The sequence below is a fragment of the Macrobrachium nipponense genome, chromosome 42 (genome assembly GCF_015104395.2).
Source record: "Macrobrachium nipponense isolate FS-2020 chromosome 42, ASM1510439v2, whole genome shotgun sequence".
NCBI lineage: Eukaryota > Metazoa > Arthropoda > Malacostraca > Decapoda > Palaemonidae > Macrobrachium > Macrobrachium nipponense.
The window spans coordinates 978,235-1,033,600 of record NC_061103.1 but is presented as its reverse complement, the minus strand read 5'-3'; the positions used below and the strand labels follow the sequence as shown (position 1 = coordinate 1,033,600).

Sequence of the window (55,366 nt, the reverse complement as noted above, 5' to 3'; positions counted from 1 at the left end):
GCTAGACAAAAGCATGGTATAGGTGGAGAGGAGCTTTAGTTACGTCAGTCAGAGACAGCCAGTCAAGGCCAAGAAGAGCTATGGGAATAATGCTACCTTTCTCGATATACCTCGGCTGAGAATGAGTAAAATAAGGCGAGGTAACTCTCATAAGCCATCAGCTGAATCCTGAACCGAAATATGACCGCTATAATAGTATTTACAATACAATATGAGGATACATGCAATATGTATTAGATTACATAACTGGCAAGCCTACACAGTCCAACAATGCTGAAGTTGGACCGAATCTGATTTTTCTTCTTGTTCAATTACATTTTTGTACCGAATATCGTATGATCCGATTCGTTTCGTGTTCAGTTACTCCTGTACTGAAGCATCATAAGTCAGAATGCATTGAACTTCCAGGATTGGCCAATATTAGTAATTGCTATATCAATATGTAGTATAGAGTATACTTTAGGCTGGGCTACTGTTGTTAATGTTATTCAATTTTACTTGTACTGAATTATCACAAGTCAATATGCATTTCCTAGAGATTTAACCGATATTAATAATTACCATACCGTATATTGATAAAGCCAAATCAACAACCTGATCACCAGGAATACCGCTACCGCAAGACAAACCAAATTTATCCATAAAAAGATAAAGGAACCTTAGAAGATGAAGGAGCGCTATCCCACACTTCAGAACCAGACAAACCTGAAACCACATCCAAATGACTAACCATGGACTAGAAAACCTTCTGTTGCAAAGAACCCGAAGCAGGAAATAAAACCAAAGATGGCTCTAAAGACGAACCTTCACACTAGACACTACAAGTGTGTCTGAACCAGAGAGGACCTGCACTTCTCTTCCTAAACACTATGTAACCTAACATTGCTACTCGTCTGTCCCTGGCCTAACTTTACATTAACCTTAGAACTTACACCTTGAAGGGGAAGGGGGAATCTGCTGTTAAACTCTGCCTGCTCCGCACTGGGGGACCCAGAAGATCCTACCCAACGAGTTTGTGGTTCTCCATGACCCCTGGCACCTGTTAGGGCTGGTTCTGGAACAGGCAGGTGAGCTGAAAGAGAGCGATTAGTATCACCTCCGCTACTACTACTATCTCTACTTCAATTAGCTTGGTCATGAATTTAGCACACAAGTTAGACATTCTGTCTTCCAATTCTGAACTGTTCCTACTCTAGCTAGTTGCTTAACTCTTGCGATTTTGCTGCTACCTTCTATTTGTTCTTAGAGACTAGAGATTCTGACAACTAAGGTAGTCCTTTAAATGATTTAATGAACTAATCCTTACATTCTTTACATCTCTGTAGGACATGCACTGCACTTCCCTACAGCTAAAACAAAAAGAATGTCTGTCATTTTGAGGGTACTCGTCCTTCATTGCACGTAGCGCAGGCACGAAGCATGACAACATCTCAACCAGCAGCTGTTGGAGGCGATGCTGATGAAGCAGAGATTGAGGTAAGGATTTTCTTGATGAGGCTCAACCATCTCCTCCCAACAAAGAGAAGTTCCAAAAACAATCGAAATACAATCCAAATCGGGGAAAATCGGAAGACACGTCGTAAACAAAACCAAAGGATATCAAACCCTACCAAGGCCTCTGTAAACACTGAGGGTCAGGCTAAAAGACCAAATCTTTGCTGGGAGCAGCAATACGTCCGGCTCTCCACGCGAACAAAGAACAATTGAGGAGACAGGCCTCTGGTGGCCGGCATTTGTACCAGTGTTGCCAAATGGTAACACAGGTAACTCATTTGACTAGATTTTACCTGCAGCGTTGGTAACGCCGAGATAAAATTACCCACTAAGTGGGTAAATCTGTGGGGATATAGTTTGGGCTGGTCAGTGACCAGGGCTAATTCAGGTGTTCAGGGAGTGTATTGCAATACTGAAATTGTGTGTGTGGCACCCTTAAACTTTCCCACGTTATGCATTTTCATTCACTTCCAATAGATGGCAGCACTATATGTAATCAGCTATCAAAATGGCATCTGTGACCAAGGTATATTCGAAACAAGTAGTTATACAATTTCTTTTGGTGGACAATGAGACTGTCATGATTATTCACAGGCACTTACATAATGTCTACAGATAATATCACCAGCAATGGTGGAAGGTGAGGACACTTCTGAGATCTGTTAGTAGTGCTGACACAATTGCCCACAAGTTAGGGTATTCAAAGGTTTGTGTCCACTGGGTTCCTCGAAGCATAACTGAAGAACATAAAGAGCGAAGAGGGAACACCAGTGCCAAAGGCCCTGCTCGTTATGAGGTTGATGGTAACTACCAGTATTTATAAAAATTGTCATGAGAGATAAAACATGGGTTCAACTCAAACCTGACACAAAACAGTAGCCCATGGAAGGTCACCACACAACGTCACTTCAGAAGAAGTATAAGAAAGCACCTTCAGCTGGCTACAGTCTTCTGGGACCGTGATGGGCTATTCTGACCGATGTGCTCCCTTATGGTCAAATGGTCAGCTTTGAAGCCTATTGTCACACTTTTATTAAGTTGAGGATACAATTCCTAAGTGTTTCTCACAAAAATGTGAACAAAGTTCTTGGATCTCACACCTTCTGACTTCCAACTCTTGGGACCTCTCAAGGATGGACTCTGCAAGAAGCAGTACAGCAACGGTGAGGAAGTTATCGATGTAGTAAGAAGCTAGATGGCACACAGACGAGTAGTGGTACCATGAAAGCATATACAGTGGGCGCCCTGTATTAGCAGGGATATGTACCAGACACTCCCCCTCCCCGAATAGCTAGATCCTGCAAATACTGAGAACCTCTGTAACAATGCTTAAAACTGCTTATATTTAGTTAGTTCAAACTCAAGAAAAACTTACTAAAAAGCCTTATACCCGTTTCTTTTAATAGTTTTATCACGAAAAGTGCATTTAACCATTAAATGATAAGTAAATACAGTAATTTGTGGATAATTCTCATAAGGAAATACTGCAAATACGCAAATTTCCCGTAAATAATTAGTATATATGGTGCACAGAGAAATCCACGAATGCATGTGCGAATCTCAAGAATGCGGTCCACTGTGGGCTCTTACATTTAAAGTGGTGTAGGGCCAATGACTTGAAGAGAGATTATATTGAAAAATAAGTTTTTTAGCCAAAACATTGGGAAATAATATGCTGAATTTAAACCCAGAATAAAAAAAAATGTACTTAGCTTTAATGTTATGATGACTGTCAAATATACAGCTGAACACTTTCGGAGTACAACTTCAGGATTAGTGAATAATGAGACTGACCAAAGTGTATGGAGGAAGATAAGTGCTGTTGTCACAACTGTGCAAGTAGGACAAAGAAAACCGAGATAAGTCATTGTGAACACGAGATATGAGCCTTCTTGTTCTGAGTCCTTTATATTCTATCACTGTGCCAACAAGCACTATTCTGGCTTGCACCAATTATATGAACATTCTTTGAGATTGGTTGGTGTGTCTTTTGGAGCCCTGGGGGAACCATAAGAGTGTAACTCCTCTGAGAACAAAAAGCAGTTAAGCTATAAAAAATATATGTATTTGATTAAAATTCCCCTAAGTGCAGGGTAAGCAGAATAATTAGGAAAGGGGTAAAAGTAAAATATAACTGGAATCAAAAGACTTCAGACAAACTTTTGTAAGAACAATCAAGAGGTAAAGACCAAACCTATTGTAAAGATGCACATCATGATGAGAACCCCTGGATGACTGTTGATTTTTTCATCTTTAACTACACATGGTGAAATGAAATTATTCTCAAGGCAGTACACTTGTGTTTCTCATACACAATATAGAATTTTGGCCTCTACTAAGTTTCAATATGCACACTATCTTTAAAGCATAAGCTAAATTAAAATCTAGTGGAAGGTTTGGAAAGAAGCGGCAGGAAGCATTACTTCACAGTCAGGTTTCATGGTAAAGGGTCAGGCAGCTGTATTAGATAAGAAGAGGGACTGACATAAAGAGCAAGAATTTGCATGTGAATGGTGAAAGATTACAGTGGTCCCCCCTGTATTCATGGGGGATGCGTACCAGACACCCCGTGAATAGTTGGAACCCCTATCAAAATGCTGAAAACAGCCTATTTTGTTAGTTTAAAAAAAAAAGAAAAAAAAAAAAAAAAAACGCTAAAAATGCTGATGCTTGCTTTTCTTAATAGTTTTATCACAAAAAGTGCATTTTATGATAAAATTGATAAAAAACACCAGGAATTTGTGGATATTTCTCATAGAAAAATACCACGAATATGCGAATTTTCCACAAATAATGCAGGGAGACGTTCCCGAGAGAAATCCGCTACATAAAGCAGCTAAGGAACTACACAGTGTGAGCACAGTAACAGTAATTTGTGCCAAACAGTGAAGTACTTAAAAATGACACTCAAAAGTAAGATAACTGAAAGGGAATACACAGTGAGATTTAGAGGCATGGATAAACAATCTAACCAGACCAACAAGTAACTTTTCTTAATGTTCAAAGGGCAGGCAGTAGGATAAATCATCAGACAAAAATACCCAATACCAAACGTGACATACATAAACCTTATGAGTGTGTCCCTTAATCAAAACAGGTGACCATCCCATATTAATAAAGGTAGTCCCCAGTTATTGGTGATCTGGTTTTATGGGGTTTGTCTAGTGACGAAAATTGGTGATTTTCGGTGCTGATTTCTTCTTATCGGCGCTGATAATTGGGTATTGTCACCAATATATACCTACCAGAGGCACAGATAACCGAAAAACAGGAATTTTCGGGACTTATCAGCGCTGATAAGCCCAGAAAATCACCAATTGTCAGTTATTGTCACAGTGTCGAAGTGGAATCCTTGCCGATAACCAGGAACTGCCTGTACTATAATCATTATAAGGAAAAAAAAAGATTACAATTTTGTCATTGTCTTAATTTTAATACTGCCAAGAAAATAAATAGCAAGTTACAAAAATTTCATATTCTCATGAGTGACAAGGTTACTTACAGAGAACTTACAGCTCCCAAAATCTATACCAAAAATGAAGTTGCAAAATAAATACACAAACATTAAATTACCTGGAATGAAATGTAAATCAAAATCTGATAGGTATTATAAGTTTAACAAATTTCTCACACAAACACAATACAACTATAAGTACATATTTACCCATCCAACAACAACTCCATCAGTTATAACAAACTATGTACTTTAAGAAGAATTACCTATTATGAACAATGAACATGGTCTCAGCAACATTTATATTTGTGAAATACCTTATGGTACTAAATGAATCTTGAGATGTATAAGAATTAAGATGATATAATTGTCTCAAGCTATGGCTTATAATTCAGTAGAGTACTCCAGTATAACTAAAACATTTACTGCAGTACATGGCCTAACAGGTACTGAAATGAAAATATTAGTGATCAAACACTGGATATAGTACAGTACACTGCAACTCTGCAACCACAAAAACTTCTTACGTGATTATCCACAATTAGAATCAGTAACAAGACTCATCAGGTTAATAACTGGTTAACAGTTGATGCATTAACACTGAACAGCTACTGGGATCGTGTGTAGTTAAGAGGGCATGCACGATGACGATGTCCAAATTTATGCTGTTCGTAGGATGATGTGAACTCCAGAATCTGTGTCAACAATCTGACTTAGCTCTCCTACTTTTAAAGCAAATGCAGCTTCTTCAAATGGCTTCTGCATTGCACCTCTACCAAAGAGTCCAAGGTCACCACCTCGCTTAGCTGAGCTACAGTCCGAGACCTGTAAAAGAATTGATCAAAGCTAATTAAATACATGTACATGATTTCAAGAAATAATGACAGATTTTTAAATAATTCAATTTTTTCTGGGTATACAAACCATAGCCATTTGTATAAAGTATTCTTCACTGTGAGCTGTAAATGTTGTTGAACTTTCTTTTTGTTGTTAGAGACTATCTTACTCAGAGCATTACTACTACAGTCAACCCCTGGTATTTGTGGGGATAGGGACCACGAGCAACTGCAAATAGTTAAAATCCATGAATACTTGACATTCCCTCTAAAAATGCCTATAACTAGCTACTTACATAGTTCAAAATCCAGACACCCCTATAAAAATTTTTATAACTGTTTATTTTAATAGTTCAAACACCAAATGTATATACCACTAACTATCCTAAAACACTTTAATATCATTTCATTCATGTTACAACATTACCCTAAAAAATATATATGGCTTACAACTAAGTGTGAAAACTATTCAAGTGACCCTTATTTTCAAGTACCGTATATTTCTGTGTATAATACGACCTGTAGATAAGACGAGGTAAAAAATCATGGCAAATTTCATAAATTTATTTCATATTTGTAGTATAACACTTCTAAATTACAAAACCTAAATGCTTTTTGGAGAAAAGTGATCATTCAAAAATTAAACAATACAACTATATTTATAATAATGATGACTTAAATAAAGGTTGCTTTGCTTGTTGTATCCATTTACAGTATATTACTATTACAGGCAATCCCCAGTTATCGGTGGACTCGGTTAACGGGATCCAGCTTTATGGCGCTTGTCTAGCACCATAAAATTGGCGATTTATGGCGCCATAATGAGCCAAGTTCTGGTTATCAGTGACAGAAGGTACGTACTGATAATAGAGTTATGGCACCATAACATACCTAACATGGGTCCCATTTACCGGTTGTCTGCAACTTAAGTGTCATAAATCACCAAGTTTTGGTTAATGGCAGTTTTTGCTTATCAGCACCCAGCCAGGAACGGAACCCCGCCAATAGCTTGGGACTGCCTGTACTATTATCATAATGTTACTGTAATACAGAATATATAAACATCATCATGTACACCACTTGCATTTGATATTGTTTACATTCTCAAAATCTTGGCGGATTGAGTATTAACGATATCTTCATTTCCATTTGTTGTTAGAAGAGATATAATTTGGACATGCCTTTTCTTGTAAATTAATGAAGTTTGGTTGAAATCGTGCACACATTACTCCATTGTATAAGCATTAGGCATGATTTCTCCAGTTCCAAACATCACTTTTGCCTGGTTGTTATTTGTTTTATTAAGTCTCGGCTATAAGCTGCACCTTTAATTTACCAGTGTTCTTTCTTGAGACCTCCAATGCATGAGGGACGAACAAAAATGTATTTTATTTTTACTTATGGAAGCCACCATTGAGAATTGGGAGGGTTTAACATCTTGACAACTTTAACGGAGCTCCTAATAAACTACAGTAAATGACATCAGCAATCAGCCGTTTCTCAATTCGGTTGTTTATGTCAATACAGGTTTACAATAGCTTCATTCAAATGCAGGATGGAGGAGTACCATTAATATTACAGTTGAGAGAGAGAGAGAGAGAGAGAGAGAGAGAGAGAGAGAGAGAGAGAGAGAGAGAGAGAAACTATTGCCTTGGTTAGGTTGTTACACTGATAGCTATCCACTTGCAAAGTTGGATAATATAGTTGTATTGAGAATAATGATAATTTTAATTGTATTGAAAATAATGATGATTTTAATAAAACTTGTTTTACTGTATCTAATCATATTGCATGTACAGTGGTCCCCCCGTATTCGCAGGGGATGCGTACCAGACCCCCCGTGAATAGTTAGAACCCACGAATGTTTGGAACCCCTATAAAAATGCTAAAAGCAGCCTATTTTGTTAGTTAAAACTCAAGGAAAACCACTAAAATTTTCATACTTGGTTTTTTTAATAGTTTTATCACAAAAAGTGCATTTTATGATGAAATTGATAAAAAAAACCAGGAATTTGTGGATATTTCTCATAGAAAAATACAGAGAATGCGTGAATTTTCCACGAATAATGCAGGGAAACGTTCCCGAGAGAAATCCGCGAATGTGTGAGTCCGCGAATCCGGAGAACGCGAATACGGGGGCCCACTGTATTATCGTATTACAATATATTTGAACAGCGATGATGAGCCATTTGCATTCTGGTTTTGTTTAGTCTTAAAATAATCAGCTGATTGCATTTTACTGATATCATCACTGTCTTCAGTTGCCGAATGGAACTTAATTCCTTTCGTAAATGATCAAAGCTGGGTTTAACAAAGCCGATTCTATTTGTATCAAGTTTTTCATACACATTGCCTAAAAGGGAAACCGTTGTTTTGTTTACGTTTCATTGCCATTCTCAAACAACTACTAATAATACAATAATGAGATAATTATCATTCATATGACTCAATTGTTCTAAACAGTTACAAACAGCTTTGCGTACTGCCTCACTTGATGTTCGCTACGATTTTGTTACATAAATTCAAGCTTCTGATGAATACGGTGTTCATTCAAAAGAAGTAACTGAAGGCAAAGGGAAATACAAAAAGAGATAAGAAATTTTAAAGTACGTAATTTGTATTTTTCATAGCTAGCAAAACCAAGGTCTTAACAATAGGATAAATCTTCTGTCACCAGCTGGAAACTGGTTAAAAACAATCTACAATTGTAAATGCAAGGAATCTATGGCATCTAATGCGTAGTTAAGGTGGAAGCGAGTCCAGAGTCCAGTGACGCACCAGTCTTTTTTTCCGACCCAGGATGAAACATAAGAGGGGTGGCCAGAGGTGGCCAGTCAATGTTAAGACCTCAGGTTTGTTAGCTATGAAAAACCTAACATTGTTCAGACACTGGGTGTGCACACACTAGGTGTTCCTTCGACACACCGTGCTTGTTTGAAACAGAAGACCACTTAGTGCCAAATAATGGCATTCTTGACACAAAAGGCACTGTGTTAACACATTCGGGACTATCCCAAAACTACAGGATAAAAGTGGAATATGCTCCCGTTCCTTGAGGAGCTTACGAGGAAGTGAAGAAGCATTGTCAGCGAATGGAAATTGCCTTTTCAATGGCCTATACACTGTCTAGGCTATTTCACAGGTGTTTATTATTATTATTTTAATAATTATACGATACCGCATGTTTAAGGGTACAGCATTTGGAGATGCATCACAGTAGGACATGCTTTTGTTACTTCATAATTGGCTCATGCCAGAAACAGATTGTGTTATGTAGTATTCCACGGAACCACCCATGTGTATACAGCAGGAATCCATGAAAACTGAGATTTCATATGAAGTGGTGATCCCAACAGCTTTCCAGCCAAATTTGTTTCTATATTGATTCTCTCACTCAAGTCAAAGACATTTACCAACTTTAACAAAAAGTCTGTTAACAGAATAATGGTCTGACTCGGCCAAACATCAGCTGATTGGGTCAGGTTTTTAGCTAGCAGTTTTGAACTTACAACTACCAGACTGCAACTGGACAGGAGTAACTACCCCATAAAAATGGAAGGCAATGAAGACTCCATTATAAAGTCAGTTTCTTGAGAATCAATCCCCATATATTGTCACACCTATGCATTCTAAGGCAAATAACATAAATTTCAAATACTCACCCTACTTGCTAATTCATCGAAAGAACACTGACCAGAAGTAATCTGCTTGCGGTAGTCTGAAAAGGGAGAAAAAAGTTAACATACAGCTCTGTAATTCAATCAGCAAACATTACAGCAGCCAAAGTTCAATGATCTTTAAACATGGACAGTGAACTCTTTAATTCTGAATAGATTTAGTGAAAATCTTAAAATATTTCTTTGTATTACAGTTTTATGGCGATTTATGGTGACATAACGCACCGTTTAATGGCAGTTTTTGCTTATCAGCACCCCGCCGTAATGGAAAACCCCCCAATAACCAGGGACTGCCTGTATAAAGGATCAAACAACTTAATTTCTTCTTACATAACAATACTAAATTTTGAAGTACTAATTTGTATTTTTCCTAGGTATACAAACTGTACCTTTCATAAATGGAGTATCCCAGCTGTGTACTGAATAAAAATAAAAGCCTACAGGGTAGGCCCTGACCTCTGTTGGACTATCTTAGTCCCTGTAAGGACCAACCTGACCACATGAGTATTGCAAACCTGAGAGGACTGATTCAGAATGAAGAGGGCTGGTCGATTACTGTTTTTATTAAAATAGTTTAACCCAATCACTAAACTGAGCTGATTAATGGCACTCGTAGGGCAGGCCCAAAGGATCAGAAAGAAACAGAGTACGTACTAGGTCTAGGACAGGCTGGGACCAAATGATGAAGGAATGATCATAAAAAAATTTAAAATAAAATCCAAATATATATATACTATATAAAAAAATATATATAGATATATATATTAATTATATAATAATATTATATATATCTATATATATATATATAATATATATATATATATATATAATCTACTATATAATATATAATATATATCTAAAAAAAAAATCACCATAACGTGACTGGAAAATCTTCAAGTAATCAAAAGTCCACAATTATGTAAAATGTGTATTAAAAATACATAAAAACGGGAGCTTTCGTCTACTTGATCAGTAGACCTCATCAGCAGTACGGCTGATGAGGTCTACTGATCAAGTAGACGAAAGCTCCCGTTTTTATGTATTTTTAATACACATTTTACATAATTGTGGACTTTGATACTTGAATATATATATATATATATATATATATATATATATATATATATATATATATATATATATATATATATATATATATATGCTTCTACACTGGAACACAAGTACACATAGCGCCTCAGTGGCATGGTTGGTATGGTCTTTCCTTGGTACTTGGGTGGCCGCAAGTTCGATTCTCGGTCGTTCCATTGAGGGGTCAGAGATGTGTATTTCTGGTGATAGAAGTTCACTCTCAACGTGGTTCGGAAATCACGTAAAGCCATTGGTCCCATTGCTGAATAACCACTGGTTACATGCAACATAAAAACACCATACAAACCAAACAAACAAACAAACACAAGTGCACATAAATACATTTAGTACTCATGTTTCCATATGCACATTAAAAAAAAAAGAAGTACATAATGATGAAAAATGATATTGTCATGATACAATAAAGTTTTATACATACTTACCTGACAGATATATACTTAGCTATAGACTCCGTCGTCCCCGACAGAATTTCAAATTTTGCGGCACACGCTACCGGTAGGTCAGGTGATCTACCGCCCTGCCCTGGGTGGCAGGACTAGGAACCATTCCCGTTTTCTAATCAGAATTCTTCTCTTCCACCTGTCTCCTGCGGGGAGGCTGGGTGGGCCATTAATCGTATATATCTGTCAGGTAAGTATGTATAAAACTTTATTGTATCATGACAATATCATTTATACATTCAACTTCCCTGCCAGATATATACTTAGCTGATTAGCACCCATTGGTGGTGGGTAAGAGACAGCTAACTACTGAAATAGACAGGTAAACAACATATGTTGTAGGTATTAATAAACCTTGGTTCCTACCTTATTAGGCTGAAGACTTCGCGGCTACTGCCTAGGAGTCTGCTTAGCCTCAAGAGCCTCAGCGAGATATTGATCTATGGCTAAGAGTTCTTGTGGGTCTGCCAATGGGATCTTATCCACTTACTCGGCAGAGCCTAAAGGCCTTTGTCATTGGGTGCTATTCCACTAACATGACAATACACCTTGTTCAAGGAGCACAACACCGATCCCGATCACCTGATCCTAACATCCATGTTAGTTCTAAGATTGTAAGGAGTTATCCCCGAACTCCTTACAAACAACCAAAAACTCGAAACATAATTACACGCTCATTTATAACAAAATATACAAAAAAAAAAATTTTGTACCCCCCTACTAGCCATACATACTCTTGATCCCCTACCAGCAATGACACTATGCGCCCGTGCGACATCAGTGAGCTTGCTAATAGAAAACCAAGCACATATCTGACAAGAGGGTTTATGTACGTTAAAATTAAAATATTTTAAGGATCAGTCTTTGCTCCAAGACCCAGAACTGTATCTGCTGATACAAATGGACCTAGAGAGAAGCACTTCTCATAAGTCACTTTCACATCCTTCAGGTAATGAGACGCAAACACTGAATTGCACCTCCAATAAGTAGTCTCAATGATATTTCTAAGAGACATATTCTTTTGGAACGCCAGGGACGTTGCTACTGCCCTCACCTCATGGGTCTTAACCTTTAGAAGACCGAAGGATTCCTCCGAGCAGTTCTTGTGTGCGTCAGTTATTACGCTTCTCACAAAGAAGGCCAAGGCGTTTTTGGACATGAGTCTTTTGGGGTTCTTCACAGCACACCAAAGACCTTGTTGACAACCTCCCATCTGTTTCTTTCTCTCTAAATAAAATTTAAGAGCTCTCACTGGACAGAGAGACCTCTCTGTCTCTCTGCCTACAAGGTTAGATAGACCTTTTACCTCAAAGCTTCTGGGCCAAGGTTTTGATGGGTTCTCGTTTTTTCGCCAGAAACAATGTCTGGAACGAGCACATAAGCAGCATATCCTTTGAATCCCACTGTGGAGTCCAGAGCGTGCAATTCGCTCGTCCTCTTGGCTGTAGCGAGAGACAAACAGGAATAAGCATTTCCTAGTGACGTCGCGGAAGGAAGCCAGATGTAGAGGCTCGAATTTATCTGAGGAAAGGAATTTCAGGACCACGTCTAGATTCCAACTAGGCGTTATAGGAGCTGATGATTTCGAAGTTTCAAAGGAACCTAATCAAAATCATGTAGAGCCTTGTTATCTGCAATTTCTAGCCCTCGATTCCATGATAATACTGAAGACAGCATGCTTCTGTATCCCTTGATTGTTGACACTGAAAGGTGCGATTCCTCTCTCAGAAAGAGGAGGAAATCGGCAATGTTAACTATAGAGGTACTGGAGGAGGACAGCTTCTGATTCTTACACCACCTCCTAAAGACTTCCCACTTCGATTGGTATACTCTTCTCGTCGAGGATCTGCGGGCTCGAGCGATAGCGCCTGCAGCCTTGCGAGAAAAAACCCCTCGCTCTGACAAGTCTTTCGATAGTTGAAAGGCAGTCAGAGCGAGACCGGAGAGGTTGTGATGAAACCTCTCGAAGTGGGGTTGTCTGAGTAGATCTGCTCTGCTTGGAAGAGATCTGGGTAAGTCCACTATCCACTCCAGTTACCTCCATGAACCCATTTCTTGGGCTGGCCAAAATGGGGCTATTACTCGGGTTAACTTCGTGCTCTTTGAAGCTACGAATTTGCCTGAGTACTTCCCCCAGGATCTTGAACGGGGGAAAGGCGTAGGCGTCTAAGCCCGACCAATCCAGGAGAAACGCGTCTATTGCAAAGGCTCTCGGATCTTCCACTAGAGAGCAAAAGATCTCTACTCTTTTGGAGAGGAACGTCGCAAACAGGTCTATGTGAGGTCTCCCCCACAGGGACCAAAGACTTCGGCACACTTCTGCGTGTAGAGTCCACTCTGTGGGAAGGACCTGATTCCTCCTGCTTAGTCCTGTCCGCTCTCACATTCTTATCCCTTGCACAAATCTTGTGAGGAGAGTTATGCCTCTTTCCTCTGTCCCAGGTTAACAGGTCTTTTGTTAACTGATAGAGGGAGAAAGAGTGCGTCCTCCTTGCTTGCGTATGATAAGCCAGAGCCGTGGTGTTGTCCGAGTTTATCTGTATCACCCCGCCTCTGACTATCTCCTCGAAGAATCTTAAGGCTAGGTGTATGGCCACTAGTTCCTTGCAATTGATGTGCCAGGACACCTGTTCCTTTGTCCAGGTGCCTGACACCTCCCTTGCTCCTAGCGTCGCTCCCCATCCCGACTCCGAAGCGTCGGAAATAACACTTGGTCTGGGTTCTGCAGGGCAAGCGACACGCCTTCGTTCTTCTGAAGAGGAAGGATCCACCACTTCAAGTGATCTTTTATCTCTTGTGGAACCGGGAAGGTGTCTGAGAGTTGTCCCGTCTTCCAACTCCACACCCCTTTCAGGAAAAACTGAAGAGGGCGAAGGTGAAGCCTCCCCAGAGAGAAGAACTTTTCTAGCGAGGACAGAGTCCCTAAAAGGCTCAGATAATCCCTCGCTGAACTGCTCTCTCTCTCTAAGAAGTTCAAGATTCTCGACAAACCTCGAGTGATTCTCTCTCGCGAAGGAAATACCCGAAAACCCCGAGAATCCATCTGAATCCCCAGATAGACCAAGTTCTGGCTGGGGATCAGCTGCGACTTCTCGAGGTTCACGAGTAATCCCAGCGATTCTATCATCTTTCTTGTTATTAATAAGTCCTCCAAGCACTGAATCTCCGGCTTGGCCCTGATCAGCCAGTTGTCTAAGTAGAGGGAGGTGTTTATTCCCTCTAGGTGAAGCCATCTCGCTAAATTCGCCGTCAGGTTGGTGAAGACCTGTGGAGCTGTAGACAGGCCGAAACACAGAGCCCTGAATTGAAAAATCTTGTCTCCTATCATAAATCGAAGATATTTCTTTGACAAATGGTGAATGGGAACGTGGAAATATGCATCTTGCAAGTCCAGAGAGACCATCCAATCTCCTGGACAAAGAGCTGACATTACTGAGGCGGACGTTTCCATACGGAACTTCTTTTTCTGAACAAAGCGGTTCAGAGCGCTTACGTCCAGTACTGGTCTCCACCCCCCCGATGCCTTTGGTACTAGAAAAAGGCGATTGTAAAATCCCGGGGAGTGTGGATCCTGCACAAGTTCGATGGCCTCCTTTTCCCACATTTGTTCTACCATTTGAAGGAGAGTCTTTCTCATTACAGGGTCTCTGTACCTCGCTGACAGTTCCCGAGGCGTAGATGTTAGGGGAGGACTGTCCTCGAAGAGGATTACATATCCTTTCTTTAAGACTGAAACTGACCAAGGGTCAGCTCCCCTTTTTGCCCAGACTCCTGCAAAGTTCAGGAGTCTGGCGCCCACTGGTGCTTGAAGGATCATCAAGTCATTTTGTCTTCTTGAAAGGTCTGAAGGAAGACCTTCCTCTCTTATCAGAGCTCTTCTTTCTGGAAGGGGGACAAGCCGCTGCACCTCCACGAAAGGGCTGCTGAGGAGGACGAGAGTCCTTTTCATTCGTAGACACTACAGGACGACTCTTCTTGGATGTTTGTACAAGTAGGTCTTGTGTCGCCTTCTCAGTTAGCGAGCGAGATATATCCTTCACTAGCTGAGAAGGAAACAGATGATCTGACAGAGGGGCGAACAATAATGCTGTCCTCTGGCTCAGAGAAACAGCTTTGGATAACAGGGATCCATAGACTGATCTCTTCTTCAGAAGACCAGCACCAAATAGGGAAGCAACTTCTCCCGAACCGTCTTGTACTGCCTTGTCCATGCAAGACAGGACGCTATGGAGAATCTCTGGGTTCTTAAGAAACTCCGGGTCTTTAGATTTATTAGCCAGGACTCCGAGTGACCAATCCAGAAAATTGAACACCTCTAAAGTGACGAAAAGTCCCTTTAGAAAGTGGTTCAACTCCGAAATGCTCCACGTAGATCTGACCGATCCTAAAGAGTGACGTCTGGAGGCATCCACTAAATTGGCAAAGTCCGCATCTGCCGATGCAGGAAGAGAAAGACCCATAGTCTCTCCTGTCCTGTACCAAATACCTCTCTTTCCATGGAGTTTGGAAGGAGGCATGCAGAATACTGTCTTTCCCAACTCTTTCTTAGTGCCCATCCAAGAATCTAAAGATTGGAGGGCCTTCTTCATGGAAATCGCAGGTTTCATTTTCAGAAAGGCCGAGGATTTCACAGTAGCCGAGCTCGAAAAGAGAGAACGAGGAGAAGGAGGAGCCGCCGGACTAAGATAGTCTCCAAACTCTTGTAGTAACAAGGAGGCTAAGATCTTATAGTTTGAGAGTCCTTCATTTGAAGGAAGCTCGTCATCAGACAAATCGTCCAAACCTCGATCAGACGAAGGAGAAAGCTCTCGTTTGGAGGAAGAGTCTTTCCAAGACCTCCTACGATCTGAAGGAGAGGAGCTTCTGTTTGGAGAAGAGTCATAAATTCCAGAAATGAGTCTATTCGTATCTTGCCTCATGGAAGAACTCCGACTCCTGCCTACTGGCTCTTGACTCTTTACTCCTGACTCCTGCCTCCTGACTCCTGACTCCTGACTCCTGACCCCTGCCTCCTGACTCCTGCCTCTTGACTCCTGACTCCTGCCTCTTGCCTCCTGGCTCCTGCCTCTTGCCTGGGTGACTCCTCACTCCTGGCTCTTGGCTCCTGCCTGCTGGGAGACTCTTCGCTCCTGGTTCTTGGCTCCTGCCTCCTGGGTGACTCCTCACTCCTGGCCGGTGCCAGACGCCTGATTGGCTCACTCCATAAGGTTGACTCCACGTTCTTACTAGAAGCCTCACCTCGAGTAGGAGCATCGATCCTGGCGGCAGGTACCTCCACACGTCTGGAGGACCTTTTGATCGGAAGGGAAGTGTCTTTCCTTCTAGGAGGATCCTTTGAAAGCACTCCTACTAAAGACGATATCTGCTCCTGCATAGAAACCAGAAACCTCTTAGTAACCTCCTCTTTATCCTCTTCGGGAGGAGGAGAAGGAGGAGGGGAGGAGCCCATGGCCTCCACCTCCTGACTCCTTCTAACTCTGGGTGACAGAATGGCTCTTTTTGCCTTCTTAACTCCCGAAGGAGACTCCTCAGGGAAGTTTTCCGGGCTCGAGTCAATAGTCAGAGCCTTCCAGCTCCTCTTCAGTGGTCGAGAGCGATCTGAATCCCTCCAATCACGTCTCGGAGACGAAGATCCCGACGAAGAAAAAACAATTCACGTCAGGACGGCTTTTACAATAGCGATCCCTGGCAGTCTGGGGTGTCACAGAAACCGCCGAAGGGACACCTGATCGGTGGGGATTCTCCACAACCTCCTTTTGGTTTTTGACATTCCTTCTCCTCTGGGCATGTGAGCTTGGAAGAGGTCTAGACCTAGGAGCGTTGCGGAGCCGACCAGATGCCCCCTCCACTACACTGGGGACACTCACATCACTGTCCACTGAAAAATCACTAACCTTACCTTGCAGTGCAGCCATTTTGTTTTCCATTAACTTGAAGGCCGCTTTTAGATCCGCAAGTTCTTTCGCTGAATCTACAGGTTCTGCAATAGGAGAAGGGGCTGAAATGGAAGGAGAAGTGGCAATACTTACCCTTGGGGAAGATCCCAAGCAAGGAATTAGTTCATTAGATCTCGAACTACTTAAACTTCTAGAAGAAGCCTTCCTCACTCTTTCTCTTTCTAACTTTTTCAAATAATTAGTTAGATTCTTCCACTCATTCTCACTCAAATTCTCACATTCCTTGCAAGTATTAGTGAAAGAACATTCATACTCCCTGCAACCCTTGCATACAGTGTGAGGGTCTACCGAAGCTTTCGGCAACCTCACCTTACAGCCTACATTCACACAACGTCTCACAACCATTCCAGCGTCAGACATTTTAAAGAAAAATCCAAAATCAAGTCCACAAAACAATCCACAAAAGCGTATGCCAATCCAACAATCCAGATACGTCACCAAAAGTCAGTCAAGAAGATCAATTGCCGGTGAAAAACGAAAAACCAATCGAGAGGAACCAACAACAATGTTGACGGTCCGGACGACAGAAGAATTCTGATTAGAAAACGGGAATGGTTCCTAGTCCTGCCACCCAGGGCAGGGCGGTAGATCACCTGACCTACCGGTAGCGTGTGCCGCGAAATTTGAAATTCTACCGGGGACGACGGAGTCTATAGCTAAGTATATATCTGGCAGGGAAGTTGAATGTATAAAATCTTAAGTTAAGATTTTTAAAATTCGTATTTTTTAATTCCTTTAATGTCCCAAAGGTTTTTGTATTTTTATTAATTACTTTTTATATTTTATCAATTAAATTACAGCTCCCCATGAATATTAAAACTGGAACAATTGAAAATGTTGAAGATTCTGACAAAATTTCAATGACTGAACTACTTTCAAAACTTGATAACCACTGTTAGTTACATTTTGGACATTCACACAACACACGTTTAACTGTTATCATCACTTTGCATTTTGAGCATTTGGGAGCTGGGTTATGTGGCTGTTTATCAAGTGTCCTTGTGTCAGACGAGTAAGGTCTACTCAGAGATGTGTCAGAATTACTTGCATACAAGTAGGTCTCTTGCTTTCATATGTTGAACTCCATTTTCTAACATCAGGTTTTATTTGTTTAAATTTAATATCATCATGTTCTTCATTCCATATATTTTGGCATTTATTTATAATACCTATTTTAATGTGTTACATAACCAGTAATAAGGATTTTTACATTTGATTTGTCATAGGGGCTGCTTCTTTGGCTGTTTTATCAGCCTTTTCATTTCACTTAATCCCTTTATGGGCTGGGATCCAACATATTTCTATAGTTTTCCCATTATTATACAACTTATGAAGTAGTAACTAAAATGGTTATAGTACAATGCTTTTTTTTTCTAACTTTGAATTGCTTCTATAACACTTCCTGATTTGCTAAAATTGACAAAATTATTGAATGAAGTTTAAACACAATTTTTGAAAGTAAATTGTATTTTTCCTAACTATACAAACCCAAGGTCCTTTACATGAGGAATTACTTTTGGCGTAGCTGGAATTATGGCCATTAAATTCTTGAACAAGGTGGTTAGGCAATAACTACCGTGTGGCAGGCAGGTAGGCCCTCCTGTCCAGATGTAAATACTCCACTTTGCCTTTCGGCCCAGGTTCAGATTGAGGGGTGGCATGAGGTGAGCATAAATGTAAAGGACCTCAGGTTGGTATAGTTAGGAAAAATAAAATTTACTTTCAAAAATTGTGATTTGTTCCTACACAATATACAAACCCTCGGTCCTTTACATGAGGAACACTCACTGATTGGTGGGAGGAATATAAGTGAGGCTCTAGAACTGACTGGAGTTCTGCACACCTGGGCTATTCTTCCTGGTCGTAAGAGCGAGAAGTGCCCTGCCTCTGACAACTTGATCGGAGTATAGGAGCTGCAAGACCAAGAGTCAGACTTCTGGGCCTTCTCGAAATAAGTGAGGAATCGTAACTCATCCAAAAATGGGCAGGGAAGAATGTTTGAGTCGGAGGCATTAATGCAAAGTTCGCATTATTGCCAGTCTCCTTCCTCCGCTTGCTAGAGGAAGGAGTGGGATTGCTTCTATGATTCTGATAAGAAACATAGAAAGGAATCTCTATGAGTAAGCTTACCGCATCAATCGTCCGACCAGCCAGCGTAAGTTCGAATCCTATCCTCAACCGGAAGGAAGAGGAGTGGAAGGACGAGGTGGGGAAGGTGGAGAGGCCAGTCACTCTCGCATCCTTCTTACCTTTGAACTGCACACCATAGGTGAGATGCAACTTGTCCTCTTGAAGGAGCCAGGTAAGCAAACACAACCTGCAAGCATCCACCACCGGTCCATGGAAAGGAGGTTCCAAGGACCTGTGGGCAGGCCCGAAGGAAGAAAGATACGTATAAATATAGTCGCAAAGAAACCTCATCTACCTTCCTGTCCGACATATTCTTCGGAGTGATGAAATGTACCCATCCACTGGACTATCCAACTGCAGAGAAGTCTCTCATGGTCTCATAAGACTCGGAGAAGACATACCATCTGACACTTCTGCAATGGTAGTCCGCAGAGGATAAAGACACCGACACTCCATGATGGGTGTCAATCCTTTATGGGTACAGCAACACACCAACAGGACAAAGTAATGACTGATCTGGATCAACCAATACAAAGTCCACAGCATAGCTCATGACGGACTCGGACTCTTCAACAGATGCCGACGGACTGTGCTCGGTGAGCTGTCTATGCATCTGAGACTTAGTGACAACATAACACCCACTTTTTGAAGGGTTATGCCGATAACAACCTTACAAGTCATCTATTTTGTTCGCCACCAAAGTTGGGAGACAAGATGATTATCTCAAAGCATGTGCACATCAGATGATAGTCAATTGCCTTCTAGAGACCAAGGTCCCTGTGATGGCAAGACAAGTTTCTCATCAGTAGTTGAATCTCAACTAAGGAGAAACAATACTATATTACTAGTGAACGACTAAGGTAAATGTGGACCTATGTCTTCACAGCTGAATCGAGAGAAGTAAACTCTCAAGATTCTAATCATAGAAAAAGTCCCGTCGATGACACCAACCAGTGAAGACGGCTTTAATCCATTGTTTTACAGAGGACTGACAAAGTTAAACGGCTTTTTCATTGCTGTTCGGTGAGAAAGTTGGAGTTTGCAATGAAAGCGGAGTATCTTTCAGTAATGAAAACACAGGGTTTGTACTGCCTGAAGAACCACATCTTGTGGGTTGGATCAGGGAGGACATTTCTATTTACTTGGAAGCAGAGCTGGCAGGGCAGGGAACGGGCGAAGTCTTCCGTTATTCATTTACAATTCAGGGTGAACAAAGAATAATTGCATACCTTATGAATTATGAAATGTATATTAGAAGACAAACTCAGATTGTCTGAAGAAAATATCATTCTGTGTCATTGCAGCGGCAGGTGCGATGAAGCGGAAGACTAGGCTACAGACTTCTGTTACCGTGAGGTAAACAGAAAGATGATAACAAGTCTAATGAGATATATGTCTGAAAATTACCGCAATGGCAAAATGCGATGCAGGAGAGATGGGCATACACGTATGCAAAAATTCCAGCCAACCAGAGACCTAAGTCTGTGATTGCTGGGCAGAGATTCGAATCTGTAGTCAATCCTCGACAGAGGAGAAACAATACCAAACCGAAATATCTCGGAGAGCAACTTGCAACCAGTACTGACTGAGGCAGCGCTATACACCACTAGCTCTCGCTAAACCTGTCATCCTGAGTTGCCAGGTATTCCATTCTATGAAGGAATGCGTTAGGCTAGAACCATCGAGCGCAAAAAAGATATGCTCAAGCATTTGCATTTTACCCGAAATGGGAGGGAAGAAAACCCACCTATTCGGTGAATGCAAATGCTGAGGTGCTGTTGGTAAACAATAACACTAGTTATCTCAATTCAAAACCGGTAACTCTTGGGAGGCCCGAAAGGCCGTCCCGAGTTGTAAGTCAATTAAGAGAAGATATTATTCGTCTCGGTCACATACAGGAGAGTTAACTTACAGTTATGTCCCTACTACTCGGACAATTCAACTGATAACAGTAGCATGGCAAGAGAGAAATATACGTAGTATATTTGCAGGTTCCTGTACATCGCACTCCAGCCTAATCTTCTTCATTCGAGGAACAAGAAAAAGGACTGGAAGCAGACCTCCTTCATTCTCTAATGAAGAGAGCGAAGGTGAAGTTTTCCCGAAGGGAGACTTCTACCGTGATAACAGGATACCGAAGACGACTAGTCAAGCCAAACTGGATGTTCCCAAAATAGTAGCACTGGAGAGGCATTCAAACCTTTCGGTGCTATCCATCCTGAATGGACTGACGTATGTTCGATAAGTTCCTAGGATTATACCAAAACCATAGTATCTCGGGTTAGAATTTCGAGGAGTTGACTCCACCGAATTCCTCTTATTTCCTTGTTCATTCTGGTATAACCAGGAAGTAAAGGGAAAAAAAGAGGAGGATCAACTGTTATTGCCCTCTCTTCTCTGTATCTCGGGGTTGACCGCGTACTGAGGTGATGGACTGTCAGGTCCATCCAGGCCGAGCTCCTCCTGAGACACACTTCCTTCAGCAGGAAGAACCTCGCCAGCACATCCACGAGCAATATCATCGGGAATACCAGTTACCCGAGTGTTTGGAAACCTCAGAAAACCAAATCACCCTGCAAACACTAGTAATTCCAAGGAATTTAATGGCTTAGCGACACTCCCGGGAATGTCTGTCTCGACAGTGTTTGGAAATTACAGGAAAACCAACACACACTGAAAATGCCAGAAATTCCCGGATATTGTAGTAACAATTATCAAGAATTTTTGTCTCGCCCAAGTGTTTGCAGATCGTATAAGACCAAAACACTCGGAGAGTGCTATAAATTCCAAAGAATTTTAAGCGCTCTGCGAACCCACCCACCCCCCCCACAAAAAAAAAAATGACAATTTGTCTAAAATTGCATTTTTCCTAACTATACAAAACCTGAGGTCTTTACAATAGGAAGGTACTAGCGGCAGCTGGATAGGTCGTAAGCTTTCGAACAAGGGGTTCGGTAGTTAACTGCTTGTCCGACAGGCGCGCGCGCGCGACTGGGAGGTAAACAAATCACTTTTGCTTTTGGCCCAAGCAAAAACTGCAGAGTGAGGGGTGGCATGAGGTGGGGCTATGTGTAAAAGGACCTCAGGTTTGTATAGTTAGGAAAAATGAAGTTTTTATTGTAAAACTAATATTGTAATACCTACCTGAACACCTGAACTAGCCCTGGTCACTTACCAGCCCGAACCATCATTTATTAAAAATTTACCAAATCTTTGGTTAAAATAAACGATCAGTGTTGCCAATCTCCTGGCAAACAAAACCCTCGTTACCTAGTTACCGCCCACCGCTAGTAGCCCTGCCTCACGGGCCGGTCACACCTGCCCTCTCACGTCAATCATAACTCAATAACTCTGTATGAGAGGGGAGGAGGGTGGGAATCATTCAGGTGTTCAGGTAGGTATTACAATATTAGTTTTACAATAAAAACTTCATATTGCAATACACCCCCTGAACACCTGAACTAGCCCGATTAACAACATTAATTTGGAGGTGGGGAATCAAATCTGCCCGGCCCTTCACTGTACTAGTTGTCAGTCAACTATAATTGAGTACGCGAGTCAGTCTCAAGTTCATTGTCACTCGTCCAAGCTAATCTCCCATGTGTGGCCTTCTAGGCCTGTCATATGTGGAGGGAAAAACTCCCTGCACACCTCTTACTCTAAGGTCAAAACTCATTGAGTGCGGAAGGGATACAAACCTGTTTCCTCTCAGCTGGCTATGTGCCTCACCTGAGTAGAGGAAAAACTGAAGACCTCCCATGTGGCTCTCGGCCTCTCATGTATGGAGGGAATCTGAAGACCTCCCATGTGGCTCTCGGCCTCTCATGTATGGAGGGAATCTGAAGACTCCCATGTGGCTCTCGGCCTCTCATGTATGGAGGTTAACTGAAGACCTCCCATGTGGCCTTAGGCTCATGTACGGAGGAGACAACCATGTCCATCGGTGCGTCTGCGACGGTGTCGTCGATCGTAGTGATGCCTCTTGTAGTGTTGTACCTGCCTGTCTGTACTCTGCCTGGTTGGCACTTGAAAGAATACCCTCACCCTCAGATAGACCTAGACATGTTCTTTCCTATCTGTCCTAATACTTAAAATCTCTTGTGATATATCATATCATGAATACCTTATACATATTCCATAATAGTCGCTCACTACTCTAATCCTAACTCAGCACAGCAAGATTGTTGGGTTTTAAAAATAGAATTTTGGCCAAAGGCCGAGTATTGGGACCTATGAGGTCAGTCAGCGCTGAAGGGAAATTGAAAAAGTTTGAAAAGGTGTGTGAAAGGAAGAAAAACCTCTGTTGCACAATGAGTCCAGTGTTAGGAGAGCGTGGAAAATAGGATGAGAGAATATGAAATCAGAAAAGTGAGAGAGGGGGGGGGGGGAGGGAGAGAGAGAGAGAGAGAAACACAATCGTCTAGGATAGAGAGAGAAGAGAAAACACAATCGTCTAGGATAAAAGAGAAAAAATATAAAATCAGGGAAAAGAGAGAGAGATAAAATCAGGGAAGAGAGAGAGAGAGAGAGAGAGAGAGAGAGATTACGATCGTCCAATATCTCCATCTCCGCAAATTGCAGCAAGTTAAAAGGGTATTATCTTAACGATAATACTCGTATAACTCCGTACAGCTATGAACAACTGAACGAGAACTTGTTGCTAATGCGATCGATTCTATAACAACATCACTTTATTGTATTGATCAGCGTGTGACAGCAATCGAATCCGATAGCAACATCCGTTATTGTATCATCCGCGTGGGACGGTAATTACTGTATTCATGTTATAAATGCAGCTGAAGCTAATAAGGCAAAATTAACGTTCATCAGCAACCTGGACAGAAGTCCCGAGCTTTTGTATGATTCCAACGCAGCCGTGGTAAAAGAAACTAATAGCATGAAAGAGCTCATTACTGTTGTTTTCACACAGACCAAGGATTAATAACATATATAAAGTGTAAGGTTCGTAATACCTATGAAAATGAGTGAACCAAAAACGAACGGAATCCTAAATTTAACGCCATCTAACCCGAGGGAAAAAATAAAAACTAGTTTCCAAAGAGACGTATCAGTCAAATTTTTGGTCTTAAATTACATCGTAAGACGAACAGTATGACTTCGTTACATAAGTTAAAGTATCCAGATATTCATTAATATGCTAACTAAGGACAAAAACATTAGCCGAGACCAAGTGATATGGTTGAATAAATTGAAGCCAAGGAGAACCAAAAAAAAATAGACTAGCCGGCATCGTTGTCTGTCTAAACCACACCTCCTTACAATAGTGCTGTTTGACGACAAGCTAGTGTAATTCTAATTTAATTTAAAAGTAATAAAAATAATATTTTAAAAGGTAATTAAATTAACTTTATTAGGCCTAATATTAATTTCAGTTGTCATTGTAATTTTGATAATACGACTGGTAATACTTTGTAACTGTAATTGCATAAGCTCAATGTAAATACTGACGGCCAATAGTCTGTTAGACGTATGAAGACGTCATACATACAATTCCTTATCTGACATCTGATTATATGCTCCAAGATAGATACCTCATTGACTATATTAAATGTCAACATAGTTGAAGACACGTATCCTTTAAGACGTTTGTACAAACTTGGCATAAGTGAGAGTGTTGTTACGTTAGTCATTTTAGTCAATCAGGAGAGAATGAGATGGATACGGCGACGCAAACCCGTATTCGTCATCCGCTGATTCCAGCGTGAATGACTGCCGAGTTTAGTGATACTACGCCAATATGATGATACACATAATACAATTATAATGCTTTAGTCGGACAGAATCCGATCTTCATTCTGTTCGATTACATTCATATTAATTATCCTCAGATCGGATTCTCGTTCGTTTTCATTACACCTGTATTGAATTATCCGAAGTCAAGAATGCCTTAAGCCTACAGCGTTAGCCAAATATATAAAAATAACTACCGATATGTTTGTACATCGAATACTTTAGGTTATTTTTTTTTAGGCTAGGCTACTGAATATGCATACGAATACATCATCGGTGGAAACCAAACTAGGCTAACCGTAGTTAATTTTATTCGATTTCTCTTCATACTGAATATCGTAAGTCAATCTGCATTGAAGGAGAATTAGTCGATATTAACAATTATCGTATCGTATACGTAGAGGAAAGTAACCTTAAAGACGAAGGAGCATATCTGAAAGACCAACCTGGCCTAAAAGCTTCTGATGCCAAGGAACTCGAAAGCAGGAAAAGCCTAAAGATGCTCTAAGGACACTGTGCCTCTAAAACTACTACTTTTAATAGGAAAACCGACCCGAAGAAGCCTGCACTTCTCTTCCTAAACTAAACACTATGTTTATGTTTAGTTTTTATCATCCTGAGAACTTACACATCGAGGGAAGGGGAATCTGCTGCCAACACTGCCTGCTCCGCGCCAGGGGGGACGGCGGATCCTGCCCTCTGGGCTTGCGGATCCCCATAACCCCCAGCACCGGTTAGGGCTGATTCTGGAACAGGCAGGGGAGCTGGAAAAGAACGATTAGTAATTTCAGTATCCCTATTGCTCGATCTATCCTGACATAATCTTAACAAAATCGGTAACAGAGATGTCATCGAGGGAAGGGGAATCTGCTGCCAACACTGCCTGCTCCGCGCCAGGGGGGACGGCGGATCCTGCCCTCTGGGCTTGCGGATCCCCATAACCCCCAGCACCGGTTAGGGCTGATTCTGGAACAGGCAGGGAGCTGGAAAAGAACGATTAGTAATTTTAGTATCCCTATTGCTCGATCTATCCTCACATAATCTTGACATAAAATCGGTAACAGAGATGTCATACTCGATGTCAGCGTACTCTCAAGTCTCTTAAAGAGCACTGTCTCTAAGTCTTTATCTTGATCTACGTTAGTCTCTTTCTGCCTACAGTTACTTCTTAATACGAGACCTTTCCTATGTTTGAAATACCCAAACATCTGGTCCAAAGACCACTCCTGACATTCCAAACATCTGGTCTTTACATTATATTGGACAGGCCTACAATTTACGCATAAGGAATGACTATCGTGTCATAGGGTACTCATCCTTTTCTTGCATTGTTGGCAAAGACGATACGTTGTTGTACTTCCGCTCGTCGTTTTCTGTGATGTCGTGGCCGAGGATGCAGTAGTCGTCGTAGCCTGTCTGTTTCTTCCTTTGCAGAACAATGTCTAATGACAAGGTATTAAGAGCAATCCAACCGTAATCCAAAGGGATGCGTAATTCGTCACCAAAATCAATCAAATCAAAGGTGCAAATGAAGGCCGGGCAAGACCAAAAAGGAGTTCGCTGTGGATACATCTGTACTCCACCGCGAACGATAAGTGATTGACGTGAGAGGGCAGGTGTGACCGGCCCGTGAGGCAGGGCTACTAGCGGTGGGCTGGTAACTAGGTAACGAGGGTGTTTGCCAGGAGATTGGCAACACTGATCGTTTATTTTAACCAAAGATTGGTAAATTTTTAATAAATGATGGTTCGGGCTGGTAAGTGACCAGGGCTAGTTCAGGTGTTCAGGGGGTGTATTGCAATATGCAATTTTAGACAAATTGTCATTTGTTCCGACACGGCATACAAACCTTCGGTCCTTTTACAATAGGAAGACTCACTTCTTGGTGGGAGGAATCTGAGTCTTTTGTGAACAGACTGGTGTTCGCCCAACCTTGGAAGCCTCCCTGGTCGTAAGAGCGAGGGAGGGATCCAAGCCTCTGTCCGATTGATCGGGGTGTGCACCGCAGGATCAATGGTCAGACCTCTGGACCGAGTACTAAGAGAGAGGCAAGCGTATCTCTTCGTACCAGCAATGTAAGAACTTGTTCCTGTACAGGAGCAAATATAAAGTCATGGGTTTGACTCTTGTAGGCATCCACTTCCCCCCCTTGTAGAAGGAAGTGGTGGATATTCTGCTCCTATCCCTAGTGAAAGGGATAGGATGGGGCTCTGTCATATAGCTCACTGCATCTCGTCCTCATTCCAGCGTAGTGACCGACGCCGTGCCCTCTGCCCACAGGTAGAGGAGGAGGAAAAGATGGGAAGAGAGAGCCAGTCACTCACTCACTCACACATCCATCCACACAGTCACACCAGGACTCGATGCTGTTTCAGCCTGCGAGGGTCTGGGTTAGCTACACAACTTGTTGAGCAAGCCACCACGGGTCCCAAGGAAAAGGTATCACCAAGGACCTGTGGGCAATATCCGAAGGTAGAAGGACGTAAATAAAGGTAGTCTGGTTAGACCAGACCCCTGCCTTCAGGACCTGCGCCACGGAGAAGTTCTTACGAAACGCCAACGAGGGGCCAATACTTCTGACTTCGTGAGCTCTCGGACGGGACGTACGGATGTCGTCACTACCATCAGCCTTCATAAACGCCCTCCTGATGACCTCACGCAGCCAGAATGAAAGAGTGTTCTTGGATACTTCTTTCTTGGTGACCCCGGTGCTAACGAAGAGGCGTCGACACTCAGGCCTGAGGTGTCGAGTTCTCTTCAGATAGCGCCGTAGCGCCCTCACAGGACAAAGCAGCATCTCATCCGCATCATTATCGGTGAAGTCCAATAGGGAGGGAATCGTGAATGACTCGAACCTGTCGTCAGGGATCGACGGTTTCTGAGTCTTCGCAACGAAGTTCGGGACGAAATCGAGCGTCACGGATCCCCATCCCCCTGGAGTGTCGTACATCATAGGAAAGACCAATGAAGTTCCCCTACTCTCTTCGCCGATGCCAGGGCCAGCAAGAAGAGGGTCTTGAGGGTCAGATCCCTGTCTGACGACTCTCGGAGTGGCTCGAACGGCGTTCGAGTCAGACTCCTAAGGACGAGAGTCAAATCCCACGCAGGGGGCCTGAGTTCCCTGGGTGGGCAAGACCTTTCGAAGCTCCTCATAAGCAAGGAGATCTCGAACGAGTTCGAGATGTCCAATCCCCTCAGTTTCCAGACGAGTGCCAAGGCGGCTCTGTATCCTTTGACTGTGGGGACTGAGAGGAGCTTCTCTCGGCGAAGAAAAACGAGGAAATCCGCTACCTGCTGAAGAGTGGCTCTGAGAGGAGATAGACCCCGTCTACGACACCAACCACAGAAGACGGCCCACTTCCCCTGGTGTGGTACACAGCTGCAGAGGACTGACGGACGTTTCCAGCCATCTCTGTTGCTGCGCTACGAGAAAAGCCTCTCGTTCGCAAGAGATGGTGGATAACAGCCAGCCGTGAAGACGTAGGGACTGGACTGCTCGGTGGTACCCGCTCGACGTGTGGCTGGGCGAGAAGGTTGTGCCAGGGGGGAATCTCTCTCGGTTCTCTGCGAGAAGAGCCAGCAGGTCCGGATACCAAATGGCCTGTGGCCATTTGGGAGCCACCAGGATCATCCTGAGATTCGGGGTGACCAGTGCTCGACTGATCACCTTGCGAATCAGGCTGAACGGGGGAAAGGCATAGACGAAGAGGTTGTCCCACGGGTGTTGAAGAGCGTCCTCTGCAGCTGCCCATGGGTCCGGCACGGCCGAGAAGAACACCTGGAGCTTCCTGTTGTGCCGGGTGGCGAACAGATCCACGACTGGTCGCCCCCACAGGTCGAAGAGCCTTTCCGCCACGTCCTGGTGTAGAGACCATTATCGGTCCTATCACCTGATCCCGACGGCTGAGCGTGTCTGCTACTACATTCCTCTTCCCTCCCGGAATGTAGCGTGCCGACAGCTCTATTGAGTGTGCCTCGGCCCACTCGTGCACCTGCCGAGTCAACTGGTACAACGGGAGAGACACTAGGCCCCCTGTTTGTTGACCGTAGGCCACCCACCGTGGTGTTGTCGCACATCAACACCACTGAGTGTCCATCAAGCGGTCCTGGAACTCTTGGAGAGCGAGGAACGCTGCCTTGAGTTCCAGTACATTGATGTGAAGGTGCTTGTCGTTCTCGTCCCACACTCCTGAAGTCAGCAACTCCTCCAGGTGTGCGCCCCATCCCTCGGTCGATGCGTCTGAGGAACAGCTGCATGTCCGGGGGGGGAGTGCGCAGAGGCACTCCTCTTAAGAGGTTCCTGTCGTCCAGCCACCGCAGGCTAGGTCCTGCCTCACCTCCTGTGTCAGTGACACTGGAAAGCTTGGGGGATCCGTCGCCTGTGACCAACTCTCCTTTAGTCTCCACTGAAGAGACCGCAGGTGAAGACGCCCGTGAGGGACTAACTTCTCGGAGTGACGACAGGTGTCCGATCACGACTTGCCATCGCTGAGCTACCTGTTCCTGCCGAGACAGGAACTGGTTGGCTGCCTCCCTGAATCTGCTGATCCGCGAGTCTGCGGGGAAGACTCGCCCTGCTACCGTGTCGATCAGCATACCCAGGTACTTCATCCTCTGCTTGGGCTCGAGATCGGACTTTTCGAAGTTCACAACGATCCCCAGATCGCGACAGAACTCGAGCAGTCGATCCCTGTCCTGTAGCAACTGCGAGCGGGAGCTCGCCAGGACTAACCAATCGTCGAGGATACCGCATCAGAACGTATTCCCGTGCGAATGGGCCCAAGCAGACACCAGAGTGAACACTCGCGTGAACACCTGTGGGGCGGTTGATAGACCGAAGCAAAGTGCCCTGAACTGGTACACCGTCCCGTCGAGGATGAAGCGGAGGTACTTTCTGGAGGACTGATGAATGGGTATTTGGAAATACGCATCCTTCAAGTCCACTGAAAGCATGAAATCGTTCTCCCTGATGGAGTCGAGCACTGAGCGTGCCGTCTCCATCGTGAACCGGGTCTGGCGAACAAACCGGTTCAGGGGAGAGAGATCTATCACCGGGCGCCAGCCTCCCGTAGACTTTTCCACCAGGAAGAGTCGACTGTAAAAGCCCGGTGACTGATCCGTGACGATTTCTACAGCTCTCTTGCTCAGCATGGTCTTGATCTCCTGTCTCAATGCTACGTCCTTCGATGACCCTGGAACGTACGACTGCTGTTGGACCGGGTTGGAGGTGAGGGGTGGCCGAGATTCGAAGGGTAATAGATATCCCTCCCGAAGGACATCTACAATCCAGGTCTCGGCGCCGTAGCGCTGCCAAGTTGCCCAATGGCTGGCCAGGCACCCCCCCACTTCCGGCAGCAGGTGAGGGGGAACGCCGTCCCTAGCGTTTCCCCCTTTCTTCGACTTCTTCCCAGAGCCTCCACGGGAGGAGGAGGGCTGGGAGGAGGGCTGGTTACGGCTCCCCTTGCTAGAAGTCGAAGAAGACAGAGTCTTTCCCCGGGGCTTCGACGCAGCTACCGTCTTAGCCACCGAGGAAGCGCTAGCCGAGCTCTTAGACTTGGCCGCAGTCCGAGGCTGCCCAGAAGCCTTCGAGACTGCCTGGTGAACCAGACGGTCACTGTCGTCAGTGCGCCGTCTGTCCACCGCAGCGTCCACCATCTCTCCTGGGAAGAGACGTGGAACTCCGTAAAGGTCCGTTGCGAAGTCCCAACGCCGCCTCACGCCCGGCCGCCCTGGAAACCCGAGTAAGGACAGCGTCCCTTCGTCGGAGAACCAGGTTGGCCCACAGGTTCACCGTCTGGTGGGCAAGGAAGGAGATGGCTCTTCCTCCAGACTGGCAAAAGTCTCCTGAAGGCCGAGTCATCTTCGGGAGAATTCCCCCGGAGTTGGCTGCGACCTTAGATACTGTGAGGGACCACAGATCTAGCCAGGAGACGGCCTGGAAAGCTGCCATGGCGGTAGATTCCAGGACCGAGTGCCTCTTGCTGCGAGAACCACAGGTTCTCGGACAGGAGCTGCTGCAAGAGACACACCCGGAGTCAGCCTGGCTAACTCCGGGTTCACCTGTTTGGGCGGCATCGGGTCTTCAGATGGCACGTAAAAACGCCGCTGTCGCAGCAGAGGAGGTGGAAGCAGCTTGCTCGACCTGCCAGACTTGAGCGAACCGTCTTGTCCGGAGACAAGCGATTCAACTGGTCAGCACTGAGTCCGCAAGCTCAGAACGCGGCAAACCCACCGTCGGTCTGGGTTCCCTCTTCGGGCCCCAGAACGACTCGAGCCGGGACGTGGGCTCGGATGGTGGGAGCGGCGATCCTTCCCCGAGGTCGTTGTGCTGACGAATCAGCGCAATAACCTCGGCAAAGTTCCTCTGGATCTCAGGAGTGACTGCGTCCTGCGGAGTCGGACCGTCCAGTCCCTCAAACAGGAGCATCTCCCGAGACCCTCCTCCCTCAAGGGGAGGAACAGCGACAGACCCCTCTCGGTCTCCTCCAACCACCTGTGCGTACGACCTGGCTGGTCCGAGAACCGTGCCTGGTACGTTACGAAACGACGTGGGGGGTGGGATCCTTGAGGGGCGCACCCCTCACGATCACTCCTCAATACCTCGCCCCTCCCGGTGTAACCGAGGAGGTTGAAGGTATGGGAGAGGCAGACCTGACGCTCCCTCCCTCGCTCGCTGGCAGAACCAGCGTGGGCATTGGAAGGACTGCATGGCGATCGCCAACCCGCCGGTGGCGATCGAGCTGCAGACCTAGTCGAGCCGTCACGCTGTGGAGAACGGCTGGACCGAGAACAGCGGCCCCGGTCTCGTGTGTCAAGGGGACAGCTGGGATGCTTGGTCCGCCGTACCCGATCGCTCTCTGTGAGAGTGACGGTCAGGCGACCGGCGAGCTCCACTGTCACGGTGAGATCGGTGCGTATCCTCACGGTGCGTCAGTTCGCTGGTACCAGCCGTGGCTGGTGCCGGCGAACGGGGGGACCTCTTCCCAGCCTCAGCCCGGCGTGGACGGTCATGGACCGTCACGTCCGCGGGTAGGCCAGCTGCTCGCCGCGAGAGCGAGAGCTGGTCTGGTGAGAGTCGCGTGAGGCGGCTGCTCACCAGTCTTCCGCTCCGTGCCGTGAACCTGACGCTGAGCGGACTCAGAGGTCTGGTTCTTGGCTGTACGGCCGCTGTTAGGCGACCGTACACTCGGTAACCGGGGACCTAGCGCCGAACGAGAGGCCGAGACGGACCCTGCTGCTGTGGCCGAACCACTGACAGCAGGTGAGGAAGTGCCGGTGTTAGCCGGCACTCCTCTGGCCCTCCCCGTAGTCTTCTTCCTTGCGGAAGAAGAGACGGGTCCTGCCCCCGAAGGAGCAGGGTGACCAGCGGAAGAACCCCCCGTCTCACCAGAGCGAGACGGGCCCTTAGAAGTTCCCGAAGGAGACTTCTTAGGGGGGGGGGGAGGCGACCTTCTTCTTCTTCGGCGGGGGAGCCTTAGAAGAAGAAGGGGAAGAGGCGGCAGACGACGACGACGACGAAGAAGACGATGAAGACGACGACGACACCTTTCCTCCTCTTCTTCTTCTTCTTCGTCAACCTCCTCAGGACCGACCGTTCAGATCTGTCCATCCAGAGCGGAGCCGGGGCTGCTGTTGCCGAAGCAACAGGGCCCGGACGCACCTGTCCGAACAGATCAGCATCGGGAGCAGCGGCGCCAGGAACAGGAACAACGTCAGCAGGTGCAGGCATCACAGGAACGGCAGAAGAGACAGCAGGAGCAGGTACAGGAACGGCAGCAGTGGTCAACGTCACGTCCGTGGACAGCAGCTGGGCAGGTACGGCAGACTGTGTAGGCGGTCCAGATGGGCGGACCAGCGGCACAGACGTCCTAGGTACCGGTGGGAGGTCCAGGGGCGAGCTCTTCGGGCACACGAAGTCCGGTCGCGGCAGCACGGCAAACCCAGGTGGCGGCATCACACTCCCCCGAGTTACGGCGACTGGCCCCTGCACCGATGTAGTGGGTGTCACAGAGACCGCGTGCTGGGTGTACACCAGGTGAGGAGGTGAAGCGTAGCCGGGTGTTGTAAGGGTCGTGGTGGTGGTCGTGACCGTCGCATGGGTGACCGCCACGGAGCCAGCGAGATGGTAGAGCAGCCCCTGGACACTCGGCACACCCTGCAGTCCCAACGATGCCCACACCTGTCCGAGGTCATCCTTCGCGGCAACCGCACCTGAGGAGGCAAAAGTCGGGTGATTAGGGGGATCCTCTACCCGCTCGCGCGAAGACGAACGGATAGAGGACCCAGAGTACAACTCGACGTCAGGGTATCTAGCGCCCTCCTCCACACTCGACAAGTCAGGAGAGGAGAAGGACCTAGAAACCCCCCCCGAAGGGGAAGGCGCGAGACGTGGAAGTTGAGCGGGCGGCAGGAAAGAAGACGAAGTGTCCGTCACCAAAGGAGTCGCGGGAGAGCTTTCCGACGACTCCTTTGCAGGCCTTCGCTTCTTCCTGCCCTCATACAAAGTCCACTGCGCCTCCGACCAATTATTGCAAACATCACAAGGCTCGGCTCGGGTGCATTCGCGCCCCCGACACCGAGCACACAAAATATGAGGGTCTATCTCCGGGAAAGAGCGGAACTTCCCGCATTTACGCCCTTCGGTACCCGGGCATAGTCTCCGTGGGGTAGCGAGGCGAGGAGATTCCATCATTAATCAATAGCAATTCAATTAATATGAAAAGAGAGAAATGATTGTACTTACAATGAATTCTTTCATACACAAACACAACCATATACTCAAGAAAGCAAACGACGAGAAGCGGGCAGAGAGCGTCGAACACACACGTCCACTCGCTGTGAGGCCGAAAGCAAAAGTGGTTGTTTACCTCCCAGTCGCGCGCGCGCGCCTGTCGGACAAGCAGTTAACTACCGAACCCCTTGTTCGAAAGCTTACGACCTATCCAGCTGCCGCTAGTACCTTCCTATTGTAAAAGGACCGAAGGTTTGTATGCCGTGTCGGAACAAAAAAAAATTTGTCAGCAGATCATCGAGGCAGAACGGCCATAAAGATCCTTCCTCAACGACATGGACGTATGTCTGGTTGGACATGAAGGTCCCTCCAGGAACGCAGTCCCCCGACACTGAATCCTACAGAGAGCACTCTGCAGGATCCCTCCATATTCTTCCAGGATTGGCAGGAGAACGCACTGGCGTCAAAGCCAGTCACCTAAGTGGAAGGATACAGAGGAAAGACTGGGGTCTTTTCCACTATGTGACTGTTATATCTCCTAACACTTGTAATTTCTCTCAAAAACAATGTGCGTTTAAAAATCTCCAAATCCGAAAGCATAGTTTGTAAAGTACTCTTGTACCTCGAAGCAAAAATGGAAGCATGTCTCCATGTAGGCCGCTGCTGTGAAGTGAAGTCATGGCAGACGCCATGTTTATGACGTCACTGAGCATCTCGAATGTGAAGCCAGCACTCAACAAGTGGAAGGCTGTTGTTGTTATTCTCGTAGGCATAGCAACCTGACTCTAAAGGCTGCTGAGTTGCACTATCTGCTTCTCTACAGATGTTGACGCATCCGACCGCCATTCAGTGCGTATCAGGATAAAAGGGACACCCACCACGTGGGACCCTGGATGGCAGCGCAACATCATATAGCACACCAACTGTCCTTCTTGGGTTGGTACTCCTGATAGGCCTAACGCCAACCACACACCTGTATCATCTCTGCCAACGTATCTGGAACAAAAACAAGATGGCGATGCACACCTCTCCCCACAGGGAAAGGAGCACAATTAGTCATAATTACCTCCCAAAGCACAACCTGATACATCCAAGCTTTGGATTTACAGGCAATCCATATGAATATGTGAAAATCCAAAGCACAGGCAACAAATTAACTGTACCTTATGAATTCCTGCACCTATGGCTTACTACACGATGAGTACCTCGATGTCAAAATCGACGAAGAAAATATCTGGGCGTTTATCTGCTTCTTGTGACATCCAGGAAGTCTCAAAGCATGAGAAGGCTTCATGTTCACATGCCCGGGCATTCCAAACAACAAATTCAAAACAACGGGGCAAACTAAACCGGCTTCAACAGGACGGAAGTAAAGCATGTCCTCTCTTAAAGGCGGTAAGAAAATAACTGACAGTGTCACGAGTTAAAGAGGGGTATGTGGGTGGCTCCACATGTCTCGTGACCAAGCACAGATGCCAATAGTCCCTTGCGTACACAATTTTTTTAAACTTTACCGGTTTCCAGCTGGCGCCGAGTATTTATCCTAATGTTAAGACCGAAGGTTTGTTTCGTATATGAACAAACAAATTTTTATGGCGCACAATTGCGATCTTTCCTTCTGCTGGCAGAGCCAGTCGTGATTGTCTCTCTTTCTGTCATTTTGGTGGGAGAGGGACACGGTTTGTACGACTCGGTATAGCTCACTCCTGTCTTTCGCTCCATCCTCACATAAATATGATTCTTTTTCCCTCTCTCAGGATAGAAATCTTCTTTCCTGGGGGGAGAGAGCATGTCATGTGTTTCTTTACAGGCTCTTCAGCTGTCAGCCCTGCTTCTGGCCTGGAAGTCTGGCAGGAGCAGCGTTCGCTCAGAACTTGGGAGCCCCTCTGCTTCGCTTCCCTCTGACAGAGATGCCACTTCACTCATTTTTGAAGAGTCTGTGTATGTGTGTGTAGAGAGATAGAGATAAAAAGTGTAAATCAACTGAAAACTGGTGGAATCCTAACCTTCCAGAAGAGAAATGGCTTCCTCCTTTGAGATTGTGATATTTTCTTCCCGCCATGATGATGGCCTCCTTGACCCTTTGTGTTTCACCAGCAGATGAGAACACTGGACTCTGTCAGGCCCTCCAGTGCTGCTTCCTCCTCCAGATGGCTTAGCTGGTTCTGTAGGGGCATCCCACTGGCTCTCCTTGGAGTAGATATTTAGGTAATATGTCTGACCTGAAATTTAACATTATACTTTGAATTAGTTCTCCAATATATCCAGTACACTAAATTATGTCATTGTACACATCACACTATGAAAAAAAAAAAAAAAAATTTTTGAAATAACTGCATTTTTTTTTTACATAGGATTTAGCTTGCAAATTAGAGCTGGAATGGTCATTTAACTTTCAGACAAGGTTGTTAACAACCTTGTAGTGGGAAGCCCCACCTACCTGTTGGTACCAGTTAGGTGAAGTTGAAGTGGGCTGTTAAAAAAAAGAACTTGAGATTTGTATATTAGGAAAAATACAGTTCATTTTATTTTAAAATTTTATATTTGTTCATACACAAATACAAACCTCCGTTCTTTACGATGGAGACTTACCCATTGGTGGGAGGACTATGGGTACTCTTTGAAACCCTTTTCTGGTCTGCAGAGCAGAGGAGGGTATCCCAAACCTCTAGCCTGAACATATGGCAATGCTGCAACTACTAGACTTTTGGGCATAAAGTACAAGCAGTCCCTGGTTAATGACAGGGGTTCTGTTCCTGGGGATCTGACGCTCACCAAAATTCAAAAGTCTACAGGTGCCACAATTCACCTTCTGGTGCCATGGAGTGGTTAACAATGCCTTAGACAGTGTCATGGCCAGATATTTTGCCATAATGTGTAAACAAATCTTTAATGAAAATGTGGATTTTCATTTGCCTAATCATTTACTATGGTCTGCATGGTGGTTCTACAAATTTTTAATGTCAGATTCGATGAAATTACTGGTAAATCATGCCCTAGTATGAGTCACATTTTTTCAGACTGCTAACATTTCCCCCATCTCCTTTTTTTATCATATCTTCTAGTTAAATAAATAAAAAAAAAAAGAGAATGATAAAAGTATCGTTAGTAACGATATAACATTGCTTAAACACTACAGCCATAAGCAACTGAACGATAAATGCTGTTTTGCTACAACAATCAAACCGAATCTGATATAAAGTTAATAACAATGTTTTGCTTGCCTAAGTAGACAAGGACTTGAATATTTTTTCATTATACCTTTATTTGCTATGGTGAAAATATTGGCAAAAACTATAGTACTGTTAAATTCAAGCTGCAGTTGTAGCTGAAAAAAAAAAAAAAAAAAAAACAAGTTCACACTGCTAATGACTATAAATTATCGTGCATTAGCAACGTAGATGAAACTTGACTGCAAATAATAGTAGAGAAAAAGGTATCTTAATATAAAATACTAGCCATGAAAGAACAAATTTTACTGTTGTTTTCATGCTGATAAAAGATAAATATGTAAATCTCGTATTATTATATAATAGGATGAAAATAGCGAACGGAATCTGTTAATTTTTTACATGAAAAACATGTTCGTGACACCATTTATTAACAAAAAAATATAACAATCTAGTTCACAAGACATATTTAAGTTACATTTAAACTTAAAAACACTTCATATAACGAAAAATATCCTTATCCCACATAAAGCGAGTTTTTAGAGATTAATATACGCTAAACAGATTTGAGTCAAATACGGTGAAATAATCTTACCTCCGCTCTCGGCTGATTTTTCCAAACCAAAGCATGATTGGTTTGTTTGTATTTTATAATATACTATAGTAATATGAGACTACATACAGTATTATTGTAAATAGTGAAGTAAAGTATAACTTTAAAAGAGCCAAGGAAAACATTTAACTTTGTTATGTTTGCATTTCATGAGGGTCTCTCGGAGATTAGGCCTAGCCACTGATAACCAATACCCAGAAAATGGAGCCATCTATTAACAAAAAAATAACTAAATGTATTCACAACAAGATGTATTTAACTCTTAAACGTTGAGCCGCTATTTCCCAAAGTGTCTCTCATATGCCAGCGGCGTTCGGGAGTTAGCGCCAAAGCAGAGAAAAAGTTTTTCTTCAAAAATCACAGCACTCTTGATTAAGAGTTCATTTTTGGCTCCTTCTTTTTGTCATTGCCTGAAGTTCAGAAATGAAAAAAAAATATCATTATCATATATAAATATTGGAATATATGACAGCGCGAAAAAAGTTCATATACGTATAATTGTATACAAATCGCGCTGTGAGCAAAACAGTTAAAGCTAATGAGGTAATTTTTTTTTGTTATATTGTACACTGAATTGCGATGATTTTGGTATATAACAAATTGTAAACGATCAACACAATGAAAATATTATCACAAAATGATGCATGAATCCGTAACGTGCGGACGTAAAAAATAGTTTTATACAAAAATTCACCATAAGTTGAAATATTGTGCTAGAGACTTCCTGTTTGTTGCAAAATGAAGGTAATTGATTGAATATTAATAGACTGTAAGAGTTTTAGCTTACAATTGTGTTTTTCGACCATTTCGGTCGAGTTAAAGTTGACCAAAGGTCAAATTTTTTCTATTTATCATGATTTATATGAAAATACTTCAAAACTAATAAAAGCTACAACCATGAGTTATTTTTTTTTTATTCTACATGAAATTGCACACATTTTCATATATAAAACTTTATGTAACTACTAATATAAAACGGTGCAAACATTACGACAAACTGACAAGAATTTCTGAGATTTTCGGCAAAGTTACTGCGAGCAGACGTAAGGAAAGTGCTTTTCAAAAATTCACCATAAATCAAAATATTGTGCTAGTTTTCCAATTTTTTGCAAAATGAAGGTAAATGATTTAATATTACTAGAATGTAAGAGTTTTAGCTTACAATTGCGTTTTTCGACCATTTCGGTGGAGTCAAATTTGACCGAAGGTTGAAATTTTGGCACTTATAGTGATTTATATGAAAATATTTCAAAACTGATAAAAGCTACAACCATGGGTCGTTTTTTTTTTTGTATTCTACATGAAATTGCACACATTTTCATATATAAAACTTTATTTAACGGATAATATAAAACAGTGCAAGCATTACGACAAACTGACAAAAGAATTTCTGAGATTTTCAGCAGTTACCGCGCGGAAGTAAGGAAAAAGTTTTTTCAAAAATTCACCATAAATTGAAATATTGTGCTAGAGACTTCCAATTTGTTGCAAAATGAAGGTAAATGATTGAATATTACTAGAATGTAAGAGTTTTAGCTTACAATTGCGTTTTTTGACCGTTTTGGTCGAGTCAAAGTTGACCGAAGGTTTAAATTTTGGCACTTATCGTGATTTATATGAAAATGTGTCGCTGATGCTTTTTAGTGCGAGAAGAAAGAAATTCGCACATGCGTGCCTGGGTAACGCTTGTAAACAAAACAACAGCTTGATCCGTGAACTCCCAGCATCCCTCAAGGTGCGTGACTTAAAATTTTTCGTAAACTAGACCTATAACTATTTTTCCGCGAATATTTAAAAAAAAACTTTTTGTAGTCGATGTATCGTAGGTCCAGTCGGCGTTTAAGGGTATACAGTCATATTTCAACTTAAAAACACTTCATATAAAGAAAAATAACCTTGTCCCATATAAATAAATTTTCTAGAAATTAATTTATGCTAAATAGAAGCAAGAAAATCACACTGAATTGTGTTAAATACGGTGGAAATAGTCTTACCTCTGTTCTCAGCTGATTTTTCCAAACCAAAACTTGACTAGTTTGGTTGTATTTTATAATATAACAGTAATATAAGACTACATACAGTATTATTGGAGACACAAAATAAAGGATAACTTTTTGAAAGAGCCAAGGAAAAGATGCATATTCATTATGTTTGCATTTTATGACGCGGTCTCGACACTTAGACTAAACCACCAACAACCAGACACTATAAACCCTACGGAGGGTAAAACCCAGTTATGAATGCATTGAACAAGCAACATAAATCTGAAATACCAGTAACCAGGGGGCTGCCTGTAATGAGTTTACTTTCATTACCTTGGTGAAGGCTGCCTTGAGTTCCAGGATATTCATGAGGAGGGGTTTGTTGTTCTGGTTCCAAACACCTGAAATCAGCAACTCCTACAGGTGCGTGCCCCATCCCTCACTTGATGCATCTGAGAACAGAAGCATCTCCTACTAAGAGGTTCCTGTTGTCTAGCCACCAAGCAAAGTCTTTCCTTACTTCCTCCAAGAGAGGAATTAGAAAGAATGGAGGATCCCTTGCCAGAGACTAAAACTCCTTCATTCTCCACTGCTGGGAGAGAAGGTGAAGCAAACCATTAGGGACCAGCTTCTCCAGACAGGTGACAGAGAATGAATTACCACTGCTGAGCCAGTTGTTCCTACCAAGACAGGAACATTTGCACTGCATCTCTGAATCTGCTGATAAATGTATCCGAGGGGAAGTCTTGCTGGGTGTGAAATTGTTTGTTTGTTTGAACAAACAACAAACAATGTGAAATTGGACTCCCAAGTCATGACAAAAGTCAAGAAGTCGATCTCTGTCCTAATCCTAGAGCAACCGAGATAAGAGAGCTTGCCAGGACTAGCATATCACCTACTATGAAATTCATGGCCTATGTAACATGGATTTTTGGATTTTGCTCCTTATCAAAGCATCGGATGTAGCTGAAAGTTGACATATGTATATTTTACAACTACACACAAATTTTGTCAGCATTATCAATAACCTAAACCCGATAGTTTTAATTTTCATAGAGTAAAAATGATCTAGCCAACGCCATGGCCAATGATTGCGAGCCAAGTCGAAAAACATTCATTACGTAAGCAAGGTAAACATCGTTTTACGAAATGTTGCCCCACCCATCCACCAGACAGAAACCCATTCACCTTATTCCATCGGCTCTGAAACCCATAGTAGTCAAGAATGGCTAACAGGATTTGGAATTCTCCCTGTGGTTGCAAAACTGCATTTGCCTTACGACTTGCAACTTTATACAGTCAAGAGAAAGCCCGTGGCCATACTTACTATAGCCTGAATAGGTAATTATTCAGTTTCTAGTTTAAATCCAATGTTATGGTCTGATTTGTATTTAGCGTAACGTGATTATACTTGTAATGTCATTCAGGATTTTGAACATTTCCATTAACTATTCACTATGCCACCAAGAGAGAGAGAGAAAGAGAGAGATTGTATGTAAACAGTCATTATATAACTATTTTTGTTAAAATGAAATTTTCATTATTAAAATGAAGTTTTATTGTATACTTACCGAACAATTATACAGCCGTGATTTCCACGAGCGGCAGGATACTAAATTCAAATTTAGCGCGTAGGCATCGCCAACACTGGTGGTGATGACGTCAATCTCCCTCCACTCGCGGGAGAACCAGGTACAACTGCCCAGGTGAATCCAATTCTTTCTGCCCGTCCATCCACCTAAGGGGAGGAGGGTGGGTATAATCATAATTGTTCGGTAAGTATACAATAAAACTTCATTTTAATAATGAAAATTTCATTTTTATTGTAAGTGTCTTACCAAACAATTATACAGCTGATTACACTTTATGGGAAGGTGGGATTCAGTGGACCACTATATTTCTAAATGGTTACATTTATTACAATACCATAAAACACTCAAGGTGTCTGTTGTACCTTACCTTGTAAGAGAGCTACAGCAGACTGTTACTGCCTCTGGTCGGTGCTCTTCTTACTATTGTAGAGGAATTGGAATTTGACCAAAGTTAGCCTCTACAGGAGTGGAATCCTTCCGTAGTTCAAGCGAGTCAAGGCTGACTGACGGAGGATAGTAACAACAAAGATTGCCCTTGCCCTGGGCTAAGACCAGAAATTCAATCATACAAAACATTTGTCACCAACACCAGATTTAAAAACATATATACCCAACCATTGTAAAATCTGACCTAACAGACTGGTGAGTATCCCAGGTACTCAGTACCCCCAGCTTCCCTTGAACTCGACAACCTATCAGGTGAAAAGTTAGCATAGAGGTGACGACCCCTGTGCCGTTTCTCCCAACACCATGCCAGAAACCGCCACCGGACCTAAACGTTTACAATTCTCGAAAACCGTTTCTATCTCTTTGAGATAATGACTCGCAAAAACCGAATTCGATCTCCAGAACGTGCTCTGAAGAATTGAAGCTAAAGATAAATTCTTTCTGAATGCTAAAGAAGTTGCCACTGCTCTAACCTCGTGAGCTTTAACTCTCAGAAGGAGGAAAGATTGTTGTTCTCGGACTGCGAGTGAGCTTCCCTGATAAGCTCTCTAATAAAGAACGATATAGAATTCTTAGAGAGAGGACGAGAGGGATTTTGAACCGAGGTCAGAGCTTAGAAGATTGTCCTCTAATACCCTTAGTGGCAAACAGATACTGCTTATAGCCCTGACTGGACATAAGAGCCTTTCTTCCTCCTCATGTCCAACCAAATCAGATAAGTTCCTTACCACAAAACTCCTCGGCCAAGATTAGAAGGATTCTCATTTTTGGCTAGAAAGGTCAAAGATACCGAAAATACAGCATTGCCTTGAGAGAAACAGACTCTTTTGTCTATAGCGTGCAATTCGCTGACACACTTAGCAGAAGCTAGTGCAATAAGAAAAAGTGCCTTCTTAGTCAAGTTCCTGAGTGAAGCCGACTTCAAAGGCTCAAAACGTGGCCCATGAGGAACTTAAGCACCACATCTAAGTTCCAAGCCACTGTATCCTGCGGGAGCTTAGTGGTTTCGAAAGACCTAATGAGGTCCGACAGATCTGAATTGGAGGAAATATCCAAACCTCGATGTCGAAAAACCGAAGAGAGCATGGCTCTATATCCTCTGATCGTCGAGGGAGCCAGTTTCTTAGAGTTCCTAAGAAATAGAAGAAAATCTGCTATTTCTGTTAGAGGTCGCAGAAGTAGAGACTTTAGCACTTCTACACCACTCTCTGAAGATTCTCCACTTCCCTTGATAGAGTTTGTTAGAAGACTCTCTCCTACAACGAGCGATAGCTTCTGCAGCTCTTCTTGAAAACCCTTTCGCCCTGACAAGATTCCGGACAGTCTGAACCCTGTCAGAGCTAGAGCGGACAAGTTTTGGTGGAACCTCTTGAAGTGAGTTGTTTGAGAAGCCACTTCTCTGGAGGAAGAAGTCTGGGGAAGTCTACTAACAACTGGAGAAGGTCCGGGAACCACTCTTTCCTGGGCCAAAAGGGAGCGATTAACGTTAGTGTTACATTGCTGTGCGACATGAACTTGTTCAGCACCTCTCTTATTAGACCGAATGGAGGGAATGCATAAGCTTCCAGACCCGACCAATCCAACAGCATTGCGTCCACCGACCAAGCTAGAGGATCTGGAACTGGAGAACAAAAGAGAGGAAGACGGTTGTTCCTTGATGTCGCGAACAGGTCTATTGACGGTCGTCCCCAAGGCGCCAAAGTTTCTGACAAATCTTGTTGTCCAAAGTCCACTCCAGAGGTAACACTTGCTGTTGACGACTTAACTCGTCCGCCAGGACGTTCATCTTTCCCGGAACAAATCTCGGGACTAGCTGAACCTTCGCTTCGTTTGACCACAGGAGGAGATCCTTGGCTACTTCGTATAGAGAGAAAGACTGAGTCCCCCCCTGTTTCCGCACGTACGAGAGAGCCGTGGAGTTGTCGGAATGCACTGCCACTACCCGACCTTCTACTAAGCTCCGAAACTGTCTAAGCCCCAGGAAAATTGCTAAAAGTTCCTTTACATTTATGGGGAACTTCTTCTCCTTCTCCGACCAAGCTCCTGAAGTCCGTTGATTTCCCAGCAGGGCTCCCCAACCTGTGTCCGATGCGTCGGAAAAGAACTGTAGGTTCGGGAGGATGGGTCGTAAATCTAACCCTTCTTCCAACCTTGCTCGAGAGAGCCACCACCTTAGGTCCTCTTTTATTTGATCTGTGACAGGAAAGGTAATCGAGTCTGGTTGTGTCTTCCTGCACCAAGAGGCTCTCAGGAAAAACTGCAGAGGTCTCATGTGCAGTCTTCCCAACGTCACCAAATTTCTCCACTGACGTCAATTTGCCCAGGAGCCTCATCCACTGATTGGCAGAACTTACCTTTTTGTCCAAGAACTCCTGAACTGTCTCCAGACAGCCTTGAACCCTCTTCGGGGACAGAAAAGCCCGAAAAACTTGAGCATCCAGAATCATCCCCAAATAAAGGATGCTCTGAGATGGAACCAACTGTGACTTCTGTTTGTTGACCAGAATTCCTAACTTTCTGGCAAGATCCAGAGTTGTTCCAAGGTCATTCATGCACCGACTCTCTGATTCCGACCGGAGAAGCCAATCGTCCAGATAGAGGGAGATTCTTACTCCTAATATGTGCAGCCAGCTTCCTATCGGGGATAGAACCCTGGTGAAAACTTGAGGAGCGGTCGCTAGTCCAAAGCAAAGCGCCCGAAACTGAAACACCTTGCCTTTCGAACATGAACCTCAGGTACTTCCGAGATTCGCGAAATGTATCGGAATGTGAAAATAAGCGTCTTGCATGTCCAGAGAGACCATCCAATCCCCCTGTCTGATGGACTCCAGAACCGACCGAGTGGTCTCCATATGAAATTTTGTTTTCTGGACATGCAAGTTCAGGGCGCTCACATCCAAAACCGGCCTCCAGCCCCCTGATGACTTGGGAACTACAAAAAGGCGATTGTAAAAGCCTGGAGGAAAATTCCCTTCTATCTGTTCTATTGCTTCTTTGAGAACAAGCGCTTCCACTTCTGCGGCTAGCGCCAGAAATTTGGCTGAGCCCGGAGAGTATGCCTGGAATGGAATTGGCACAGGTGAGAGCGAGGGAGGTGAAACGAGAGGAATACGATAGCCGAACTTGAGTACTGCACTACCCCAGGGTTCTTTGCTTCCTCTGTTTTCCCATTCCTCCCAAAACAGAGCCAGCCTGGCTCCCACTGGTGCATGAAGAACCGAGCTTTCATTTGGAAGGTTTGTTAACCTTGGCCGAGGCCTTAGACTGAGGTCGCAAAATTCGACTTCGGCCGAAAGAAGCGCTTGGGTTGGGTTTCTCCCTCGAAAAGGCGCTTGGGCCAGAGGAGAAACCGAAGGAACAGTCTCCAAAGGAGCTTTAGGTCTCTTAGTAGACTGTGCCAGTAAATCCTAAGTAGATTTCTTATCTAGCGCAGACGAAATTGACAACACTACATCGTCTGGAAAGAGGTTATCTTTCACAAAGGAGCAAACAAGAGAGCAGCCTTTCTTTGTTGGGAAGTAACCCTTTTTAGAAGCAAAGGAGCACCAAAGTTGCCTTTTCTTAAGGGTACCAAAGGCGATGAGCGAAGCTAACTCATCACATCCATCCCTAATGGATTTGTCCCGCACAGGGCAGAACACCAATCCAATCCTCTGCTAACTCCTGAGAAAGAGAAGGACAGTCTTCGATCTTGGCCGCTAAAGCGCCAATAGTCCAATCAAGGAAGCTAAAGACTTCCAAAAGTTTAAATTGATTCTTTACAACGTGGTCCAACTCAGGCGCTGTAAAGAAAACTTTCGCTGCGGCGAAAGCAGATCATTCTAGAGGAGTCGATTAAACCTGGAGAAGGTATTCCCATGGTAGGAGGCAGAAACTCCCAGAGAAGGAGCTTCCCCAGTTACATAAAACCTATACCTCTTACGAAGCAACTTAGAGGGAGGTAAGCAAAAACAGCCTTCCCTAAGTCTCTTTTTCTTAGACATCCATTTCTCCGCGTCTCTTTCAACGAATGTCTAACCGCTTTAGATAGAACAAGTTTTGGGAGGAGAGGGTCTGAAGTTTTCCTCCTCATCAAAAAAGTCGAAGTTGGGGAGCGCGGAGCCGCTTTCTCAAAATAATCTGGATAAGATACCAGAAGAAATCTAAGGAGACGTGAATAACACGAGAGGTGATGTGAATCCTCCTCCTCTACTTCTTCTTCATTCTCCGATACCGCCGAAGAAGTAGACGGAACTACAACCGGATCTGAAGGTTTCGAACCACCCTTGGACTCATTTATCCAGTTGGTTAACATCTCTAACTGCTTGCGCAAAGGCGCCAGAGACGAATCAAAAACAGTTAACGTAGGCTTGGAAGAGCCTAAATGTTCAGCAGGAGGCGGAAAAACTACTTGCGCCTCGCTCGGAGCCGCCGAAATTCGAGGCGAAACAGGCGCATCAGGCGTAACAGACGAGAAAGAAGAAACACCCTTAGAACTGCTAGCTACAGCGCTAAAACCACAATCTCTACTAGTAGATGGAGCCGAAAAAGGCACAGATTGAGGCGACGAATGAGCCGCTAACGCCCGAGGCACAACCCTACTCTCAGGCTCCTTATACCGCTTGACTGGAGGAGGCGAAGAATCAGCGCCTGAACGCCTCTTTAAGGGACGCGAAACGGGCGAATCTCGCCAAGAGCGCCGCGCGACCGGAGACGAATCGCTTGAATCATTCGAAAGGCGTCTGACCGCAACACCTTTCCAACGCTTAACCGAGCCCTGTTGAGGCGCAACAGGCTCAACAAAAGAGGCGCCTGTCTCTGGGCAAATCCCGATCGACTCCCTTGGACTTCCGGTATGTCTTCTCCCCGGTGCGGGGGAGCTGGACAGTGACCTTTGTCTAGGAGACGTGTCAGGACAGACAGACGCACCCTCAACTACACTCTTACCTGAAGCCGCTTTCTCCAAAAACGTCTTAACTGAATTACCAAGTTGCAAAACCGTATTCGCTAGTACCGAAAATTTCTGATCTAACCTCGATTCCAGACTGGCAATGGTGTCGGAAGAAACTACACGGGAAGCCGGAGAAGTGGGATTAGTAGGAGGAATAGGAGGTGTAGTTAAAGGAGACATAACAATTTGAGGAGAAACAGAAGGAACAGATGCATCGCAAGACGAAGCAGAGCTAAGTCTACTTTCCCTAAGCGCTGCTTTTCTAATTTTGTCTTTAGCTAATTTCTCCGAGTATGAACTAAAAAACTTCCATTGAGAATCAGTCCAATCACTACACTCGTTACATGTTCGATCTGCTGAACAAACCTGTCCCCTACACTTAACACATTTAGTGTGAGAATCATACTCTCACTTGGATAATCTAGTTTTACATCCTGAGATGCAAAACCTAACTCCCGACGGACTAGAATCCAACATGGCAACGCCTAAATAATAAGCAAAATAACAACAACACCAAAAAAAGAGTACTTCACCAATTCCGAAGATCAAATCCACAAGAAAAAAGCGAAGCAAAGTCATCCAACCGCACCGACCACCGATGTTCACCGGACGCCGGCAGGAAAAGAAATTGGATTCACCTGGGTAGTTGTACCTGGTTCTCCCGCGAGTGGAGGGAGATGACGTCATCACCACCAGTGTTGGCGACGCCTACGCGCTAAATTTGAATTTAGTATCCTGCCGCTCGTGGAAATCACGGCTGTATAATTGTTCGGTAAGACACTACAATAAAAATAAGATTTTTATCCAAAGTAAATACAAGCATATATGTGCTAAAATCTCCAGCAGACCAACGGATCATCCGCTATTAATTCTTTTTCTTCTTCTTTACTCTGTACGACCATGTTGGATATAAAGACTTTATGAATGGCGGAATGATACATAAATGTGGGTGGGGTATCTGTGCTAGCGTATTAATACTACTGTAGCACTAGTGCCGCAAAATTAGTAATAGCAGCAATATACATGAATTAAACATTTAGGCCAACTGCTGGGATCCGTGAGGATCATTTAGCACTTCTTACAACTACTCGAGAAATGAGTTTTTATAGCCAGAAGTTAGATTTTCCAATACAACAATGTCCATGATAGCCTTCATTGTTATCCTGAATTATAACGAGGCCAAAGTAGGTGGAGCCTCATGAAGTCATCATTCTGATGATAATTATTGGTGAAGGTTTGAAGCCAAAATATGGTATCGTCTATTTTTTTTTTTTTTAGTAAATAGGTAGATAGCCGATAAATAAAAATCGCTTGACATTGGATACAGCAGTTATCAAATCTACTATGACTTTGAAAATTACCAACTATTCCCTACATCTTGTCAATCTGATTGTGACCTATAAAGTAGACTGTAATATCTTTGGAAACTTATTTTGGGAGTTAGACTAATAATCGAAGTGTTTTTGTATTTATTAACATATTTTGTTGGTTTGTTCATTATGACAATTATCAGTGGAGAGGATTCAGAGTTCATAAAGGTACTGGTTTGCTTGTATTTAAATTTTTTGTCATTGTTGCTAGAGGTATAGCCTTTGTTACATATAGCCAATCATCCATCGAGAAAGAGGGAAGAAATGCTGTCATAAGTTACGTAACGAGTGTGTTCGAAACCTTATCTCTGAGTAAGTTGGCCTGTCTTAAAAAATAAGTCACTTTTACATTATAAGTACCAAATTTATTCAACCTACGTAATGCAGAATACAGTCAAAATTTATGTGTAGATATAATGTGTATTCTGAATAAGCGTTATATCTATGAAATGCATAGATAAAAAGTTATTGCCAAAAAACCGTGTTACAGAAGCCCTGAATCTCATAGTAGGTACCTCAAAAGAAACTGCTGGAGAGGAACCAGACTAGTCTCCCCCAGCAGCTCCCTATTGATGAAGCAGCAGGAGTCAGCAAAGGGGAAACCACTTCCTTGGGAGTGGTAACAGCAGGGCAGGTGGGAGTTTAGTGTCACCGGTGGAATATTGCACTCCCATGACATTGAAGAAGCCTTCTTCTCTTGCTTCTTCCCAGCAAACTTTACCCACTGTTCAGAAGGACAGATCCAGCAATATGAAAAAGGGCTAGTTTGGTTATGAGGCATTAGAGAAAGGTTATAAGGGTCAACCTCAATAGTTCATCCCTGGGCAGTGGCCTTGAGTTACAGGTCTCCTCTCCACTGGCAGTTGTAAATTAGGGCTGTGCATTATGAAAACATATAATACAGCAAACATTCCAAACAACAACAAAGAAAGCAAGCAAATGACAGTCAGAGCTCCCCCCCCTCCCGTCAGTCAGTAGTTAACAATCTTGTTTGAAAGTTAAACTGCCATTCCAGCCCATGTTTGCAAGCTAAATCCCTGTGTAAAGACCAAAGGTTTGTATTTGTTTAGGAACAACGTCAGGTTAGCAGCAAGGTCTTCCTTCCATCCAGTGTACAGCAGTGGAAGACTCCCTCCTAGTGTAACAAAACCTCAAATGAGTTACCTTGGGAGTCAAAACAGCAAGTGAAAGAAAGGTGTAGAAGACACCCTTCGGTGTCACCAACAGAGTACTACGCTCTGATGATACAAGCAAGGTCACCAACAGAGTACGTACTACACTCTGACAATACAAGCAAGGTCGTCTTGGCCACTCTTGGCACTATGAACTTGAATCCTCCCTACTGCAGAAATGTTTTCTGAAATAAGTAAACTGTGTACTATGCGTGTCAGCTTTGATACTTGAAGGGAACTGCTTACAGGGTTTATCAACCTGCCTGATGCTGAGGGTTCCTTAGCAAAAAGAGAATGGCTTATTTGATTCTTGGGTATGAACCATTTCAAATTAACCACAACAAATCTATTACACAGAGAAAACCCCGAAAATACAAAATAAACCACAGAGCATGAACTAAGTAACATCAAGGGTAAGTGCAGGAGCTGAAGAAAAAGATGTCTGCATCTGATAACAGCTGAAAGCAAAGTGGAATGCAGGCCAACAGGTGGACAGGGTTTCCCCCTACCCGTCAACTGTTAAAAGAGTCAGTTACTAATGACCATTCCATCTCATATTCACAAGCTTATCCTGATGTTAAGAACAAAGGTTTGTATTGTGTAGAATTAAGGTAAATTTTTATCTAATTTTAGTATAACTTGTTGGGGGCAAACGGTCGAGAGGGAGGCAAAGAATTGGATGGTGGGACAGAGTAAGGGACGAATAAGATAAAGGTTTTGCAGAAGATTCTTTCAACAGAAATATCAGTAAAAGTACATTAAGGAAACTGACCCGTCTAAACTCAGGGTCGATCTGGTCATACGATGAGAACTGAGTGGGAGGAGACTCCAAAAAAATTACTGCAAACTCACGTTACTGTCCAGTCTGAACAAAGTAGTCAGTCTCAAGTTGGCAGCCACACAGTTCAGACGTGGCAGAGAGAATATCTGATAATGAACCATATATGCTCAGACTGTGCTGTTGCAGCCAATATAACAATAAAAAAAAGCCACAAAAAAGAATATTGGGTCAATGATTGGTTGTTGAAGAAAGAAAATCTTGGTTGTTGAAGAAAGAAAATCTCACATTTATTGCTTTTAAAGGATATACAGGTAGCTCCCAGGGATTGTTATGGTTACGAACGGATAAACGAGGTAACATTAAATTTTCTAGAAAGATTGTAACGGTCATGCAAAAGGACACATGCATAACAAAATCCACAACACCCTATGAAAGGCCAAGTGCCACATTACGCTTCATAGAAACTGATTGCTCTCACCAAGATGTAAAATTTGCCATATCGCCCAAAGACCTTGGAAGAGTCATGCTGGAGACATGTTAAGCTATTTGGATAACACTCCGCAAAGACTACATAATAAAGATAAATAAAATTCATGTTTACTTCGTTGTATCTTTGATAAAAAATAAACTAGATTTTAGAAACTCAAAATAATTAACCCTTCTACTACAAATATAAAAAACAAATTTGTAGTGTATAAAATTAGTGTAGGAAATTACAAAAGTGAAAAGGTAATAAATCTTTGTGTAACAAGTCATTACACTGCACTATTTTGCAATCAACACCAAGTACCTACAAGAAAATTATAAGGGCATGAGGGAGGTTTCACTACCTCCCATTATGATTTTACTATTACATTGTCTCCAGTTCTCCTTTAAATCTTATATCATTTAGGAGCTTTTTAGCATACATCCTTATTTTGTTTATTTTCTTATTTTCTTTTACTTTGAAATATAACTGATTAAACGTCCTGAGCAAGGCACCAATTGTTTGTTTGTTTTAAGAGATTACTTTACATATTGTATAATATACATTACTATTAAACATTATATATATATATATAATATATATATATATATATATATATATATATATATATATATATATATATATATATATATATAATTTGGTACTTTGAAACCGTGTCGTTACTCCAAGATCTAGAAACGCTACAGCCTTCAATATCCAACATCACTGTGGTGAATGAAAGTTTTAAGTAATTTAATTTTGTTTACACTCCGTAAGGTAAATTGCAATTATATAAAATTTTACAAAATTCAGTATGTAAAGAAATAAGAAAATATGTAAATATATCAGGTCTCTACTCTCCTAAATTCTTTCCTATATGAAGGTCTTATATTTATTATTTATCTTCTTGTTCACTATTTCTTTTGTCGCATCAGGACACTTTTTCTTTAATTTCTCAAATATCGATTGATAAGCTACATTTTTTTTGTGTTTGTCAGAATATTCTTTATTTTTTATATTCCACAGACATTGCTATGACTTATAAATCTCGAAAAACCCCGTCAAGAACTCTTTATCTATCGAAAGTCTGACACGTTGAACGACGTCCTCTTCTGTGCTGTTTCTTGGTAAATGAACCTCCTAGTTCATCAAGCCCCATCGAAGACACCACTCATGGTCAAACTATCAGTTCTGAACGACTTAATCTGAAAAACCAATACTGTATGACTGTCGTGTTGGACCATGAGTTGCTCATTCAAACTTCAACTGTCAGGTTTGTCGATCCGGCTTGAATGCCGGGCTTGATCAGATCCGACTTGACTAAAAAACACCTCAATCACACTCAAACTGGCTTAAACCCCGCCCATTTCGATCGGGCATGACAAATCCCATCTGACGTGAGTGGCCGGCCTTAGCTTGGGGATGAAGTAGAGGAAGGGATGCATGACCCTTAATGGAGATGATATAGCGACCACTGCCATGAAAATAATTCAAGATGTAGTTCAGCCCATGTTGGAATATAGAAGTTTGGTCAAAAGGCCAAGCACTGGGCCCCATAAAGGTCATCTAGCACTGAAAGGGAAATTGAGAGTAAAAAAGTTAGAAAGGGGTAACAGGGAAAACCTCACAGTTGCACTATGAAACAAATTGTTAAGAGAGGGCGGAGAAAAGTAAGAGGAAGAGAATATAAATGGAGCTACAGTAAAAGGCATGAGAGGTTGCAGCTAGGGTCTGAAAGGGCACGGCAAAGAACCTAAGTAATGTCCACTACTACGGGGATCAGCGTACATCTGTGATGTTTCCAAAACAACTGCCCTGTCCTGGCCTATGCGTATTCTACACAGGAAAGTTATGAGCAAAATAGAAATACCTATCTGTTTCAATGGAATGGGATATAAATATAGGACAATGGCCAAGTGCAGGGACTTATGAGGGCATTCAATGCTGAAATGGAAATTGACAATAATAATGCTGTACAGATGTCACAGGAAAACCTTTCAGTTGCACTACCTATAAAACAAGGCAGAGACTATTTGCACCCGCCGGTCCTGCCGTTAGACGACATCGCTATTCGCAACACCTGCCCGGTGCTGTTAATAGCATCCTGTACACTATTTGCAGTGGTGGGGCGGTGCGTATAGAATGCTGTTCTCTATTCACATCTCCTGGCACTGCATATAGCCAGGTGTGTCTATTCACACCTCCTGGAGCTGCCTATACGTAGTCTAATGTTACTACAAGCACCTCCCTTTCCTGAGATCCCGCCAATGTTGTAGAGTCATATCCGAATCATTAACCTTCACGTATATAAAAGTGAAATTTCTCGTTTTCTTTCATTTCCTTGTTATTCTTTGGATTTCCATTATCTTCATTATCTTCACCTGATCTTCACATGAATGCTTATTTTTAATAGGAATCGTAGCTAAAATGTAATACTTAATTTCCATTTATCCTGTCATTACATCTGGGTTGTTTGTTTGGTGTTTTTAAGTTGCATGGAAACAGTGGATATTCAGCAACAGGACCAACGGCCTTACATGACTTTTTTTTTTTTTTTTTTTCATGTTGCATGGAACCAGTGGTTTACGTGACTTCTGAACTGTGTCAAAATTGAACTTCTATCACATGTGGTGCGTAAGGGAAAGTAGGGGAAGACGATCTTAGTGGCGTGGCAACATTGTTGAGCTCTAATGCCGGAAGTGCATATAGCTTCGTTAGCCTATTCTCACAACTGAAGTTTCAATAGAAAATAGGCAGAGCATATAGTAGTCTCGTTTGTCTATGAGCACATCCCAGCGGGAGGCGTGTATAGTCTCGTTTGCCTATTCTTACCGCCGAAGTTTCAACAGAAAATGAGAGGTGCATAGCTATAGTGTTGTTTGTTTAGGTGCACCTCCTGGAGTTGCGTGCAGACACTTCAATAAAACAATAGTTAGGAGGGTGTATAGAAAGATGAAAGAGTATTATGGTACAATAAGAGAAATAAAAGGGGTTGCAAAGAGTGGCATTACAGAACCTAAAGGAATGCCTACAATGCAATGCGTGACGGAACAACCCCCTACTGGAAACAATCTGCTTACAAAATTCAGTAGTCTCGCAAACTGTACAAGAGACATCTCGAACTAGGGTAGCCTATACCCTTTGATGTCACTATTGTTTTAGGCAGCCAGACACTTGGGTAAAACACCGAATGGCAGGCCTCTACCGTAGCACGACCACCTTCCCATAAAAGTATCTTGACACGTCCTGTAAGCCGAGATAGACGTTAGTCAAGAGCCAGCGTCCGTCGAAGCAACCCTTCGAGACCTCAACTTTCCTCTCGAAGTCAGTTTTTTCTCCAAAGTCACAAATCAAGGCCATAATGTCCTATTTCTGGGAAGATGGTCACGCTATGGTAGAGGCCGGCGATTCGGTATTTAACCCTAAGCCTTAAAACTTACTTCAAGGGGAAAGTAGACGTCTCGAGATGTTGCTTCGATGGACGCTGGCTCTTGAATAAATGCCTTTTGTTTGTATGGTGCTTTTACGTTGCATGGAACAAGTGGTTATTCAGCAACAGGACCAACAGCTTTACGTGACTTCCGAACCACATCGAGAGTGAACTTCTATCACCAGAAATACGCATCTCTCACTCCTCAATGGAATCGAACCCGCGACCACCGAGGTGGAACGTTAATAGCTACCATACCAACCACGCCGCTGAGGCGCTTTTGAATAATGTCTATTCTAGGTTACAGGAGGTGTTAAAAGTACTTTTTCAAGAAGGTGATCGCCCTAGAGTAGAGGCCGGCCATTCAGTACTATAGCCTACCTACCCTTACACTAGCTAGTATAGGCAGTAGGCTACCCACCTATAGCCTAAGGCCCAAACACCACCCACCATCAGCTTCGGCCTGGATTCCAGCCAGGCACTCGGGTGGTTGCTGGAAAGAAATCCTCCAATGGAATGGAAGACGTGATTTTGGCATAAAGTCAAGCACTGGGACCCATAGAGTCCTTCAGGGCTATGGTGATAATGAATAGAAATGGAAATATAAATGAGTTCAATGGGAATGATATAGGTAAATAATGAGTTTAAAACAGATACTCTGATGATCAATGTTTAAAACGGTAAAATCGAAATGAAATGTTTAATGGAATTAAAAGTTACCATTTATGATATCCTAAAAAATTAAAGATAAAAATGTAAGATTAATAATTCTATCTATATAAAATTACTAGACATTTTTCCCTCAAAGGTTTGATTCCAAAGGTCATTTAGACGCCACCACAACTCAAGTGTGGTTGCAACCACAAGGGAAGATGCAAAGCCAAATTCACTAAAAAAAGACAAAAAATATGAAGCGTAATAACTAGTAACTTCTTAGGTACGTATTCTTTGATCAACAAGATTGAAAATGGAGCTGGCATTTCACGACAGAACTCGGTCTGGGCATTAGGTACCTACTAATGGATTAAGGGTCGGCTACGACACGCATTAGGTACCACTACTATTCTCCCATAATAAAAAGAATAAAAAAAAAAACTACTATTCTCCCAGGCCAGCTATTCCCCACGGGCCTAAGACACATAGTAGTAGTAGTAGTACCTATAGATACTAATATACTACTAGGTAGGTAGAAGGCCACAGGGCCGTATTATGACTCAAGACATGCACCACAACGGGCATTTTCGCATACCGGTAGACCGGCTGACGCGTTTTTCCCATCCCGATGGTAATTCAGTATCACTCATGACTGGCTTTCGAAGTAGCTATAGAGAACTTCCTGGCAGAGTTTCACCCGGAACGGCTGCGACCTTTCGATTTCGAAGAAGAACCAGATCAAAGGAGAGATCTCACTCTGTGCGGTGGTCTGTCACGCGCTACCATGCCTGCCCAGGCGCCGCCGCGCTAGAATTGTTTCTCTTTAAAGAGACCAGAATCTACATTTTTATGCTACGAAAAATCAATTAGACACTTGTATTGGCTAGTATTATGTTTACATAAATTTATAATATCTACATAATGTCAACAATCTTTTTTCATACACACAAATGACTGTTTTTGTATTGTACAAGACAATGTAATATACCCGATTTTCTGAATATACTATAATTAGTAATCTTGTGCCTTCCATAAAATTCACAATAGAATACGAAGAAAATAATTGTATACCATTCCTAGATGTCTTAGTTATCAGAAATAATACTCATTTTTTTGTTTTACAGTATCAGGAAAGCAACAAATAATTTTTCATATATATATATATATATATATATATAT

At 43.2% G+C, this 55,366-nt stretch overlaps 1 protein-coding gene across 1 annotated transcript; it reads right to left on the bottom strand.

The window, feature by feature from the left end:
• Positions 1-4,906: 4,906 nt before the first annotated feature.
• Positions 4,907-54,949, bottom strand: LOC135212922 (putative peptidyl-prolyl cis-trans isomerase dodo). The gene is made up of 4 exons (XM_064246663.1): positions 54,783-54,949; positions 35,587-35,802; positions 9,447-9,502; positions 4,907-5,773 (listed from the first exon to the last, which is right to left on the bottom strand). The coding sequence occupies exons 1-4, from the start codon at positions 54,835-54,837 to the stop codon at positions 5,609-5,611; spliced, it is 492 nt and encodes a 163-aa protein (XP_064102733.1). The 5' UTR covers positions 54,838-54,949; the 3' UTR covers positions 4,907-5,608.
• Positions 54,950-55,366: the final 417 nt, after the last annotated feature.

Bases quoted from the DNA above. Each gene is read 5' to 3' on its own strand.
- LOC135212922 (XM_064246663.1), bottom strand. From the start codon at position 54,837: ATGAGTGATACTGAATTACCATCGGGATGGGAAAAACGCGTCAGCCGG. The intron at 35,803-54,782 runs GTATGCGAAAAT...GTTAAATTTCAG, and splicing joins ACGCGTCAGCCGGTCTACCG to GTCAGACATATTACCTAAAT. The intron at 9,503-35,586 runs GTTAGGATTCCA...CTCCCTTTTCAG, and splicing joins AGCCATTTCTCTTCTGGAAG to ACTACCGCAAGCAGATTACT.